Source organism: Hordeum vulgare, chromosome 3H (assembly GCF_904849725.1).
Source record: "Hordeum vulgare subsp. vulgare chromosome 3H, MorexV3_pseudomolecules_assembly, whole genome shotgun sequence".
NCBI classification, from domain to species: domain Eukaryota; kingdom Viridiplantae; phylum Streptophyta; class Magnoliopsida; order Poales; family Poaceae; genus Hordeum; species Hordeum vulgare.
The window spans coordinates 618,714,210-618,786,298 of NC_058520.1; the positions used below are offsets into that span (position 1 = coordinate 618,714,210).

The 72,089-nt window shown below is 42.1% G+C and overlaps 3 long non-coding RNA genes across 3 annotated transcripts; 1 reads left to right on the forward strand and 2 right to left on the reverse strand.

Moving 5' to 3' along the window:
• Positions 1–42,792: 42,792 nt before the first annotated feature.
• Positions 42,793–43,438, forward strand: LOC123441211. The gene is made up of 2 exons (XR_006630433.1): positions 42,793–43,001; positions 43,147–43,438. It is a non-coding gene; the product is annotated as an uncharacterized LOC123441211 (long non-coding RNA).
• A 5,562-nt stretch (positions 43,439–49,000) lies between these two features.
• LOC123441213 lies at positions 49,001–49,624 on the reverse strand. Its single transcript, XR_006630434.1, has 2 exons — positions 49,403–49,624; positions 49,001–49,255 (listed from the first exon to the last, which is right to left on the reverse strand). It is a non-coding gene; the product is annotated as an uncharacterized LOC123441213 (long non-coding RNA).
• A 1,837-nt stretch (positions 49,625–51,461) lies between these two features.
• LOC123441214 lies at positions 51,462–52,104 on the reverse strand. The gene is made up of 2 exons (XR_006630435.1): positions 51,879–52,104; positions 51,462–51,733 (listed from the first exon to the last, which is right to left on the reverse strand). It is a non-coding gene; the product is annotated as an uncharacterized LOC123441214 (long non-coding RNA).
• Between the last annotated feature and the right edge of the window lie 19,985 nt (positions 52,105–72,089).

The window sequence follows — 72,089 nt, forward strand, 5'->3', positions numbered from 1 at the left end:
TACTTTGTTAGAGATGGTGCGATCTATGATGTCTCTTACTGATTTGCCATTATCTTTTTGGGGTTATGCATTAGAAACAGCTGCATTCACTTTAAATAGGGCACCATCAAAATCCGTTGAGACGACACCATACGAACTGTGGTATGGCAAAAGACCAAAGTTGTCGTTTCTTAAAGTTTGGGGATGTGATGCTTACGTCAAAAAGCTTCAGCCTGAAAAACTGGAACCCAAAGCGGAAAAATGCGTCTTCATAGGTTACCCAAAAGAGACAGTTGGGTACACCTTCTATCTCAAATCCGAGGGCAAAGTGTTTGTTGCTAAGAACGGAACTTTTCTCGAGAAGGAGTTTCTCTCGAGAGAATTGAGTGGGAGGAAGATAGAACTTGACGAGGTTGTCGAACCTCTCATCCCTCTGGATGGTGGCGCAGGGCAAGGGGAAACCTCTGTCATTGCGACGCCAGTTGAGGAGGAAGTTAATGATGATGATCATGAAACTCCAGCTCAAGTTTCTGTTGAACCACGTAGGTCGACGAGATCACGCGCTGCTCCAGAGTGGTACGGTAATCCCGTCTTATCAATCATGTTGTTAGACAACAATGAACCTGCAAATTATGAAGAAGCAATGGTGGGGCCAGATTCCAACAAATGGCTAGAAGCCATGAAATCTGAGATAGGATCCATGTATGAGAACAAAGTGTGGACTTTGGAGATACTACCTGAGGGCCGCAAGGCTATTCGGAACAAATGGATCTTTAAGAAGAAGACGGACGCTGACGGTAATGTGACCGTTTATAAAGCTTGACTTGTGGCAAAGGGTTTTTCACAAGTTCCAGGAATTGACTACGATGAGACTTTCTCTCCCGTGGTGATGCTTAAGTCCGTCAGAATCATGTTAGCAATAGCTGCATTTTTTGATTATGAAATTTGGCAGATGGATGTCAAAACGGCGTTCCTTAACGGTTTCCTTAAGGAAGAGTTGTATATGATGCAACCCGAAGGTTTTGTCGATCCTAAAAATGCTGACAAGGTGTGCAAGCTCCAGCGATCCATTTATGGACTGGTGCAAGCATCCCGAAGTTGGAACAAACGCTTTGATGAGGTGATCAAAGCATTTGGGTTTATACAAGTGGTTGGAGAATCTTGTATTTACAAGAAAGTGAGTGGGAGCTCTGTGGCGTTTCTAATATTGTATGTGGATGACATATTACTGATTGGAAACAACGTAGAGTTTTCGGAGAGCATAAAAGGTTACTTGAATAAAAGTTTCTCTATGAAGGACCTAGGAGAAGCTGCTTACATTCTGGGCATTAAGATCTATAGGGATAGATCAAAACGCCTGATAGGACTTTCACAAAGCACATACCTTGATAAAGTTTTGAAGAGGTTCAAAATGGAACAGTCCAAGAAAGGGTTCTTGCCAGTGTTACAAGGTACGAGATTGAGTAAGACTCAGTGCCCAGCAACTGATGAAGATAGAGAGCATATGCGCTCCGTCCCCTATGCTTCAGCCATAGGCTCTATCATGTATGCAATGTTGTGCACTAGACCGGATGTTAGCCTGGCCATAAGTATGGCAGGTAGGTTCCAGAGTAATCCAGGAGTGGATCACTGGACGGCGGTCAAGAATATCCTGAAGTACCTGAAAAGGACTAAGGAGATGTTTCTCGTGTATGGAGGTGACGAAGAGCTCGCCGTAAAAGGTTACGTCGATGCAAGCTTTGACACAGATCCGGACGACTCTAAGTCACAAACCGGATACGTATTTATTCTTAATGGGGTTGCAGTAAGCTGGTGCAGTTCCAAGCAAAGCGTCGTAGCAGATTCTACATGTGAAGCGGAGTACATGGCTGCCTCGGAGGTGGCTAAGGAGGGTGTCTGGATGAAGCAGTTCATGACGGATCTTGGAGTGGTGCCAAGTGCACTGGATCCAATAACCTTGTTCTGTGACAACACTGGTGCCATTGCCCTGGCAAAGGAACCAAGGTTTCACAAGAAGACCAGACACATCAAACGACGCTTCAACCTCATCCGCGACTACGTCGAGGAGGAGGACGTAAATATATGCAAAGTGCACACGGATCTGAATGTAGCAGACCTGCTGACTAAACCTCTTCCACGGCAAAAACATGATCGACACCAGAACTGTATGGGTGTTAGATTTATTACAATGTAATTCACATGGTGATGTGAGGGCTAGATTATTGACTCTAGTGCAAGTGGGAGACTGTTGGAATTATGCCCTAGAGGCAATAATAAATGTATAGTTATTATTATAATTCTTGTATCAAGATAATAGTTTATTATCCATGCTATAATTGTATTGAATGAAGACTCATTTACATGTGTGGATACATAGACAAAACACCGTCCCTAGCATGCCTCTAGTTGGCTAGCCAGTTGATCAATGATAGTCAGTGTCTTCTGATTATGAACAAGGTATTGTTGCTTGATAACTGGATCACGTCATTGGGAGAATCACGTGATGGACTAGACCCAAACTAATAGACGTAGCATGTTGATCGTGTCATTTTGTTGCTACTGTTTTCTGCGTGTCAAGTATTTATTCCTATGACCATGAGATCATATAACTCACTGACACCGGAGGAATGCTTTGTGTGTATCAAACGTCGCAACGTAACTGGGTGACTATAAAGATGCTCTACAGGTATCTCCGAAGGTGGTAGTTGAGTTAGTATGGATCAAGACTGGGATTTGTCACTCCGTGTGACGGAGAGGTATCTCAGGGCCCACTCGGTAATGCAACATCACACACAAGCCTTGCAAGCAATGTAACTTAGTATAAGTTGCGGGATCTTGTATTACGGAACGAGTAAAGAGACTTGCCGGTAAACGAGATTGAAATAGGTATGCGGATACTGACGATCGAATCTCGGGCAAGTAACATACCGAAGGACAAAGGGAATGACATACGGGATTATACGAATCCTTGGCACTGAGGTTCAAACGATAAGATCTTCGTAGAATATGTAGGATCCAATATGGGCATCCAGGTCCCGCTATTGGATATTGACCGGGGAGTCTCTCGGGTCATGTCTACATAGTTCTCGAACCCGCAGGGTCTGCACACTTAAGGTTCGACGTTGTTTTATGCGTATTTGAGTTATATGGTTGGTTACCGAATGTTGTTCGGAGTCCCGGATGAGATCACGGACGTCACGAGGGTTTCCGGAATGGTTCGGAAACGAAGATTGATATATAGGATGACCTCATTTGATTACCGGAAGGTTTTCGGAGTTACCGGGAATGTACCGGGAATGACGAATGGGTTCCGGGGGTTCACCGGAGGGGGGCAACCCACTCCGGGGAAGCCCATAGGTATTTGGGGGGGTCACACCAGCCCTTAGTGGGCTGGTGGGACAGCCCACCAAATCCTATGCGCCAAGGAAGAAAAATCAAAGAAAGAAAAAAAAAGGAAGGGGAAGTGGGAAGGGGGAAGGACTCCCTCCCACCAAACCAAGTAGGACTCGGTTTGGGGGGGGAGAGTCCTCCCCCCTGGCTCGGCCGACCCCTTGGGGTTCCCTTGGACCCCAAGGCAAGGTCCCCCTCCCTCCTCCTATATATATGAGGCTTTTAGGGCAGATTTGAGACGACTTTCTCACGGCTGCCCGACCACATACCTCCATAGTTTTTCCTCTAGATCGTGTTTCTGTGGAGCTCGGGCGGAGCCCTGCTGAGACAAGATCATCACCAACCTCCGGAGCGCCGTCACGCTGCCGGAGAACTCTTCTACCTCTCCGTCTCTCTTGCTGGATCAAGAAGGCCGAGATCATCATCGAGCTGTACGTGTGCTGAACGCGGAGGTGCCGTCCGTTCGGTACTAGATCGTGGGACTGATCGCGGGATTGTTCGCGGGGCGGATCGAGGGACGTGAGGACGTTCCACTACATCAACCGCGATCTCTAATCGCTTCTGCTGTACGATCGACAAGGGTACGTAGATCACTCATCCCCTCTCGTAGATGGACATCACCATGATAGGTCTTCGTGCGCGTAGGAAAATATTTATTTCCCATGCGACGTTCCCCAACAATATACACTATACACTTACGCATATACACTATACAATATACATTTTTTCTTCTTTTCTTCTCCTCCTCTTCTTATTTTCATTTTTCCTATTCTTATTTTCTTATTTTTGTTCATATTTCTTCTTCTTGTAACCCTAACCTAATTCTAAATATTACTAATCCTAATAATCTAGCACAAACCTAATAACAATAGGAATTAAATGACAAAAAAATCTTTTTCTTTTTCTTTTTCTTCTTTTCTTCTCCTTTTTCTTCTTTTCTTCTCCTTTTTCTTCCTTTCTTCTATATATACTGGCCGGAGTGTTGGGGAGGAGGGGGCGGGGGGCTTACCGGCCGGAGGTGTCGACGGCGCGCGGCGAGGAGGACGGCGCGGCGGCGAGGAGGACGGCGAGGAGGACGGCGCGGCGGCAAGGAGGACGGCCGACAGCGAGGAGGACGGCAGGCGGCGGCGAGCAGGACGGCGGGCAGCCTGACGGCGTCGGTTAGTTCGTCGTTGTGCCGCGCCGGGCAGGAGAACGAGAGGAAGAAGAAGAGAAATGGACGAATTGGGTTGGAAATTTTCGAAGTCCCGCTTATATAGGTGGATCTATAGTCCCGGGGCGTGGCTCGGGCCGGGACTAAAGACCCCCTTTAGTCCCGGGTGGAGCCACGACCCAGGACGAAAGGCCTCTTTTCGGGCAGACCAGGAGGCGGGAAGCAGGGTGTCTTTAGTCCCGTGGCGTGGCTCCAACCTCGACTAAATGGGGTCTTTAGTCCTGGGTCGTGGCTCCACCCGGGACTAAAGCCCCTCCTCGGCTACACGATAAGTTTAGTCCCACCTCGCCCAGCGAGGGGGACTAACACTTGTTTATAAGCCCCGTCGCAGCTTGTCCATCGAGCTCCTCTCTAAAGCAGGCTTACGGGCCTAAACTTACTGAAAATTGAAACTATATTCGAAATTGTGGATAAAATTCAATCTGAATTCAAAGTGAATTCAGGTCGAATTTTTCCATGATTTCTCATATAGTTTCAATTTTTTTCTATTTTCAAAATTAATTATTTTGACTATCCAAACTATTAACTTATTTTGTTATTTTCAATTAAAAACTATGTTTATTAAAAATTCTTTTTGCATATTTGAGAATTTGACAAAACTATGATAATGAAAAGTGTTTCAAATTGAATAAATAATTCAAAACTATTTTATATTTTCATAATTAATAATTTTGACTATCCAAACTATTTTCTATTTTGTTATTTTCAATCAAAAACTATGTTTATTAAAAATTCTTTTTGCATATTTGAGAATTTGACAAAACTATGATAATGAAAAGTGTTTCAAATTGAATAAATAATGCAAAAATATTTTCTATTTTTATAATTAATAATTTTGACTATCCAAACTATTATCTATTTTGTTATTTTCAATTAAAAACTATGTTTATTAAAAATTCTTTTTGCATATTTGAGAATTTGACAAAACTATGATAATGAAAAGTGTTTCAAATTGAATAAATAATGTACAACTATTTTCTATTTTCATAATTAATAATTTTGACTATCCAAACTATTATCTATTTTGTAATTTTCAATTAAAAACTATGTTTATTAAAAATTATTTGTGCATATTTGAGAATTTGACAAAACTATGATAATGAAAAGTGTTTCAAATTGAATATATAATGCATAACTGTTTTTTATTTTCATAATTAATAATTTTGACTATCCAAACTATTATCTATTTTTTTATTTTCAATTAAAAACTATGTTTATTAAAAATTATTTTTGCATATTTGAGAATTTGACAAAACTATGATAATGAAAAGTGTTTCAAATTGAATAAATAATGCAAAAGTATTTTTTATTTTCATAATTAATAATTTTGACTATCCAAACTATTATCTATTTTGTTATTTTGACTTCATTTGGTATATTTCGTGCATTTACTTATTTGTTTTTGAGCTAGTTGACCCTGAAATTGAAAAGCACTACAAATGAACTCTGAAAATGTTGAAAGTTGGCATGCTATCATCATTTCACCCACATAGCATGTGTTAAAAAGTTGAGAGGGCTACGACAAAAACTGGATGCAGTTTGTGTACAAAACTGACAATCTCTCTCGAAGTAGCAGGGTTTCGAACGAGAACTCATCTCTTACAAAGGGATTTCATTTTTTTAAACTTATTTGAACTCCATACTTTTTGTGTGTGAAAAATGCACCATTCAAAGGAACATCACAAAATTTCAACAATTTCTGACTTCATTTGGTATATTTCGTGCATTTACTTATTTTTTTGAGCTAGTTGACCCTGAAATTGAAAAGCACTACAAATGAACTCTGAAAATGTTGAAAGTTGGCATGCTATCATCATTTCACCCACATAGCATGTGTTAAAAAGTTGAGAGCGCTACGACAAAAACTGGATGCAGTTCGTGTACAAAACTGACAATCTCTCTCGAAGTAGCAGGGTTTCGAACGAGAACTCATCTCTTACAAAGGGATTTCATTTTTTAAACATATTTGAAGTCCATACTTTTTGTGTGTTCAAAATGCATCATTGAAAGGCACATCACAAAATTTCAACAACTTCTGACTTCATTTGGTATATTTCGTGCATTTACTTATTTTTTTGAGCTAGTTGACCCTGAAATTGAAAAGGACTACAATTGAACTCTGAAAATGTTGAAAGTTGGCATGCTATCCTCATTTCACCCACATAGCATGTGTTGTTAAAAAGTTGAGAGGGCTATGACAAAAACTGGATGCAGTTCGTGTACAAAACTGACAATCTCTCTCGAAGTAGCAGGGTTTCGAACGAGAACTCATCTCTTACAAAGGGATTTCATTTTTTAAAACTTATTTGAACTCCATACTTTTTGTGTGTTCAAAATGCACCATTCGTAGGCACATCACAAAATTTCAACAATTTCTGACTTCATTTGGTATATTTCGTGATTTTACTTATTTTTTTTGAGCTAGTTGACCCTGAAATTGAAAAGCACTACAAATGAACCCTGAAAATGTTCAAAGTTGGTATGCTATCATCATTTCACGCACATAGCATGTGTTAAAAAGTTGAGAGGGCTACGACAAAAACTGGATGCAGTTCGTGTACAAAACTGACAATCTCTCTCGAAGTAGCAGGGTTTCGAACGAGAACTCATCTCTTACAAAGGGATTTCATTTTTTTAAACTTATTTGAACTCCATACTTTTTGTGTGTTCAAAATGCACCATTCGTAGGCACATCACAAAATTTCAACAATTTCTGACTTCATTTGGTATATTTCGTGCATTTACTTATTTTTTTTGAGCTAGTTGACCCTGAAATTGAAAAGCACTACAAATGAACTCTAAAAATGTTCAAAGTTGGCATGCTATCATAATTTCACCCACATAGCATGTGTTAAAAAGTTGAGAGGGCTACGACAAAAACTGGATGCAGTTCGTGTACAAAACTGACAATCTCTCTCGAAGTAGCAAGGTTTCGAACGAGAACTCATCTCTTACAAAGGGATTTCATTTTTTAAAAGTTATTTGAACTCGATACTTTTTGTGTGTTCAAATGGCACCATTCATAGGCACATCACAAAATTTCAACAATTTCTGACTTCATTTGGTATATTTCGTGCATTTACTTTTTTTTGAGCTAGTTGATCCTGAAATTGAAAAGCACTACAAATGAACTCTGAAAATATTCAAAGTTGGCGTGCTATCATCATTTCACCCACATAGCATGTGTTCAAAAGTTGAGAGGGCTACGACAAAAACTGGATGCAGTTTGTGTACAAAACTGACAATCTCTCTCAAAGTAGCAGGGTTTCGAACGAGAACTCATCTCTTACAAAGGGATTTCATTTTTTAAAACTTATTTGAACTCCATACTTTTTGTGTGTTCAAAATGCACCATTCGTAGGCACATCACAAAATTTCAACAATTTCTGACTTCATTTGGTATATTTCGTGCATTTACTTATTTTTTTTGAGCTAGTTGACCCTGAAATTGAAAAGCACTACAAATGAACTCTAAAAATGTTCAAAGTTGGCATGCTATCATAATTTCACCCACATAGCATGTGTTAAAAAGTTGAGAGGGCTACGACAAAAACTGGATGCAGTTCGTGTACAAAACTGACAATCTCTCTCGAAGTAGCAAGGTTTCGAACGAGAACTCATCTCTTACAAAGGGATTTCATTTTTTTAAAGTTATTTGAACTCGATACTTTTTGTGTGTTCAAATGGCACCATTCATAGGCACATCACAAAATTTCAACAATTTCTGACTTCATTTGGTATATTTCGTGCATTTACTTTTTGTTTGAGCTAGTTGATCCTGAAATTGAAAAGCACTACAAATGAACTCTGAAAATGTTCAAAGTTGGCATGCTATCATCATTTCACCCACATAGCATGTGTTCAAAAGTTGAGAGGGCTACGACAAAAACTGGATGCAGTTTGTGTACAAAACTGACAATCTCTCTCAAAGTAGCAGGGTTTCGAACGAGAACTCATCTCTTACAAAGGGATTTCATTTTTTTAAACTTATTTGAACTCCATACTTTTTGTGTGTTCAAAATGCACCATTCATAGGCACATCACAAAATTTCAACAATTTCTGACTTCATTTGGTATATTTCGTGCATTTACTTATTTTTTTGAGCTAGTTCACCCTGAAATTGAAAAGCACTACAAATGAACTCTGAAAATGTTCAAAGTTGGCATGCTATCATCATTTCAGCCACATAGCATGTGTTAAAAAGTTGAGAGGGCTACGACAAAAACTGGATGCAGTTCGGGTACAAAACTGACAATCTCTCTCGAAGTAGCAGGGTTTCGAACGAGAACTCATCTCTTACAAAGGGATTTCATTTTTTTAAACTTATTTGAACTCCATACTTTTTGTGTGTTTAAAATGCACCATTCGTAGGCACATCACAAAATTTCAACAATTTCTGACTTCATTTGGTATATTTCGTGCATTTACTTATTTTTTTTGAGCTAGTTGACCCTGAAATTGATAAGCACTACAAATGAACTCTAAAAATGTTCAAAGTTGGCATACTATCATCATTTCACCCACATAGCATGTGTTAAAAAGTTGAGAGGGCTACGACAAAAACTGGATGCAGTTCGTGTACAAAATTGACAATCTCTCTCGAAGTAGCAGGGTTTCGAATGAGGACTCATCTCTTACAAAGGGATTTCATTTTTTTAAAGTTATTTGAACTCCATACTTTTTGTGTGTTCAAAATGCACCATTCATAGGCACATCACAAAATTTCAACAATTTCTGACTTCATTTGGTATATTTCGTGTATTTACTTTTTTTTTGAGCTAGTTGATCCTGAAATTGAAAAGCATTACAAATGAACTCTGAAAATGTTCAAAGTTGGCATGCTATCATCATTTCACCCACATAGCATGTGTTAAAAAGTTGAGAGGGCTACGACAAAAACTGGATGCAGTTCGTGTACAAAACTGACAATCTCTCTCGAAGTAGCAGGGTTTCGAACGAGAACTCATCTCTTACAAAGGGATTTCATTTTTTGAAACTTATTTGAACTCCATACTTTTTGTGTGTTCAAAATGCACCATTCATAGGCACATCACAAAATTTCAACAATTTCTGACTTCATTTGGTATATTTCGTGCATTTACTTTTTTTTTGAGCTAGTTGACCCTGAAATTGAAAAGCACTACAAATGAACTCTGAAAATGTTCAAAGTTGGCATGCTATCATCATTTCACCCACATAGCATGTGTTAAAAATTTGAGAGGGCTACGACAAAAACTGGATGCAGTTCGTGTACAAAACTGACAGTCTCTCTCGAAGTAGCAGGGTTTCGAACGAGAACTCATCTCTTACAAAGGGATTTCATTTTTTTTAAAGTTATTTGAACTCCATACTTTTTGTGTGTTCAAAATGCACCATTCATAGGCACATCACAAAATTTCAACAATTTCTGACTTCATTTGGTATATTTCGTGCATTTACTTATTTTTTTGAGCTAGTTGATCCTGAAATTGAAAAGCATTACAAATGAACTCTGAAAATGTTCAAAGTTGGCATGCTATCATCATTTCACCCACATAGCATGTGTTAAAAAGTTGAGTGGGCTACGACAAAAACTGGATGCAGTTCGTGTACAAAACTGACAATCTCTCTCGAAGTAGCAGGGTTTCGAACGAGAACTCATCTCTTACAAAGGGATTTCATTTTTTTAAACTTATTTGAACTCCATACTTTTTGTGTGTTCAAAATGCACCATTCATAGGCACATCACAAAATTTCAACAATTTCTAACTTCATTTGGTATATTTCGTGCATTTACTTATTTTTTTTGAGCTAGTAGACCCTGAAATTGAAAAGCACTACAAATGAACTCTGAAAATGTTCAAAGTTGGCATGCTATCATCATTTCACCCACATAGCATGTGTTAAAAAGTTGAGAGGGCTACGACAAAAACTGGATGCAGTTCGTGTACAAAACTGACAATCTCTCTCGAAGTAGCAGGGTTTCGAACGAGAACTCATCTCTTACAAAGGGATTTCATTTTTTAAAACTTATTTGAACTCCATACTTTTTTTGTGTTCAAAATGCACCATTCAAAGGCACATCACAAAATTTCAACAATTTCTGACTTCATTTGGTATATTTCGTGCATTTACTTATTTTTTTTGAGCTAGTTGACCCTGAAATTGAAAAGCACTACAAATGAACTCTGAAAATGTGGAAAGTTGGCACCCTATCATCATTTCACCCACGTAGCATGTGTTAAAAAGTTGAGAGGGCTACGACAAAAACTGGATGCAGTTCGTGTACAAAACTTACAATCTCTCTCGAAGTAGGAGGGTTTCGAACAAGAACTCATCTCTTACAAAGGGATTTCATTTTTTTTTTGAACTTATTTGAACTCCATACTTTTTGTGTGTTCAAAATGCACCATTCAAAGGCACATCACAAAGTTTCAACAACTTCTGACTTCATTTGGTATATTTCGTGCATTTACTTATTTTTTTTGAGCTAGTTGACCCTGAAATTGAAAAGCACTACAGATGAACTCTGAAAATGCTGAAAGTTGGCATGCTATCATCATTTCACCCACATAGAATGTGTTAAAAAGTTGAGAGGGCTACGACAAAAACTGGATGCAGTTCGTGTCAAAACTGACAATCTCTCTCGAAGTAGGATGGTTTTGAACAAGAACTCATCTCTTACAAAGGGATTTCATTTTTTTTGAATTATTTGAACTCCATACTTTTTGTGTGTTCAAAATGCACCATTCAAAGGCACATCACAAAGTTTCAACAACTTCTGACTTCATTTGGTATATTTCGTGCATTTACTTATTTTTTTGAGCTAGTTGACCCTGAAATTGAAAAGCACTACAAATGAACTCTGAAAATGTTGAAAGTTGGCATGATATCATCATTTCATCCACATAGCATGTGTTAAAAAGTTGAGAGGGCTACGACAAAAACTGGATGCAGTTCGTATACAAAACTGACAATCTCTCTCGAAGTAGCAGGGTTTCGAACGAGAACTCATCTCTTACAAAGAGATTTCATTTTTTTAAACTTATCTGAACTCCATACTTTTTGTGTGTTCAAAATTCACCATTCAAAGGCACATCAAAAAATTTCACAATTTCTGACTTCATTTGGTATATTTCGTGCATTTACTTTTTTTTTTGAGCTAGTTGACCCTGAAATTGAAAAGCACTACAAATGAACTCTGAAAATGTTGAAAGTTGGCATGCTATCATCATTTCACCCACATAGCATGTGTTAAAAAGTTGAGAGGGCTACGACAAAAACTGGATGCAGTTCGTGTACAAAACTGACACTCTCTCGAAGTAGCAGGGTTTCGAACGAGAACTCATCTCTTACAAAGGGATTTCATTTTTTTGAACTTATTTGAACTCCATACTTTTTGTGTGTTCAAAATGCACCATTCAAAGGCACATCACAAAGGGATTTCTTCTTCTCTCGAAGTAGCTCACCTGATTTTTCAACCGTCAATGATGGTCGCTACTCCTACTTCCCCTAGTGCATAACCAATATCTAGCACAAGGAGAAGAAGGAGAAGTGACCCCCACAACAAAAGTGGTTCCGCGGCACGCCACGTGGTTCCGCTGCACGCCACGTGGGACTAATGGTCTTTCAATTTTAAATGATTGTTTTAATCAAAAACAGATCTATTACAAAAGGGATTTCATTTTTTGAACTTATTTGAACTGAAGACTTTTTGTATATATATGTGGTCGAAATGCATGATACCATGAAGTTAGAAAGGGCTAAACCATTCAAAAGTAGCAAATGAAGTTAGAAAGGGCTAAACCATTCTAATTTGGAAACTATAATGGCACAAACAGAAACTAGACATATATAAATTGGTCCAAGAAGTACATGATACTAGCCCAAACAGTACATAATAATAGCTACCATAGATATATATACAAGTGTTCGACGTTCAGAACACTACTCGTCTGAATCATCTAAATCAGAATGTCCACGTTCCTCGAGGTGACGCTGGCCATAGTTGACGACTCGAATCTTGCGGTACAACTCGTATGAAACGTATGCATCTTTTGCTGCATACTCAATGTTGATATCATCAAGTGGGCCCTTCTCCAAAAGTTTGTGCTGATACTTTGGGAAACTGGTCTTCATATCACCATATGACTCGTCGATCAAGGCAACTGCCATATGAGCCATCGAAGTCCTGTCATGTCGAAGCCTGAATATCGTTTGGAGATCAACGAGGCAACCAGCTGGTATCTCAATACCGAAGCTGTGCCTCATCTTCAGCCTGTCATTCCTTATGTCAACGGAAGTAAAAGTGACGCCGCTGTGAAGGAACTCCATGAGTCCTGGACAATGCTTGTCACTCCTGCAACAGAAACAAATTAAAATGGAACAAATGTTACATACTGCTGCAATAAGGAAACATGTATCACTACAACTAAAGAGAAACTTATCTTTAGGATTCAAATAGAACATATGCAATGGAACCTAGAGAGATCACTACAACTATTTGAAGCGAACCAACTATGATTCCAATGGAACATATTAAACACTAGTTCATTCTAATACAATTTTTCAGATTATGGAACACTATTCCAATCAGATTTTGTTCCCCTTCAACTAATCAAAATTGTTTCAATACAACTATTTGAAGGGAACCAACTATGAATCCAATGGAACATATTAAACACTAGTTGATTCTAATACGATTTTTCAGATTATGGAAAACTATTCCAATCAGATTGTGCTCCCCTTCAAGTAATCAAAATTGTTTCACTACAACTATTTGAAGGGAACCAACTATGATTCCAATCGAACATATTAAACACTAGTTGATTCTAATACGATTTTTCAGATTATGGAAAACTATTCCAATTAGATTGTGCTCCCCTTCAACTAATCAAAATTGTTTCACTACAACTATTTGAAGGGAACCAACTATGATTCCAATGGAACATATAAAACACTAGTTGATTCTAATACGATTTTTCAGATTATGGAACACTATTCCAATTAGATTGTGCTCCCCTTCAACTAATCAAAATTGTTTCACTACAACTATTTGAAGGGAACCAACTATGATTGAAACAAATAAACTTATACAATGTCATTATCTTGGATCAAAGAAAGCCTCAAAACTTACCTCGCCCATTGGAAGATCAAGACATGGCTTGCGAAGCATATTTGGATGACGGCAACACCGCGTTGATCGGCTGTGTACTCCAGATCAAGCCCGAAGAACTTCTCATGATCCGCTGCGTGGTCAAACCATCGTTCCTTCAACTGTTGAAGGAAAAACGGCACCTCCCTGCTCAGGTTCGTGTACACGACACGGAGCTTCGTCGTGCCATGCGCGACCACCTCATGAAAGCTAGTTGGCATGGTGGAAGAAGAGAAGGGAAGAAGAGAGGAGAAGAACAGAGAGGGCGACGCGAGAGAGAAGAAGAACAGAGAAATGGCGACTGTACGCTTCGGTTCGTGCTTTTCGTCGCCCGAAACGACGCGGGATGCAAACCGTTTGGGCCTTTAATCCCGGGTTGAGCCACCAACCGGGACTAAAGAGGTATACCAAACGGTTGCCACCACTACGGCAGGCCACGTGTTAGGCTTTTAGTCCCGGGTTGAACCACCAACCGGGACTAAAGAGGTATACCAACCGTCGCCACAACCACGGCAGGCCACGTGTTAGTCCTTTAGTCCCGGGTTGAGCCACCAACCGGGACCAAAGGGGGATACGAACGGTTGCCGCCACCACTGCCCGGCGCGTAGCCCTTCAGTCCCGGTTTGGGACACGAACCGGGACTAAAGGCTCCTTACGGGCCGGGACTAAAGCCTCGAGGGAGGCATTGAGAATTGGGGCGACGTGGCCGGGCCTTTAGTCCCGGCCCAGAGGCAGGCCGGGACTAAATGGTCCAGGCCAAAGGCCCGTTTTCTACTAGTTTCTTTGGGCAGTGTCTAGAGTTTTACTAGCGTAGTGAATAACATTAAACTTCTTGTGAACTCTTTGTCCTAGAATAGCACCAATAGCATAATCACTAGCGTCGCACATGATTTCAAAGGGAAAGTTCCAATCAGGTGGTTGAACAATAGGTGCGGTTATCAAGGCCCTCTTAAGTATTTCGAAAGCTTCCTCAGAATCCTCATCAAAAACAAACGGACCATCCTTCTGCAAGAGGTTGGTAAGAGGCCTAGAAATCTTAGAGAAGTCTTTAATGAACCTTCTATAGAAACCAGCATGACCTAGAAAACTTCGTATACCTCTGATATCTGTGGGGCAAGGCATTTTCTCAATTGCATCAACCTTAGCCTTATAAACTTCAATGCCTTTCTCCCAGATTTTGTGTCCTAAGACGATGCCTTCATTAACCATGAAGTGGCACTTCTCCCAGTTCAAGACGAGGTTGCTATCCTTGCATCTCTGTAACACTCGATCAAGGTTGCTGAGGCAATCGTCAAAGAAAGAACCGTAAACGGAGAAATCATCCATGAAAACCTCAACAATCTTTTCACAAAAGTCAGAGAATATTGCCATCATACATCTTTGAAAGGTGGCAGGTGCATTGCATAAGCCAAAAGGCATACGTCTATAAGAAAAAGTACCGAAGGGGCACGTGAAAGTGGTTTTCTCCTGATCAGATTGTGCAACAGGTATTTGCGAGAAACCTGAATAACCGTCTAGAAAGCAGAAGTGTGTGTGTTTAGATAGCCTTTCTAGCATTTGGTCGATAAACGACAAAGGATAATGGTCTTTCCTGGTTGCCTTGTTCAGTTTCCGGAAGTCTATCACCATCCTATAGCCAGTAATAATCCTCTGTGGGATTAGTTCATTCTTATCATTAGGAACAACGATGATACCTCCCTTCTTAGGTACGCAATGTATTGGACTTACCCAATCACTATGAGCAACAGGATAAATGATTCCTGCTTCCAGAAGCTTTAATATTTCTTTTCTCACCACCTCTTTCATCCTCGGATATAACCTCCATTGATGATCAGCAACTGGCTTAGAATCAGGATCGGTTTTAATCTTGTGCTGACATAGAGTGGGACTAATACCCTTAAGATCATCAAGAGTATATCCAATGGCAGCACGGTGCTTCCTCAAAGTTTTTAATAACTTCTTCTCTTCGTGATTCGAGAGGTGAGCACTAATTATAACAGGATATATCTCCTTCTCATCAAGATAGGCATAATTAAGTGTATCTAGTAACTGTTTTAGCTCGAACACAGGATCACCCTTTGGTGGGGGAGGATCCCCAAGCAGTTCAACAGGCAGATTATTCTTAAGAATAGGATATTGTTCTAAAACAATTTTATCTATCTCATCTCTTTCATCCATATGCATATCATTTTCATGCTCAAGAAGATATTGCTCTATAGGATCCATAGGAGGCACGGCAATAGAGGCAAGAGCAATGATTTCATCCCTACCAGACGACTCTCAACCTTGGAGAAGTTAAATTCATGAGACATACCCTCGAAACTAACAATGACAGTCTGATTAATGCAATCAATATGAGCACTGACAGTGTTGAGAAAGGGTCTACCAAATATGATAGGACAAAAGCTATCTTGTGCAGTAGCAAGGACGAGGAAATCAGTAGGATACTTCATCTTACCACACAGGACTTCTACGTCTCTCACAATTCCCACAGGGCAGATAGTGTCTCTATTAGCTAGCGTAATAGTGACATCAATGGGTTCTAACTCAGCAGGTGCAATCTCATCTTTGATTTCATCATATAGGGACCGGGTATTGCACTAACACTAGCACTCATATCACATAAACCATGATAACAGTGATCTCCTATCTTGAAAGAAACAACGGGCAGGCCAACTACAGGTCCGTATTTGTTTTTCGCGTGAGGTTTAATAATTCTAGCGGAGTCCTCACAGAATTTGATAACATGCACGTCTATGTCTTCAGCTAAGAGATCTTTGATAATAGCAACACTAGGTTCAACTCTAATTTCCTCACGGGGTTCAAGTGGTCTAATGTAACCCCTACGTATCATAGTTGGAGCTTTAGAATAATCTTTTTTCCTAGCAGGGTAAGGTGGTTTCTCAGTGCAGGCACAAGGAACAATAGGATCATTATAGGCAATGACTTTCTCTTCAACTAGATTGGGTTTAACTATGTTGACTTCTAGAGGAGGATGATACCTAAACCACTTCTCTTTGGGAAGATCAATATGAGCAGCAAATGATTCACATAGAGAAGCTACTATCTCAGAGTCAAGTCTATACTTAGCGCTAAAATCTCTAGAAGTGTTTGTTTCAACAAAACATTTAACGCAATCAAACTCGAAATTCATACCTGACTCCTTACCTTCTTCAAGCTCCCAATCTTCAGAGCTACGTTTGATTATTTCCAATAAATTCCACTTGTGGTCAATATCCTTCTTCATAAAAGAACCGGTACAAGAAGTGTCAAGCATGGTACGATCTTCATGAGAAAGCCGAGCATAAAAGTTTTGAGTGATAATTTCTCTCAAGAGCTCATGATTGGGGCATGAATATAGCATTGATTTAAGCCTCCCCAAGCTTGAGCTATGCTTTCCCTGTCACGAGGCTAAAAGTTATAAATATAATTCCGATCACGATGTACTAAATGCATAGGATAAAACTTTTGATGAAATTCCAATTTCAACTGATTGTAGTCCCATTATCCAGTATCATCACATAGCCTATACCATGTAAACGCCTTATCCTTCAAAGATAAAGGAAAGACTTTCTTCTTTACCTCATCCTCGGGCAAACCTGCAAGCTTAAATAAACCACAAACTTCATCTACATAGATTAGATGCAAGTCTGGATGTGTTGATCCATCTCCTGTAAAAGGATTAGCCAACAGTTTCTCAAGCATACCCGAAGGAATTTCATAAAAGATATTTTCAGTAGGTACCTTGGGTTGAGGAACAACTCCTCGTGCTTCTGTTCGTGGTGAAGATACCCCGAACAAATTCCTCAAAGGAACAGTTTCCATAGTGACAAGTGACAATAAATTTCAACACAGTATATAAATGTTTCCTTACAAAATTCCACTTACCAAAGGCGCTTCACTCCCCGACAACGGCGCCAGAAAAGAGACTTGATGACCCACAAGTATAGGGGATCAATTGTAGTCCTTTCGATAAGTAAGAGTGTCGAACCCAACGAGGAGCAGAAGGCTCTGATAAACGGTTTTCAGCAAGGTAATAACTGCAAGCACTGAAAGTAGCGATAACAAGTGATGGTGTAGTGAGGTGAAACGTAGAAAGTGAAAAGTAACAAGTAACAAGTCGTAGCAACGGTGCAACAAAGTGGCCCAATCCCTTTTGTAGCAAGGGACAAGCCTGAACAAAGTCTTATAGGAGGAAAAACGCTTCCGAGGACACACGGGAATTTCTGTCATGCTAGTTTTATCATGTTCATATGATTCGCGTTCGTTACTTTGATAGTTCGATATATGGGTGGACTGGCGCTTGGGTACTGCCCTTACTTGTACAAGCATCCCACTTATGATCAACCCCTCTCGCAAGCATCCACAACTATGAAAGAAGAATTAAGACAACGTCTAAATATAGCATTAAACTAGTGGATCCAAATCAGCCCCTTACGAAGCAACGCATAGACTGGGGCTTAAGCTTCTGTCACTCTAGCAACCCATCATCTACTTACTACTCCCCAATGCCTTCCTCTAGGGCGAAATAATGGTAAAGTGTTATGTAGTCGACATTCACATAACACCACTAGAGGAAAAACAACATACAACATATCAAAATACCAAACGAATACCATATTCACATGACTATTATTAGCATGACTTATCCCATGTCCTCAAGAACAAAAGTAACTACTCACAAAGCATAATCATAATCATGATCAGAGGTGTAATGAGTAGCATCAAGGATCTGAACATAAACTCTTCCACCAAGTAATCCAAATAGCATCAACTACAAAGAGTAATCAACACTACTAGCAACCTTACAAGTACCAATCGGAGTCGCGAGACGGAGATTGGTTACAAGTGATGAAATAGGGTTTGGAGATGAGATGGTGCTGATGAAGATGTTGATGGAGACGAGTCCCCTCCGATGAGAGGAGTGTTCGTGATGACAATGGAAACGATTACCCCCTCCGGGAGGGAAGTTTCCCCGACAGGATCGTCCTGCCGGAGCTCTAGACTGGTTCTGCTCAAGTTCCGCCTCGTGGCGGCGGCGCCTCCTCGAAAAAGCTCCGCCCTGATTTTTTTCCGGACGAAACCCTTCATATAGAAGAAGAGGGGGGCAGTGGGCCACCAGGGTGCCCACAAGCCCCTCTGGCACTTCTTTCGCCCAGTATTTTTTATATATTTCCAAAAAATTCCACGTTGATTTTCGGGGCATTTGGAGTTGTGCAGAATAGGGGACTCAGACTTGCTCCTTTTCCAGTCCAGAATTCCAGCTGCCTGTATGCTCCCTCTTCAAATAAACCTTGCAAAATAAGAGAGAAAAGGCATAAGTATGGTACCAAAAAGTATAATAACATTCCATAAAGCGATAAATATCAACATGAAAGCATGATGCAAAATGGACGCATCATTGGTCACTTAGAGATTGTCTTTCGTGTGATAGCATAGCTGACCATGATGGTGTGTTGTGTGTTCCTTTGTACATGCATGATCTTGATATTCATATATATGATAGGTTTGCTCGATATTTACTATGTGATGAAGCATTTACTGATGAAAAATACTAATTTTCTGTGTGCATTCTTCTTTCTTTGTAGCACCATGGCTGAAGGTACTCGAGCACTACCAACGAGAAATTATGCCACCTGGGATGATGACATGGACGCTGCTTTGCTTGAGGTGCTGGTTCGTCATCACAACATGGGTGACCATTCACAAAATGGATGGAAAGCACATGTGTACACTGCAGCTATAAAAATGTGAAGGAGAACTGTAGTAAGGATATCACAAAGGAAAAAGCTTGGGAAGGCTTAGGACTTTCGACAAGCAATTTGAAGTCATACGCAATATACTTTCTCAAAGTGGTTTTGGGTGCGATTGGGTCAACCATAAGATATCCTTTGATAGTGATGATGTCTGGACTAAATATGTTGAGGTAACTTACATATATTTGCATTGTTTTATTTATTTTCCTTGTATAAGAATATGGGGCAGCAACTATACTCTTCATATGTGTGTTCATGGCGCAGGCAAATAAAGCAAAAGAGAAAGGGATAGGTTCTTACAGGACCAATGTAGTGAGGCACCGGGATTCCATATCTACGATATATTCAAAAGATCATGCCAATGATGACGGTGCCATGACGGGTGCTGAGAATGCTACAAAGCCAGAAGAAACAATTGAAGTCTATCCAGAAATGGCACCAAAGATAGCACACTCAGGTGAGCCCATTATGTGCATGATTGGACAAATGAGGACTATTTTTAAAGATACTTTGAAGACAACCGATCCACTTCCATTGCCAAAGGCTACTACTCCTTCTGAAATACTTGTTGCACTTGAGTGGATACAAGATTTGGCAGAAGCAGACATGTTACGCTCTTATGGGAAGTTGATTCTTAATGAGCATTTGTTTGAAGCTCTAATGGAGCTGCCCATGCACATGATGAAGACTTGGCTGCTATTGTTGTCTTCAAGTTATGCAAGTTATGCTTTCCTGTTTGTCTTGTTGAAATTGGAACTATCTAGACTATTGTTTTTCTACGTCTGGGACCATGCCATTTTGAACTTGAAGTTATCTAAAAACTATTGTGTTGTTAAATTGAGAACTTTGTCCTGTTGTTGTGAATTTGGAATACCTATTGCGTTGTACTTTGTTGCTGCAAGAAATTTGTTGTTGTTGCCTCAGTATTACATAATATATAATGTTCTTGTCAATTTCTGTAATATTTGATAGTATTTTTTATCTATTCTAGAATATTTGATAGTGTATTTTGCTATATATCCATCCAGTTGTATTCACACATTGTACAATTTTTGGTTGTTCGCACATACTTATGCTGCTATGCAATTCCATCGTTTGACATCCAAACAAGATTCTGTATTGAAACCTTAGGAAGATTCCACGAGCCAATTCAACAAACACACAAACAATCGAATTCGTATTCATGTCCAATACAATTTCCTGGCTGAACTTTTCAGATCTTAAGGATAGAACCAATATAGACATCCAAACAAAGCGTAAATGAATAAAATCCGAAAGATAGAACCATATTTTAATAAATGAACAACAATGATGAGGTTAGATCTTTTTTATCACAATATCATAAAATGGATAGCATCGTCATAGATGTAATAACATTAAATAGGTACCATAGTCGTAGATATCAATAGATATAATAAACTTAAATGGATACCATATGAAATTAAGGAAAATGATATGGTCTGATTTTTTTTATTTCAGTGATCTGGGATTAAATGTTCTCCAGCTACAAATCTATAAGATACCATCATGTAAGCATCTCGACACGGAAACAGAAACGAGAATCAGAAGTTTGAGCCTGACATTATGGAGGGGAAACCTATTCTTCTTTGCCTTGTGGTGCTTGTCCTGCTAGGAGATTCAACTCATGCTCGTAAGAAATGAATACCCATGTCCATATATATGTGTCTCTTATCCCTCCATGCGGAGTACAACTGCACAAGTTTCTAATTTGGATTTCTCTTACTGATGTATGTTCTTGTCCACAGGGTGCCATGAGGAGCGTGCTTACTGGATACCTTTGTATTGTCTAGATGAAAATTTTTGTCAGAACAAATGCGTGAAGAAGTGGGGAAAGCTCGTGAAAGAATCTTATTGTAAAATGACCGGGTTTTTCATAGTCTCTTGTTTATGTTTTGTGTGTGATCCGTGACTATATCGAGTTGGACTTTGCTATCATGTCAAACAATGAAAAGTGATGTCCAGTAATAAAACATTATTGTGAAATGCATGTGATATTTTATTGGATTCTATTTTGCATCGCATGGAGTGTCATAATAACCATATGCAATACGGACAAACCAAGTGTATTGCACGGGTAGTCATTGTTGTGGAGCGGGTGGTGCGGAGGTAAGGGCGCATCTTGGCGACTGACCACGTCCCGTCGTTGTGCTGTTGTCGTTGTGCAGTCGTCGTGTTGTGTTGCTCGTCAACCTACTCGCTGCCATCGGCATGATGCAACATTCCGTCAATTTTGCGTTGTCTTGCCACTCGTCCCCATTGCCTAGGCCGCCACCTTCCTTCAGGTCGTTGCCAGGGCCATCCCTGTGAAGTTGGAACCTTTCTTTTTCTGCGCGCTAGTGAACCATAATTACATCCAGGTGCAAGGGATAATTTTAGCACCTTATACTCCCTCCTTTCCTGTTTATAGGGCTCATGTAAAAAAAAAATCATTATATCAGGCTCATTTTGACTCTAATTGAGTTAAAGTGCTTTGAGTCTCATGTTATATTTAATTCATAGATATTAGAGAAATAAAATTAGTGACTATGCATGCGTCTTTTTCTACCTCCACCAATCAAGTCAAATGAGAAGAAGGATGATACATTTATTGTCTCGGAAATTTAATATGTGAGAAATGTTTCATTGCCTAGTTAAAACTAGTGCCATCCATTCACAATTCACCATGATTAATGAGATTTTATATTTAAGCCGTATAAATCGAAAAGTAAGGAGTAGTTGGAAGTAGAAGTATTGAGCGCGAACCCATATGAGCAAATATACAGGCATCCTATTACCTCATGGTAAGTATGCCACTTACAGAACCTTCTATTCACTTGTACTATAACCCACTAAATGTAAGCAGTGAGGGCAGGAATAACATCCAATAACTTTGGGAGTGCAATATGTAATTACTGGTTCAAATTCATCCCATACATTACACTAAATTTGCAAGTATTGTCATCAAAAGAAGAAGCCCGTAGCGTTGAAAATAACACCACCCCTAAATCCGCAACCAACACAATCCGAGATTTCACACATGGGTCGTAATCATTTTTTTATCATATAAGTTGTATCCTCCTCGTACGGTATCAAGATGAATCAACTCATTAAGACATAAGAGAAGAGATGACCCCCCCCCCCCCCCACCCCCGCCCACGGGCACCACCCAAAAATATGGCATTATAAGTTAGTTTTTTGGGAAAAGGGGGAACGCAGCCCCCGGCCTCTACATCAATTGATGCATGCAACCGTTTTATTAAATAAGTTCAAAAAATAAAGTCTTAGATCCACAAAAAGCTTACGAACTGAGCATAGAAACAAGTGCGAAAATAAATAAGAACTGCCACATCCGGCGAAACCAAAAATAGACTACGATGCCTATACACCTAGCCTATTAGTAGCTCGCCATCCAAATCGGCTGAAGATAGCTCGTGCAAGCGTCTCTCACCGGCTGCACTCAATATATATAAGCTCCCTGGAATCCTCATGGGCGTGTAACGTGCACGTACGGATCCAAACCATGGCTCTGTAGATAACCTGCAAAAAATTATTGAAGTTCTTGCCATTAAAATCAAATCGTTTCTAGTGTTCCATACCACCCAAAATAATGCACTTATCCTAATCCGGATATGATTCGCTATAGTTCCGTCTACTCCATTGAGCCACACCCCAAATAGCGCATTAATGCTTATCGGTGGATTAATGTTGAGGGCTATATGAATAATGTGCCATAGAAGTTTTGCTATTGGACAATCAATAAAGACGTGTCTTATTGTTTCATTTTATCACAATAGCAACATGTAGGACTGCCTACCCATCTTTGTTTTATCAAATTATCTTTGGTTAATACAACACACTTCACCAATTAATGCATGCATGTGATGATCTGCAAGTTGTAGGAGAAATTGTATATATCAAATTGTGTGTATATATATGTGTGTGTGTATGCATATATATGCATGGTATGAGAAATTCTATGATATATATGATCCATCATATGAGAAATCCTATGATATATGATTGATCCTACGAGAAATCCTATCATATATGCATAACGTGTACGGTTTGTACTAGCGTAAGATATGTTCTAAATGAAGAAGAATTAAATGGAAAACAGAAAATGAAAAGAAAAAATAAATAATAAACCATAAAATCCCAAAACCCCAAATCCTCAAATCCTTTAGTCCCGGTTGGTGTTATCAAATGGGACTAAAGGTCCTCACCCCCCGGAGCGCGCTGTTAGCCATGTGGAAGGGAATTAGTCCTGGTCGTGGCAAACCAGGACTAAAGGGGGGTCTTTAGTTCCAAATTATTACTCTCAGTTGGTGAACCGGGACTATAGGCCCTTACCAACCGGGACTATAGCCCTGTTTTCTACTAGTGGCCGCTGCTGCAAATCCTCAACACACCAGACACACAGCAAAATACACTTGTGTCACTATTTTTCAATGCAACCAATACTCGTGTCTGCCATTACATGTCTCCAACCGTAGGCACCATGACTTTCCTCACCACTGTCAATGTCATAGAAATCTATACTTGGACATGTCCCATGACATTGGCAAGATAGGAAAGCTTCGTGTCATGCCCTCATGAAGCCTCTCTGCCCGAAAATGAGGATGCGCCCGACCAGATCAATTCTGATATAGATATCCAGTGGCGCCTTGCGCCAAAAGATCAGATCTCTAGAAGGAAGACCGGAACCCGTCGGTGTCCAGATCGAGGAGCCCGACATGCAATAGATCGAAGTTATGGAGCACGAAGAACAGCAGGGCCAACCACCGTGCAACCCCTGTGGATCCTGACGGGCCAGATATGGGAAGTGCTCTTGCCGGCCAAGCTTGAAGCATGACACATCACCCCGTCGGTTCCAGACCTCCGTAGCCACACCCTCACTCCGGCGGCTAGCGGTCGCTACAACAGAAGTAACTCAAAGGGCCCAGCAGGCTCGCAACAACCGTCTGGCCATCACCTCGGTGCCTTTAACACGGCCCCCGGCAAGCACATCCAAGCATCATCGGACGCCCATCCACCACCTGCACGCACCCAGGACTCCTTGCAGATCCACACCCCGTGTAGCCGTCAGGTGGACCAAAGCTGCAAATCCCACGAACCATACATAAGAGCCACGCCGCCACCATCCCCGGATTCGGTGCAGCTTCGTCGGCCAATATCCCTGGAGCTGGTGCGCCTTTTCCGGCCACTCCTCCGGTGACGGCGAGGTGAGGGGGAGGAAGGAGGGATTAAAAGAATACCAGCATCCCAGATATAGATAGATATAATAGCATTAACACCCTGTTTGGATATCAATATCGGGACCGTATAGTCGAATTGGTATTGCCAAACTTGCAATGCAAATGTTTGGGTCGTATATGGAAACTATCGTCCGAAATCACGCGAATACAGGACCGATATCTGGCCTACGCGCCGAGCCCTTCCACAATTCAGACCGCTCCCGCTTAGAAACGCCTGGAAACCGCGAGTTCCCGCAAAATTTACCTGTTCGGCCTTCTCTTTCCTCACTCGAACAGGGAAACCCTTTCCCCCACCCCGCGACAGGAGCTTGGAGAGGCGGCGCTCGAGAACCCTTGACGGCAGCGCGTAGGTATGCTCGTCTCGCCATCGCTTCTCCTCCTGCCCCTCTGGCAACAGCTTCCCCGCGGCCACAGCTCCATCTCGGAAGCCTACACACCCCCAAGGATTTGGCCGCCGGCAGAGCTCCATCTCGGATGCCGATCCTTCCTCTTCTACATCCTTGCCGCCTGTAGAGCTCCATCTCGGCCACTAGTAGAGCTCCATGTTGTTCTACCTCTCCAGTCCTCAATCCGACCTTGTTAGCCATTTGACCTCCTCCTCCTCTGTCCCTTTCTTCTTCTACTCTGCCATCCCACCTCCTCATTTGTCCCTTCTCTTCTCCTCCTCTGTCCCCTCCTATGGTCCATTATTTTTGCAAAGTTTTCTAACCTATGTTTTATGTTCATATGCAGATTGATTTGGTCACCCCGAGGCAGGTTTAAGTTGAAAAAATCATGCTTTTATATGTCCTTTGAGATGTTGATTATGGGATGTTCTGTCCTACTGATGTGGCGATTGAATATTTCTTGTTTTTTTCTATATCAGTTGATTTGGTGAATGTGTGATGTTGTGCATGTGTGAATGATTCTCTTTCAATTAAATTTATCAAGTGCATAATTTTGTGTCTTCCTGTGTGTGCATTCTAGCTCCATCATGTCTCCACTGGACTTAATTGCCTTAGTTACAGAAGAGAACAAAATAAGAAAGAGAAAAAGAATTGTATTTACAACATTGTATCTTGAGTCATTTGTCTTGCACTTGGTTATCTTAGTATACGGAGGGCACCAAAGAGTTTGGACTGCTTTAGTGATGACGAACATCGATATGGTCTTAGAAAGTAGTTTCTCAAAGAATGTACAATGGTTCAAAAAGTAACTTGCTATGATGAGTTAAGATTAACTGAAAGAAACTTCCATGATATATGCACCATGTTGGGTGAGAAGTGGGGGTTGGTTTACAACATATACGTGACTCTAGAAAAAAAAGGGTGCAATGTTTTTATTGGTGGTTGTACATGGTGTTAAGATGAGGTTGCTTCGCGGAACTTTCAGGCGTTCTATAGAGACTATTAGTAGGCACTTATCGAGTGTGTTAACAACCATCCTTTCCCTGAGTGGGCCATTTATAAACCTTCACAATCCTTCATTTGAACCTCCAGATGATTACAAATGGAAGTGGTTTGGCAATGCATTGGGAGCACTAGATGGGTGACATGTTGATGTCTCTGTTTTTATGGCTGACCAAGGAAGGTATAGGAACAGAAAGCAAGATATCACAACGAACATGCTAGCTGTTGTTGGCTGGATCATGAAATTTCTTACCTGGCTGGGAGGGATCTACTTATAACTGCATAGTATTGTGTGATGCAATGAGAAACGGTCATCAAGATGCATTTGTTATACCTCAAGGTATGACTAGTTTTTCTTGGCATTTCATTTTTTCTTTCTATATCAAGGTTGTTAGAATCGCGATTCTGAACCGGATCGGAGCTCCGTTGGTAGGATCGTGAATCGTAGAATCATAACTACTAGGATCGTAGAAACTTAGATTCTATGAGCAAAATCATAGAATCGGAGGGGCTAGTTTGGATCATAAAGTCGTAAGATTCTAAGACTTGAGTCACGATTCTCACAACTTTGTTCTATATGTTATTGTTAACTAACTTTAGTTGGTATACCATAGGTCAATATTACCTAGTGGATGTTGGATACACCAATGGACCTGGCTTTCTGGATCCATTTAGATCTACTGGGTACCACTTGAAAGAGTGGGTTTCAAGTCAACAGCAGCCCCAAACTCCGAAAGAATTGTATAACTTACGTCATTATCTTGCTAGAAATGTGGTGGAGAGAACTTTTGGACTGTGGAAGAAAAAAGGGCCATCCTAAGAATTCAATTTGTCTTTGACATAAAGGACCAGGTAACAAATGTCCATATGGTGTTAAATAATATATATAGCTAGCAATGCATGCTAACTATATGAATGAAATTATGTGCAGATTCGAATTATTAATGCTTGTTGTGTGTTACACCATTTTGCAAGAGATGGGCAACATATGATGGATGATTTATTGCTCCAAGCTGTTGACAATGATCTAATAGATTTGGAAGATGCTCCCATGGATGAAGCTAACTTAATAACGTCAATTCAAGTCACTAATGAATGCACCAACTTTAGGAAACAATTATCAGAAGACATGTATGTTGAATACCTTCTTAGGCATGTTGAACTAGAGATGGAGTAACTAGGTGGTGGTGGTGGTCTCATTTTGTCTCGTACCTAGGTGATGGTGGTGGTACCTAGGTGATGTTGGTCTCTATTTGTATAGTACCTAGGCAATGTTGGTCACCTACTCATTGTCTTTCATGTGATAGCATAGCTGACCATGATGGTGTGGTTTGTGTTCCTTTGTACATGTGTCATCTTGATATTCATATATATGATAGGTTTGCTCGATATTTACTATGTGATGAAGCAATGAAACATAATATTTTTTGTGTGCATTCTTCTTTCTTTGTAGCACCATGGCTGAAGGTACTCCAACACTACCAAAGAGAAATTATGTCACTTGGGATGATGACATGGACGCTGCTTTGTTTGAGGTGCTGGTCCATCATCACAACATGGGTGACCATTCATAAAATGGATGGAAAGCACATGTGTACACTGCAGCTATAAGGAATGTGAAGGAGAAGTGTAGTAAGGATATCACAAAAGAAAAAATCTTGGGAAGGCTTAGGACGACTTTCAATGAGCAATTTGAAGTCATAAGCAATATACATTCTGAAAGTGGTTTTGGGTGGGATTGGGTCAACCATAATCTATCCATTGATAGTGATGATGTCTGGACTAAATGTGTGGAGGTAACTTCTATATATTTGGATTGTTTTATTTATTTTCCATATATAAGAATATGTGGAAGCAACTATCCACTTCTTATGTGTGTTCATGGTGCACGCGAATAAATCAAAAGAGAAAGGGAAAGGTTCTTATAGGACCAAAGTAGTGAGGCACTGGGATTTCATATCTACGATATATTCAAAAGATCATGACAATGGTGAAGGTGCCATGACGGGTGTTGAGAATGCTACAGAGCCAGAAGAAACAATTGAAGTCTCTCCACAAATGGAACCAAAGAGAGCATGCACATGTGAACCCATTATGTGCATGATTGGAGAAATGAGGACTAGTTTCTAAAGAAACTTTGAAGACAACCTATCCACTTCCATTGACAAAGGCTACTACTCCTTCTGAAATACTTGTTGCACTTCAGTTGATACCAGATTTGGGAGAAGAAGACATGTTACGCTCTTATGAGAAGTTAGATTCTTATTGAGCGTTTGTTTGAATCTCTAATGGAGTTGCCCGCACATGAGGAAGACTTGGCTGCTATTGTTGGCTTGAAGTTGTGCAAATTATGCTTTCATGTATGTCTTGTTGAAATTGGAACTATCTAGACTATTCTTTTCAGAGTTCATTTCAAATGCTATTCAATTTCATGGTCTTATAGCTCAAAATAATCAGTAAATGCATGACAAATAACAAATGAAGTTAGAAAGGGTTGTAAATTGATGATGTGGCTTTGAATGGTGCATTTTGAACACAAAAAACTATGGAGTTCAAATAAGTTTTAAAAAATGAAATCCCTTTGTAACAGACGAGTTTCCGTGTGAAACCATGATACTTCGAAAGAGAATGTCCGTTTTGTACACGAAGTGCATCCAGTTTTTGCCGTAACCCTCTAACTTTCTCGCACAAGCTATGTGGGTGAAATAATGATACCATGCCAACTTGGAACCTTTTCAGAGTTCATTTTAAATTCTTTTCAATTTCATGGTCTTTTAGCTCATAATAATCAGTAAATGCATGAAAAATAACAAATGAAGTCAGAAAGGGTTGTAAATTGATGATGTGGCTTTGAATGGTGCATTTTGAACACAGAAAAACTATGGAGTTCAAATAAGTTCAAACAAATGAAATCCCTTTGTAACGGACGAGTTTCCGTATGAAACCCTGATACTTCGAAAGAGATTGTCCGTTTTGTACATGAAGTGCATCCAGTCTTTGCCGTAACCATCTCAACTTTATCGCACATGCTAAGTGGGTGAAATGATGATACCATGCCAACTTGGAACCTTTTCAGAGTTCATTTCAAATGCTTTTCAATTTCATGGTCTTATAGCTCAAAATAATAAGTAAATGTATGAAAAATAACAACTGAAGTCAGAAAGGGTTGTAAATTGATGCTGTGGCTTTGAATGGTGCATTTTGAACACAGAAAAACTATGGAGTTAAAATAAGTTCAAAAAACGAAATCCCTTTGTAACAGACGAGTTTCCGTATGAAACCCTGATACTTCGAAAGAGATTGTCCGTTTTGTACACGAAGTGCATCCAGAATTTGACGTAACCCTCTCAACTTTCTAGCACATGCTATGTGGGTGAAATGATCATACCATGCCAACTTGGAACCTTTTCAGAGTTCATTTCAAATGCTTTTCAATTTCATGCTCTTATAGCTCAAAATAATTAGTAAATGCATGAAAAATAACAAATGAAGTTAGAAATGGTTGTAAATTGATGATGTGGCTTTGAATGGTGCATTTTGAACACAAAAAAACTATGGAGTTCAAATAATTTCAAAAAAATGAAATCCCTTTGTAACAGACGAGTTTCCGTATGAAACCCTAATACTTCGAAAGAGATTGTCCGTTTTGTACATGAAGTGCATCCAGTTTTTGCCGTTACCCTCTCAACTTTCTCGCACATGCTATGTGGGTGAAATGATGATACCATGCAAACTTGGGACCTTTTCAGAGTTCATTTCAAATACTTTTTAATTTCATGGTCTTATAGCTCAAAATAATCAGTAAATGCATGAAAAATAACAAATGAAGTCAGAAAGGGTTGTAAATTGATGATGTGGCTTTGAATGGTGCATTTTAAACACAGAAAAACTATGGAGTTCAAATAAGTTCAAAAAATGAAATCCCTTTGTAAAAGACGAGTTTCCGTATGAAACCGTGATACTTCGAAAGAGATTGTCCGTTTTGTACACGAAGTGCATCCAGTTTTTGCCGTAACCCTCTCAACTTTCTCGCACATGCTATGTGGGTGAAATGATGATACCATGCCAACTTGGAACCTTTTCAGAGTTCATTTCAAATGCTTTTCAATTTCATGGTCTTATAGCTCAAAATAATCATTAAATGCATAAAAAATAACAAATGAAGTCAGAAAGGGTTGTAGATTGATGATGTGGCTTTGAATGGTGCATTTTAAACACATAAAAACTATGGAGTTCAAATAAGTTCAAAAAATGAAATCCCTTTGTAACAGACGAGTTTCCGTATGAAACCCTGATTCTTCGAAAGAGATAGTCCGTTTTGTACACGAAGTGCATCCATTTTTTGTCGTAACCCTCTCAACTTTCTCGCATATGCTATGTCGGTGAAATGATGATACCATGCCAACTTGAAACCTTTTCAGAGTTCATTTCAAATGCTTTTCAATTTCATGGTCTTACAGCTCAAAATAATCAGTAAATGCATGAAAAATAACAAATGAAGTTAGAAAGGGTTGTAAATTGATGATGTGGCTTTGAATGGTGCATTTTGAACACTAAAAAACTATGGAGTTCAAATAAGTTCAAAAAAATGAAATCCCTTTGTAACAAACGAGTTTCCGTATGAAACCGTGATACTTCGAAAGAGATTGTCCGTTTTGTACACGAAGTGCATCCAGTTTTTTCCGTAACCCTCTCAACTTTCTCGCACATGCTATGTGGGTGAAATGATGATACCATGCCAACTTGGAACCTTTTCAGAGTTCATTTCAAATGCTTTTCAATTTCATGGTCTTATAGCTCAAAATAATCATTAAATGCTTGAAAAATAAGAAATAAAGTCAGAAAGGGTTGATAATTGATGATGTGTCTTTGAATTGTGCATTTTGAACACAGGAAAACTATGGAGTTCAAATAAGTTCAAACAAATGAAATCCCTTTGTAACACACGAGTTTCTGTATGAAACCCTGATACTTCGAAAGAGATTGTCCGTTTTGTACATGAAGTGCATCCAGTCTTTGCCGTAACCATCTCAACTTTATCGCACATGCTAAGTGGGTGAAATGATGATACCATGCCAACTTGGAACCTTTTCAGAGTTCATTTCAAATGCTTTTCAATTTCATGGTCTTATAGCTCAAAATAATAAGTAAATGTATGAAAAATAACAACTGAAGTCAGAAAGGGTTGTAAATTGATGTTGTGGCTTTGAATGGTGCATTTTGAACACAGAAAAACTATGGAGTTCAAATAAGTTCAAAAAATGAAATCCCTTTGTAACAGACGAGTTTCCGTATGAAACCCTGATACTTCGAAAGAGATTATCCGTTTTGTACACGAAGTGCATCCAGATTTTGACGTAACCCTCTCAACTTTCTAGCACATGCTATGTGGGTGAAATGATCATACCATGCCAACTTGGAACCTTTTCAGAGTTCATTTCAAATGCTTTTCAATTTCATGCTCTTATAGCTCAAAATAATCAGTAAATGCATGAAAAATAACAAATGAAGTTAGAAATGGTTGTAAATTGATGATGTGGCTTTGAATGGTGCATTTTGAACACAAAAAAACTATGGAGTTCAAATAATTTCAAAAAAATGAAATCCCTTTGTAACAGACGAGTTTCCGTATGAAACCCTAATACTTCGAAAGAGATTGTCCGTTTTGTACATGAAGTGCATCCAGTTTTTGCCGTAACCCTCTCAACTTTCTCGCACATGCTATGTGGGTGAAATGATGATACCATGCCAACTTGGGACCTTTTCAGAGTTCATTTCAAATACTTTTTAATTTCATGGTCTTATAGCTCAAAATAATCAGTAAATGCATGAAAAATAACAAATGAAGTCAGAAAGGGTTGTAAATTGATGATGTGGCTTTGAATGGTGCATTTTGAACACAGAAAAACTATGGAGTTCAAATAAGTTCAAAAAATGAAATCCCTTTGTAAAAGACGAGTTTCCGTATGAAACCGTGATACTTCGAAAGAGATTGTCCGTTTTGTACACGAAATGCATCCAGTTTTTGCCGTAACCCTCTCAACTTTCTCGCACATGCTATGTGGGTGAAATGATGATACCATGCCAACTTGGTACCTTTTCAGAGTTCATTTCAAATGCTTTTCAATTTCATGGTCTTATAGCTCAAAATAATCATTAAATGCATAAAAAATAACAAATGAAGTCAGAAAGGGTTGTAGATTGATGATGTGGCTTTGAATGGTGCATTTTAAACACATAAAAACTATGGAGTTCAAATAAGTTCAAAAAAATGAAATCCCTTTGTAACAGACGAGTTTCCGTATGAAACCCTGATTCTTCGAAAGAGATTGTCCGTTTTGTACACGAAGTGCATCCATTTTTTGTCGTAACCCTCTCAACTTTCTCGCACATGCTATGTCGGTGAAATGATGATACCATGCCAACTTGAAACCTTTTCAGAGTTCATTTCAAATGCTTTTCAATTTCATGGTCTTATAGCTCAAAATAATCAGTAAATGCAAGAAAAATAACAAATGAAGTTAGAAAGGGTTGTAAATTGATGATGTGGCTTTGAATGGTGCATTTTGAACACTAAAAAACTATGGAGTTCAAATAAGTTCAAAAAAATAAAATCCCTTTGTAACAAACGAGTTTCCGTATGAAACCGTGATACTTCGAAAGAGATTGTCCGTTTTGTACACGAAGTGCATCCAGTTTTTTCCGTAACCCTCTAAACTTTCTCGCACATACTATGTGGGTGAAATGATGATACCATGCCAACTTGGAACCTTTTCAGAGTTCATTTCAAATGCTTTTCAATTTCATGGTCTTATAGCTCAAAATAATCATTAAATGCTTGAAAAATAAGAAATAAAGTCAGAAAGGGTTGTAAATTGATGATGTGTCTTTGAATTGTGCATTTTGAACACAGGAAAACTATGGAGTTCAAATAAGTTCAAACAAATGAAATCCCTTTGTAACACACGAGTTTCCATATGAAACCCTGATACTTCGAAAGAGATTGTCCGTTTTGTACATGAAGTGCATCCAGTCTTTGTCGTAACCATCTCAACTTTATCGCACATGCTGAGTGGGTGAAATGATGATACCATGCCAACTTGGAACCTTTTCAGCGTTCATTTCAAATGCTTTTCAATTTCATGGCCTTATAGCTCAAAATAATAAGTAAATGTATGAAAAATAACAACTGAATTCAGAAAGGGTTGTAAATTGATGTTGTGGCTTTGAATGGTGCATTTTGAACACAGAAAAACTATGGAGTTCAAATAAGTTCAAAAAATGAAATCCCTTTGTAACAGACGAGTTTCCGTATGAAACCCTGATACTTCGAAAGAGATTGTCCGTTTTGTACACGAAGTGCATCCAGCTTTTGACGTAACCCTCTCAACTTTCTAGCACATGCTATGTGGGTGAAATGATCATACCATGCCAACTTGGAACCTTTTCAGAGTTCATTTCAAATGCTTTTCAATTTCATGCTCTTATAGCTCAAAATAATCAGTAAATGCATGAAAAATAACAAATGAAGTTAGAAATGGTTGTAGATTGATGATGTGGCTTTGAATGGTGCATTTTGAACACAAAAAAACTATGGAGTTCAAATCATTTCAAAAAAATGAAATCCCTTTGTAAGAGACGAGTTTCCGTATGAAACCATAATACTTCGAAAGAGATTGTCCGTTTTGTACATGAAGTGCATCCAGTTTTTGCCGTAACCCTCTCAACTTTCTCGCACATGCTATGTGGGTGAAATGATGATACCATGCCAACTTGGGACCTTTTCAGAGTTCATTTCAAATACTTTTTAATTTCATGGTCTTATAGCTCAAAATAATCAGTAAATGCATGAAAAATAACAAATGAAGTCAGAAAGGGTTGTAAATTGATGATGTGGCTTTGAATGGTGCATTTTGAACACAGAAAAACTATGGAGTTCAAATAAGTTCAAAAAATGAAATCCCTTTGTAATAGACGAGTTTCCGTATGAAACCGTGATACTTCGAAAGAGATTGTCCGGTTTGTACACGAAGTGCATCCAGTTTTTGCCGTAACCCTCTCAACTTTCTCGCACATGCTATGTGGGTGAAATGATGATACCATGCCAACTTGGAACCTTTTCAGAGTTCATTTCAAATGCTTTTCAATTTCATGGTCTTATAGCTCAAAATAATCATTAAATGCATAAAGAATAACAAATGAAGTCAGAAAGGGTTGTAATTGATGATGTGTCTTTGAATGGTGCATTTTAAACACATAAAAACTATGGAGTTCAAATAAGTTCAAAGAAATGAAATCCCTTTGTAACAGACGAGTTTCCGTATGAAACCCTGATTCTTCGAAAGAGATTGTCCGTTTTGTACACGAAGTGCATCCATTTTTTGTCGTAACCCTCTCAACTTTCTCGCACATGCTATGTCGGTGAAATGATGATACCATGCCAACTTGAAACCTTTTCAGAGTTCATTTCAAATCCTTTTCAATTTCATGGTCTTATAGCTCAAAATAATCAGTAAATGCATGAAAAATAACAAATGAAGTTAGAAAGGGTTGTAAATTGATGATGTGGCTTTGAATGGTGCATTTTGAACACTAAAAAAGTATGGAGTTCAAATAAGTTCAAAAAAATGAAATCCCTTTGTAACAAACGAGTTTCCGTATGAAACCGTGATACTTCGAAAGAGATTGTCCGTTTTGTACACGAAGTGCATCCAGTTTTTTCCGTAACCCTCTCAACTTTCTCGCACATGCTATGTGGGTGAAATGATGATACCATGCCAACTTGGAACCTTTTCAGAGTTCATTTCAAATGTTTTTCAATTTCATGGTCTTATAGCTCAAAATAATCATTAAATGCTTGAAAAATAAGAAATAAAGTCAGAAAGGGTTGTAAATTGATGATGTGTCTTTGAATTGTGCATTTTGAACACAGGAAAACTATGGAGTTCAAATAAGTTCAAACAAATGAAATCCCTTTGTAACACACGAGTTTCCGGGACTAAAGATCCAGCGAAACCACGTGGCGTGACGCGCAAACACGTGGCGTGCCGCATATGTTATTAGCCCCGGTTCAGGACAAAAACCGGGACTAAAGATCCAGCGAAACCACATGGCGTGCCACGCAAACACGTGGCATGCCGCATATGTTATTAGTCCTGGTTTTAGATACGAACCGGGACTAAAGGATTGCCTATATAAACCCTCCCCCCTCCCACTCCTCTCCTGTGTTTTTGGGCGTTGAGGTGTGAGCATGCATGCCATGCTCTTGCCACTCTAGCTCATGCATATGAGAGAAGAAGAATGCCGGCTATTGTTATGGGGGTCGTTCTTCCTTCTTCTCCTTGTGCTAGATATTTGTTATGCATTAGGGGAAGAAGGAACAACGGCCATCATCGACGGTCGAAAAATCAGGTGAGGGAGTGTCCACCATATATGAGAGAAACTTTAATAGCAAAAATAATTATCATAAAATAAAATTAATAAGTAATTATAAATAAAATAACTAAGAATTTTGTTGTAAATAGAAACAAAACAAAATAAGCTAACTAGCACTTTGAATTTAAGTAGAAACAAAACATAATAAACAAAACAAAAAATAAAAGAAAAAATAATCAGTAAATGCAACTAAAATTATCAAAGTATTTTCTGTTAAAAATCATTAAAAGCAAAAAGAATTTTCATAAAGAACTTTTTTTGTTAGAAACTTTAATGGCAAATATAATTATAATAAAATAAAATAAATAAGTAATTAGAAACAAAAAGAATAAAAAAAGGTATTTTGTTGTAAGGAGAAACAAAACAAAATAAGCTAACTAAAACAATAAACAAAACAACAATAAAGCAAAAAACAAAACAAAAATAATGGTAAAAAATAAAAAAATAGATGTTCCTCTCCATGTTGCACCCGCGGCGGAGCTTATAAACAGGCTCGGAAGCCCTTCGCTTGGCGAGGTGGGACTAAACATTCAACCGCACCACGGCTGTGGCAGGCAACCGGTACCAATGCAAAAAACAAATAAAATAAATAAAGCAAAAAATAAAACAAAAAAAAAATGGGCCACCACGGCGTGAATACGACTAGAAAGCCATCCATGGGCCTGGATTCAGGCCCGCAGTAGGCCCAGAAAGCCCATCAGGCAAAGCATTAGCAAGTAGGCCCGTAAACCTGCAGTGGAGAGGAGCTCGAGAGGGGTGCGGCAGTGGGCTTATAAACCACTGCACGTCCCTCTCAACTAGCTAGGTGGGACTAAACTTTGGTCGCGACGCGGGCAGCACAGGGGCCTTTGATACCGGTTCGTGGCACCAACCGGTACCAATGCCCACCCTTTAGTCCCAGTTGGTGCCACCAATCGGGACCAAAGACCGCCGCTTCCCGCCCTTTGGGCTGCTGAAAAGTGACATTTGGTCCCGGTTGGTGGCACCAACCGGGACTAAAGGGGGCATTGGTACCGGTTGGTGCCACGAACCGGTACCAATAGCTTTGCTATATAAGCCAGCAGTTGTGAAAATTTCGTCAGTTTCTTCGATTCCTTCGACGACGCCGCCAGGCTACCCGAGCTCGCCGTCGTCGCCCCTGCCCGCGACCACGCCGCTGTTGCCCGGCCCGACCACACCGTCGTCGCCCCTACCCCCCCCCCCCCCCCGACCATGCCGCGCGCTCTCGCCGTGCCTCTACCGCGCCCCTACCCGCCCCGTCGACGCCGTCGCCGCCCTTTGCCCCGTCGATCGCTATCGCCCCTGCCCCGACCATGCCGCCGTCGCCCCTGCCCCGACCACGCCGCCGTCACCGCCCTCTACACCGACGCCGGCGCCGTGCCTCTCCTTGGTCAGGCCGGTGCCGCCCACCCTGTCCTCTCCTTTGTTCATATAAATGATTATTTGTTTTTTGCATTTTTATAAAAATGTATATATGTATGTATGTTCTCTGTGCATATAAAAGTTAGATTTTTAGTACATTTGGGTACATTTTAGGTTAGTTTTATCTATATATGTTCTCTGATTTAGTACATTTTAGGTTAGTTTCATTTTTAGAAAAGTTTTATATATTTAGGAAAAGAAGGAAGAGAAGGAAGAAGGAAGAAGAACAAAAAGTTTTATATATGCAAAAGTTACATTTTTAGAAAAGTATTATATATAGCTAGGAAGATAACGAAGAAGAAGAAAAAGAATGAGAGGAGTAAAAGGAAAATAAGAAGAGGAAGAAAGGAGAAGAAGAGGAGAGGAAGAAGAGGAGAAATAAATAAGAAGAGCAAAAAAGAAGAAAAAGAAGAGGAGAAGAAGAAAGGAATAGAGGAGAAATCAATTCCTTTCTTCTTCTCCTTTTTTTCTTCTTTTTTTTCTTCGATTGCTTCTCTTCTATTCCTTTCTTCTTCTCCTCTTCTTATTTCTTCTTTTGTCTTCTTATTTTTTATCGGGTATGTCGTTGTCAATATACCCCCTCCCGATCGAACTTCAACACAAGGGGGGGTACTGATATACCCCCTCCCCGATAACATTATTTTCCCATGTATATGTATGTCGCGTCGTTGTCGATATAACCCCCTCCTGGATAACTTCGACATGAGGGGCGGTCGATATATATACCCACTCTCGATCGTGATAACTTATACCATGGGAGCACCCCCGCCCCCTCGGCCCTCTCGCTCGACCAAAACTCTCGAGGACACCCAAACCCTAGAGAAAAAACGATGTTGGTCTCCTACCCCCTCCCGCCGCGCCCCTACCCGACAAACTCTCTCGAGTCCACCCAAATTTACCAAGTTAAAAGAGCGCTGTCATCGAGGCCACCCCAAACCCTTGAAGCGTTGTGTCGAGGCCACCCCAAACCCTTGAAGCGTTGTCTAGGCCACCCCAAACCCTAGAGAAGCAGCGTCGAGGCCACTAACATGATTCCTTATTGTGATTAGCCAGCTAGTTCTACGTTTGCCACTAATATATATATCCATCTGTACCATGTTTGAATAATAATTGACATGTTGTAAATATTTGCAGAAACTATGGATCACTCCCGAGACGAAGAGGAAGAAGCGATGTTGGGGGAGATAATCGCACAAGGAAGTGATGTCATTGCGTCGTTTCTCAGAGACACCGATGGTCTGGAAGGACCGGGTGAAGAAGAGGGCTATGTTCATGATGATCTGGAAGGACCGATTGAAGAAGAGGGCGTTCATGAGGATCTGGAAGGACCCGGTGAAGAAGAGGGCGTTCATGACGGCTCCGTTGACCGAACCGAGTCCGACCAGGTATATATATTAGTTAAGCCCGTGCTGACTAGTTAATTGATGCATTCATTGTTTTCATATGTACACATATAAATTAACTCTCGTCTTTCTTCTTTTTTCTCGAGCCCTCCGGATCGACCTCAACTTCGGTAAAGAAACGAGGCCCGAAGAAAAAGTTGCGCTCGGATGAAAGGTTTCAGATCACAGCAATCGCGCGCGGTGGCAAGCAGATTGAACCCACCCGGACAAGGGATGCATTTCGTGCTCAGTGCGGGGTTCTTGTTAGGGACAAGATCCCGATCAGTATCCAGCAATAGTTAAAGCCAAAGAAGGAAGACCCTGAGGTGCCGACGTCTTATGTCTCCGATAAACAGAAAGAAGATCTTTGGACAACGCTTAAGGAGGAGGATCCAGAGAAGCCAGTTAAAGAGGAATTGATCAAGTCTCATGCTCTTAAGAAGATGGCAGAACTATTCAGGAGGTGGAAGAATGAGCTGAAAACGTTTGTCGACAAAAAAGAGACACCAGAATTCACCGGCCGGTTTGAGAAGATCAGAGATCAATGGCCCGCATTTGTGGCCCACAAGACATTGGAAAAGAGTAAGAAGATATCAGCGACAAACAAGAAAAATGCTGCGAAGAAGAAGCATCACCATCGCACGAGGTCAGGTGGTTACCTCAAAGCCCGACCTTTGTGGGACAAGGCTGAGAATGACCTGATTGCTAAAGGGGTCGAACCAGAGACATTGAGATGGCCGGACCGTTGCCGGACTTGGTTCTTCGGGGTTCGTGGAACCTTGGACCCTGTATCAGGGCAGTGCGTTTGGACGGAAGAGCAACTGCGAATACCCGTCAGGAAGCTTCAGCACTATATCGCCGCAGCACAGGAAGGGGCGTTCATTCCAGACAGAGAGAATGACGAGCTCACAATGGCCCTCGGGAATCCTGAGCACCCTCGAGGGACACGAGGCACGCCAAGCTCCCTTCCGTGGAAGGCTGGGTTTCCGTACGCAGGGGGTTACAAAACCCAGGAGAGGAGGAAGAAAGCGGAGCATAGCCAACTGCAGGCGCTGCACGAAAGGGTACAAGGGCTAGAGGAACGAGAAGCAGATCGCAGCAAACGACCTGCCGAAGCTTCCCCTGAAGCTACCCCGCCATCTCAGCGGAGAAGCAGCGTGGCTTCAACCGAGGAGACTCAGCAGCTGGAGCCTGTCTTCACGTGCTACCCTGTGGATGCTATCACAGAGTCTCAACATTGCTACCTTATGACGCAATGGATGACATTCAAAGTCAAGGCGGCTGTTGGCTCTGTTATACCTAATGAACCTGGCTCAACCTACCACAGCCAGCCGATTCCAGAAGGATATGCTAGGGTGATGGTGGATCAAATAACGGAAGGATTTGAGGACCTTGAGCTTGACCACCCTACGGGTGAAGGGGAGATTCGGCTGGGTTCTTCTCTGAAGACTCCATGCCTATGGCGGAAGGAGCTCATCCACCTTCCGACCTGGACGCCTCCGCCTCCTCCTCCTCCTCCGGCGAGTCAGGGAACGCCTCCTCCTCCGCCTCCTCCGGTGAGTGATCAGGGCACTCAGCCTCCTTCTCCGGCGCGTGACGGCACTCCGTTTCCTTCTCCGCCTACGCCGGCGCGCCCGAACAGCCAGCTGCCTCCTCCTTCTCCGCCTCGTCAACAAGGGCTGAAGATACCTGCCGCCGCTCCGGCTCCTCCGGCGCGTAGGCCTTCTCCTCCGCCTGGTAAGAAAGGAAAGACAGTCGCAGTCGCTCCGTCTGCTCCGACGTGTAGCAGTACAGCCAGAGGCAGGCAATACAAATACGGTCCTTCTCTGAAGCCTCTGGAGAAGTTACCATACAAGAGGAGCCCGGAGGAAAACGAGAAGATCGTGGAAGCCGAAGTGAAGAACTTCTTTGAAGGGGTGAAAGCAAAAAACATTTACCTCCGGAGGAGAAGATAGATCCGGTAAAAGCAAAGCGTACTCTGGCTGCCCTGAAGAAACCACCAAAGTCTCCAACGAAAGGCAACTATGAGCGCATTATTACAAAATCATTTATCGAAGCGCAACGGTCGGGAAGTACTGTCAGTGATCAAAGGTTAGCAGAACGACGAGCTGGGAAAAAAGTTGCCCAGCTCGGCGAACAAGCGAACCAATCGTTCCCCCCACTCAAGGTGTCTAGCGATATCGTCGCTAATCATCGGGGGATCTTGTTGCCCGGTACCAATCCTGCAGATTACCTGTCCGATGATGCACATTTTGATTTATTGGAGGTGGACGAACACAAATACGTGTACGGGAAGCCTCTCGTCAAAGATGAAAGATCTCTAACAACGATGATGCGAAGATCCCATGATTGGTACATGAAAACTTGCAAAGAGTCTGGGGGAGTAATATTTTGATGCGGGGAGTTAGAAAGGAACATGACCTCGTTGGACTTGAACTGCTGATGGTTCCATTTGAGGAGTTCTTCCCGTTTTTCAATCTAAAGGCCCTCGATAAATTAATGATCACTTGCTACTGCCTTTAAGTAGTACTACTTCTGTCATTAAGTCTCTATATATATGTCAACTCTTTCATTGCATGTATTTTTAATTATCCTCACTATATTATATGCAGATTGAAGATTGTCGAATTGAAGAAAAGACAAATCGGTGATATTGGGTTCATTAACTCAAATCTCGTAGATGCATTTATGATGAAATCTTAGGCCAAAGATACCGAGGCCAACCTGCTACAATCGTTTGTATTGAATCAAAACAAAGCTATAATATTATTCCATTACGAATTCCAGTGAGTGTTACTGTCTTGTGCATATTCGGTTTCCCTTATTAGTCAAGGTTATAGTAATGTAATTAATGAGTTATGCATGCGTGTGCAGCTTCCACTATATTCTCCTAGAGATTGAGATTGAGCACGGACTAGTAACCGTCTTAGACTCGAGACGAAAAGATCCCAACGAGTATGCGGACATGACTGAAATTCTAGAGAAGTAAGTTAAATCGATCATTATCGCACCATATCGGCAACTTTGTTCATTTCCCGATATCAAGTAATTGTTTTCTTTGTCTGACAGGGTTTGGAAAAAATTCACCGCAAAAACTCCGGTACTGCCGAAGAAGCTGCAATTTAGACACCCGAAAGTAAGTACTATAGTAGCATGTTCCACGCATCTCCTAGTGATTCAAGCGCTTGTTTCATCAGTACCATTTAGCATGCTTGCTAACTATCAGTTTGATTGACCTTTATTTCTTTTAAAGTGGTTGTGGCAGGAACCAGGGAATGATTACTGTGGATACTACATTTGCGAGTCCATCCGCCACGTGACCTGTGAGCGGGGCTACTCTCACAAACAATATGACGTGCGTAAATAATAATATTTACAATTTTATTTTATTACCATCATTTGTGTTCAGTTTCATTTATTCATATATATGTATTGACCCCCTTCTTCAAATTAGATATATCGGATGCGGAATGACCTCCTACCAGCAGATCGTATGCGAGGAATTCAAGAGGAATTGGCGGCATTCTTTCTTGACCACGTGATCGCTAAAGACGGAGAATACCATTTGAACCCTAACGAGTTGAATTTTAATTAGGAGATTATATTGTAAGAGATAATTATATTGTATATATGTAGCCAGTAGCGTCGGATAGATATACGAGAACTTGTTGTTCGACCAATCTCTCAGAGAAGGAGAGGTGGTCGATATCACTTCTCTTTGTATGCATATGTTCATGATGATCTTTTGTTTCCTTCATTTGCTTACTAGCTAGCGTGTCTAGTCCTCTCTATACGTATAGTATGCAGCGTCGACCAAGCACGGAGATAAGAGAGGACACTTCTCTCTATTCATTAGCTAGCTAACACAATATATGAAACACCTAAATTAACCCCCAAAACCCCCTAACCCCCCCCCCTTCAAAAAAAACCCATCACCTGAAATGCTGACGCGTGGATGCCTTTTGGACCCGGTTGGTGTCACCAACCGGGACTAAACGCCCCCCTGCCCGGGCTCGCCGCACCGGCCACGTGAAGGTCCATCTGTCTCGGTTTGTGTAAGAACCGGGACTAAAGGCCAAGGGCATTAGTAACGACCTTTTAGTCCCGGTTCCGAAACCGGGACAGAAGGCCCTTGCGAACCGGGACAAAAGGCCCTTTTTCTACTAGTGAAAAGGAGGAGTTTTGGAGCAACAACAGAATTTTTCTTGTCAGATGATGGCCAACTGTACTCTATACCATGTCCAATATGCGAGTACTCGAATGATAAGGTATTTAATAATACAAGTTTTATGACTTTGTATTTAATGACACACACTTAACAATATCTTCAAATTTATATTGGCGGTATATGGACAGATGTACTCCATTAAATGGATGTCATCCTATAGATAGACCATATTTTACAATTAAGGATAGCACGACGGCCAAATCTTTTTTGATCTCATTTGAGTGAGATGGGAGTCAATATTCTCTAGCTATTAGTCTCTCTTTCTCTATATAAATATATATATATACAATCGTGTTTGCTTCTGGACGCCCAAACCGAGTCAAGAGTAATTAAGAACTTTGTGTCTTCTCTTATGGAGGGGAAAGCTATTCTTCTTTGCCTTATGGTGCTTGTGCAGCTAGGAAATTCCTTTCATGATGGTAAGAAATTGATCTCTCTATCCCTATATATGTTTCCTTTCTTCTGTCAACCATTGTAGGATAATACTTTCACTTAAACATCATGAATATCTTGATAATTATCCCAATTTGGACTTCTTGTAAAGGTCTGTGATTTTTTCTACAGAGGAATGTAAGGAGATGGTTGCTGCTTACGGACGTGAGTGCGATGTGTCAACTTGCCAGGTGGCCTGCAAGGATTTGTTTGGACCTGAACTTAGAAAGTTTTGGTGTGCCAATGTTGTCCCATACTATTGGCATTGTTATTGCCTCGTCTGTTGGTAGCGTCGCAATAAACCATCATGTCAAACAATGGACAAGTGATGTGATCTAGTAATAAAATCTTATTGTGATCTGAGAATATATAATGATCGCCAAATTTATGTGTTCTATTCGATTTTGTCATGTGTGATATTTTATTTGGTGATTTTGTGATTGCATGGCCTCGTGATTTATAAGTTCTTAAACAACCATACATGACATGAATGAATCAACCTAACTATATCGGCACTCCGGTTTCTGATGGGCCCAAGACACAAGGAAGTAGTATATATATCTCTAGGTGGCGAATGTGAGATTAAACAACTTTAGCAATTTCTTCAGAAAAGATAGAATACCAAAGGAATAGTATGAAAACTAAAACTGAGATTACCGAATCAAGGAATAACTCAACAAGAAAATGTAGAACTTTGTAGCATGCGAGGCAAACTAGTAAGATACTGTTTTTTCAATAAAGGGTGTTTTTTTATTGACTCATAGTGTAGCATCGACGGATACAAACACAATGAGTACATACACGGCATCTGCATAACAAGGATGCACACAGCCAACACAACACACACAGATATACAAAAGGTCACGCCGACAAAAAGAAAACTCATCCTTGTTACAAAGCTATGTTTAGGTGGATGGAAAAGGAAAACCAAAAAACGAAGAAATGAGAACGGCAATTGACTATGTACAACAGACATCTCATACACTAATGTATGTACTACGTCTATGTATGTCTTCTTTTTCTTCGCCGGTGCAGGTTGCTAATACATATTATCCGTGTATATACTAGGTGTATGTATGTCCTCTTTCTCGCCTTGTAAGTAAGTCAAGATATAGCTAATAAAATATATTTTAAGACACATAAATTTCTAAAGTAACAAAACAATCTGGATGCCTTGCACCACAAAGATCTCATATAAACCAAGGATTATGTATGTGATATACATATGTGTATTAGTGAAAAAAAGTAATATAAACATACAAGCACATTAATAATAAAAGAATTTCTTTAAGATCATTTTTGTTACGAACAAGAACATAAAATATAAATAATTCAAAATAACTTATTTGCATTACTGATCAACATTTCTAGGACAACAGGCAGCAAGCGCAACGGTACCGGGAAGGCTTCCGACAGCATGGTGGAGGACGCAGGTGCAATCTAGAGGATTGGGGACGATGCCATTGGGTCATCTCCGTATGTACTGTGATCGATGCCACACGCATGTGCAACAAGCTTTGGGGCCAAATTGGCGTCGATCATGGGTAATTAATGGTGTGCTGCGGAAGAGTTAGGCACGGCCTCCTCACAGGGGCGGACCTACATTGAGGTGAGTGGGGGCCTAGGCCCCCGCTCAAAATTTGAAACTCTAGTAATATTTGCTTGTGCTTTTTGAAAAATACGCTAAAATTCTTTGAATTTTGAACAAATATCCCCCCACTCGAATACTTTGCCCCCGGTTAAAATACTTTCTAGGTCCGCCAGTCCTCAGCCGGATCGCAGCCTACGCTCCCCGTGGAACAGGTGGTGGGTGTTGGAGTAGGAAGGACAACCTCAGGAATGATACGGAGATCGTTGCTTGTAGCCCAATCTACATACGGTGTGTCCAGTAAGAACTTTACCGGTGCCAACTCGTCATGGTCAACAATAAGGAAGCAACCCTTGTCGTGGATGGCTTTGGCATCCAGAGCAACACGGGTTCAACCGCATTCCACCGAGACCCGAATTGGACGAAGGCACTCTAATGCGCACAACATGTCGCCATCATTGGACCGACGGAATAGGTAACTAAGCACACCAGTTGTAAGTTCCTGGTGGACGTTGTTGATATGTATGTGAAGAACTCCCTCTAGACACACGAGTTTGTAGCTTGGGATATTGTCAAACAGGTTGCAGGTAGTGGTGGAGAGAGATTTTGGGCTAGAATTTATGGCTCTGAATACCAAATGTTAAGTACCCAATACTAGATTCACTCTGTTAACAAGGAATTCAGAGATTACAACTCAATTAAAAGGGGCGCTCAACGGAAGGTGGAGAAGAAGGAGCAAGAGAAGAGACGGGAAAGAGGAGACAATCACACAACAACCAAGCCAAGGCTGAAGCCTTTTCGGTCCAAGCCAAGCCTTGCTGATTTATAGTGACTGATTCTTCTACATTCTGAAATGGGCCGAGCCGGATAAAGACGACCCATAGTAAGGTCATTCACATCTCATTTCATGGCTGAATAAACCTGACCCAGTACATCCTTTCTTTTCTTTTCCTTTTCTCTAGTATCCAACGGAGCCAAGACTATCTTCCATGCGAGACGTCCTCGGCTTCACGCTCCAAGATGCTCAAGGGCCTTTACGTGGAATTTGCGCGGGCCGGGAACCGTTAGCATTTTGCTTCTTCTATCGCCCTTTCGGTCATCTCTATTATCAGTCATTCGATAGTTTTCTCATTAGACCATTGACCAGTGACCTCACCGTTAACCAAGCCCATTGCCCGTTGACTTTTCATGTATTTTGAAAAAAAAATGACAAATTCCAAATAAAATTAGTTAGTTTGAAAACATTCATAAATTTGGAAAAAAAAAGTCCATGGTTTTCAAAACAATCGTAAACTAATTAATATTCAAGAATTTGTGGAAAAACCCATGAATTTCGAAAAATAAAGAAGTTCATCAATTTTAGAAAAAGTTCTTGAATTTGCAAAGATGTCCACCAATTTTTTTATAAAGCTTATGAATTTGGGAAAGACTTTATTATTTTTGTAAAGAAGTCACGAAATTTAAAAGTTCCTAATTTGGAAAAAGTTTGTGCAAATGAAACAAAGTTCATGAATTTAAAATACAATAAAATTTTAGAAGAAGTTCGTAAAAATTGGAATATTATCACTTTGCAAAGAATTTTTTATAAATTTGAGAAAACTCACCAACTTAAAAGCATATGAAAAATGAAGGAGAAACAAAAATAGAAAAAGGTAAAAAGAGAGAGAAAATACTATTAAACCCAAGAATAACTGGCCAACACGAAACAGATAATCCCCCAAAACCCGTTAAATTGCGTTATATTGATCAGCCCATTAGTTCTTAGGGATGTGCGCCCATTGCCAAATGGCCTTTATATGGCCCCTAGGCGCCATTTTTGGTTCGGCCTTCCATGCAACCTTTATTTCACTCCATCGCACCACCTAGCCCTGCCACATTCTTTCATCTGGACAACTCCAATAAGGTATTGGTCAACTCAATGCTCTCAAAAAATACTTGACGAGCTCAGCGGATAGTTATCCTTTTGAGCTAGAGTTCAACGTAGGCCCTGTTCGGATCCATGGGTTAGAGTTAATTAGTTTAAGCTAGTTTGGATTCAACTAGCCCTAAAGTATCTAAACATAAGGGTTAGATTGGAGCTAGTTGCATCTAGCCCATTCAAAAAAACTATCCCACCCAAGAGGTGCTAATTGGAGCTAGTTCTCATGGGGTTCATTAAAAAATATTTTTCTCTCTCTCTCACCAGCCAAGAGATGCTAATTGGAGCTAGTTCTCATGGGGCCCATTAAAAAAATCACTTTTCTCTTTCCATAAAGTGCATCTATTGTCAATCTAACCCTTCCATCCAAACACCTATTTGGCTAGAGTTAGTTTAGGGTCAATCATGAGCTAGAAACTAACTCTAACCACTAGCTAAGCTAGAGTATCCAAACAGGGCCGTAGTTCTTAGTGAGCACGTGGCTACAGACATCGGCATGCATGTTGAAAGGAGAGCTTCGCTTAAGGAAAAAAGTCTATTTTAAACCCTGTATTCATAGAGGTTCGACGAATCAAACCCTCAAGTCCAAATCCCAACCGTTTGTACCCTGAACTATACAATCCCGATCTAAATTAAACCCTGAGACAGGGATTTGGCTGACCGATGGGCCAGGGAGGAAACGCGTTGGGTCGGCCCATTTGTTTTTTTGTCTGTTGGTCTGCTTAAAAATGCATGCAAGATGATTCAATTCGGTGGAATTTTCATTTGAAAATTCGTGAACTCCACAGCCTCGAGCTCCTGAACTCCATAGCCAACAGCCAACAACTAGCTTCTCCTAGAAAAAACCGTAGTCAACCGATTGTTCGAGAAATTTTTCTTCCAGGCTGAAAGCCGATTTAGCTGTATTTGGCCCACTACACTATAGTGGTTGTGAGGATCAAACAATTGACTTCCTTTGCCCCAAGCATGACATCAGATCTCTTCTTCCATCACCCCAAGCATCCACAAGCACCAATGACAAGAGCGACACTAGCTTGCCCCACTTCACTCACAATGAGACGCACCATGCTGAAACCATCACATGCAGCTGTTAGTTTGGGGTGTCGTCTCGATGTGACCGAGCTTGAAGTCGGGGTCCTTGTTTGCCGGGATGTGGCCCAGCTTCGAGAGCAGCGTGCTGCCTCTCTCATCGCCACTTCTCCTTCTTCCTCACAATCTCTATCATCTCTCTCAAGCTAGGAAGGCTCTTCTTCTAAGTGAGGAACGACCGTCGAGTGGGAGCACCGGGCACTGTCATTCCTTGGGACATCGTGCGGAGGCAATGACTCCAAGAAGAAGCATGTGTGTTTTTCAGATGTGTCCATCCAATCTTTTGGGTCATTTCAACTCCTCCCTTCACCCTCCATCCCTTTTGTAGCACTAATCTTGACATGTGTATCAGCATGTTTGTTTTTTGTTATGCATGTAGATTAGGTGTCCATGTAGCCAATTGTACTCCTTCAAGGAGTACAAAGCCGGCGAGTTTCTAAGGAGGCGCGCGAGGAGAGATGTGATGCGGCGAGAATGGCGAGATGTTGATCGTGCTACACGATATAGTACCTTCGTGAGAAGGACAAGACGCGAGGAAGACTGAAGCATGACAGACTGCAAAACGAGTCAGGTGAACTGGCTAGTCGTTCGGTTTGTTAGTTGTGCATGCATGAGTTTGTTATGTCCTAGCCGAGAGAATTGTGGGGTAAGTAGTTCGTGTATGCATGTATAGTTGGATTGGTCACCGGTCGTAGCCAAGCCATATGCATAATGGAGATACTCTCGGACATGGTTAGTGGGTTAGTGGCTGAGAATTAATGTCGGCTAGTTAGGGTGTGCGTGATGCTTACCTTCTGTGTACATATATGTTACTTTGAGTCAATGAGAAAAACAAGGCCGTGCGGGCTGACCGAAACTATGTAGCTAATATGTTCTATAAGGAGAAGAGCCTTCAAGCAAAGCTCTATGCTCCTTCTTGCTATACGTGTGTGTCTGTGTGCGTGTGCGTGTGCGTGTGTGCGTGTGCGTGCGTGCGTGCGTGTGTGTTTTCTTATCTTCGAGAGAAAAGAGTGAAGCTTGCGAGAGATGATAGAGATTGTGAGGAAGAAGAAGAAGCAACACTGAGAGACGCATCGCCAACAATTAACATCAAAGCCTTCTCGATCTGAGGCGGTGGCGGCACCGTAGTGGAGTCCACATAACGTGGAGGACAACAACGTGAGGTGGTGGCATCGGCGGTGTGATGTTGTCGGTGGCCGTTCGTAGTGCGATGCCAAGAGATGGCAGATGTGAGTGGCACGACAGCATTGTGACCGGCACGGCGGTGGCGTCATCCAAAACGATATGGTGCACGGTGGTAATCGGTGTTGTGATGGTGTTCTCCAAGGCACGTGTGTGCGCGTGATCCGCATCAGAGATTGCGATATATCAAGATCAGAACACCTAAATAATTCCAATGTTGGATATTACATGGATATCATAAGAAGGTTTCATTACTAGACCTACAGTATCCATTGTTGTTGTACATGACGTCATAGTGCAACTCTAGGTGACACAGACTATGCAGTAACAATGCATATAGTATGGGATATCGACCCTACAGAAAGAATTCAAGATATCTTTTCCCCATTTTTGCTGGCAGGACAACCGACATTGTGACTCCGTGCATACATGAGCTCCAAATGCAACTCCACTAAAACATTGCTCTGTGTAGAGAAGAACACACATAATTAAAATAAGTCCATATGGAAAAACTTCCAGAGATATTTGTGTAGTTCATCTGAAAATATTATTCTAGTCTGGTTGATACCTGAAAGGAAATATATATAGGGAAAGGGAGAGCAATTTCTTACCAACATGAATAGAATTTCCGAGCTGCACAATCACCAGGAGGCAAAGAAGAATAGTTCTCCCTTCCATTACACTAGACAGAATGATCTTCTCCTCTCAGTTTTGGTGTACAAAAGCGTACCCAATTATATCTTTATATATAGACTTGTAGCTCGAGACCATTTACTCCATATCTCACTCAATATTTTCTCCCTCCATAAGATATATACACAAAGTTGTTCTTATCGTTTCTTTCTTGTGCATCCAGAAGAATACTTGATTTTATGTCTATATATTGACTTGTGTGTAGACAACATTTACTCCCGGGTCACCGAAATGAGGTCAAAAAGATCTGACCATATCCCTGCATTTACACCCGATTCACTCAAATAAGATCGAGAAGATTTGAACTTATCACCGCCCTTATTTTTTACATACGAATTGGTTCTATATTTAAGATGGTATCCGTTTAATGTTATGTACTTAATATGTTTATATATATACTGATCTAAATTTGGGAAATACACTAGACTGTGCACGGTTGGATCTGATCCGATCACATTGAAACCAAGTTAATAGCTTAAAACTATAACTTTTCGGGCAAAAGTTCCATAGAACTACAACAAAGTAGTTTTTTCATTTCAAATGCGGGTAGTGGGTGGGTGGAGTGGATCTCGGGTTGTGCTGCGTTTGTTCGTTGCAAGCAGCTGAAGCAGTTTTTTTTAGAATGGAAGGATAGACCCCCGGTCTCTGCATCTAGACGATGCATATAACCATTTTATTAATTATTCACGGAGATCATACAAAGTAGTACATCAGTCGGCCTGAAGCTATACACTATACACATATTCACAGAGACCATTTTGGACTTGTAAGGTTTATGAAATTTAGTCATCTCTTTGAACCCAGGCTGTCATCAATAATGATACACATATACACATATATTTCTTTCATTTATGCCAATGCGTCGACGACTACTGCTACCCCAACTACGTGGAGGCTGATGAGTAGTTAGTAGGCTCCCAGGCAGGAGGCCGTGCCTTTTAGATCCATGTTGTTTTGTGCTAGCCTTCTTAATGCAAACTTGTTTGCCTATGTCTGTACTCAGATATTGTTGGTTCCGCTGACTCGTTTATAGTCGAGCTTATATATTCGAGCCTCCGAGGCCCCTGGATCGTAATATAAAGCTTCTAATATTTTATTTGTATCTAGAGTTGTGTTATGATGTCTTCCTGTGAATCCCTGATCATGATCGTACGCATTTGCGTGTATAATTAGGATACAATGTGGGGGCGTCACAGTGAACTGCGAGTTGTTCGGTTTGTTAGGTGTGCATGCGTGAGTTTGTTATGTCCTAGCCGAGAGAATAGTTGAGTAAGTAGTTCGTGCATGCATGTATAATGGAGATACTTTCGGACGTGGTTACTCCATGAAGTGCGTTAGGGCATGGGTTAGTGGGTTAGTGGCTGAGAATGTCGGCTAGCTAGGGTGTGCGTCAGGCTCGCCTCCTGTGTACATATATGTTACTTTGAGTCAATCAGAAAAACAAGGCCGTGCGGGCTGATCGAAACTATGTATCCAGTATGTTCACAAAGGAGAAGAGCCTTCAACCAAAGCTCTGTGCTCCTTGGTATATTGTGTGTGTATGTGTGTTCTTATCTTCGAGAGAAAAGAGTGAACCTTGCGAGAGATGCTAGAGATTATGAGGAAGAAGAAGAAGCAACACTGAGAAAGGCATCGCCAATAATTAGCATCAGAGCCTTCTCGATCCCAGGCGGTGGCGGCACTGCAGTGGAGTCCATGTGACGTAGCGGACGACAACGTGAGCTGGTGGCCATCGGTGGCGTGATTTCGTCAATGGCCGTTCGTAGCGTGATACCATTAGATGGAGACGGTGTGCTTTTTGGCCTCACGGAGACGTCGTTCACGTCAAGGGATGGACACTGTGTGTGGCACGACAGCATTGTGACCGGCGCGGTGGTGGCGTCATCCAGAACGATATAGTGCACGGTGGTAATCGGTGTTATGATGGTGTTGTCCACGGCAAGTGTTTGCGGGTGATCCTCATCAGAGATTGTGATATATCAAGAACACCTAAATAATTCCATTGTTGGATATTACATGCATACCATAAGAAGGTTTCATTACTTGACCTACATTATCCATTGTTGGACATGACTTCATAGTGCAACTCTAGGTGATACAGACTATGCAGTAACAATGGAGATAGTTTGGGATATCGACCCTACAGAAAGAATTCAGGATATCTTTTCCCCATTTTTGCTCGCAGGACAACCGACATTGTGATTCCCTACATACATGAGCTCCAAATGCAACTCCACTAAAACATTGCTCTGTAGAGAAGAACACACATAATTAAAATAAGTCCATATTGAAAAAATTCCAAAGATATTTGTGTAGTTCATCTGACAATATTATTCTACTCTGGTTGATGCCTGAAAGGAAATATATATAGGGAAAGGGAGAGCAATTTCTTACCAACATGAATGGAATTTCCGAGCTGCACAATCACCATGAGGCAAAGAAGAATAGCTTTGCCTTCCATTAGACTAGACACTATGATCTTCTTCTCCTCTCAGTTTTGGTGTACAAAAGCGTACCCAATTATATCTTTATATATAGACTTGTAGCTCGAGACCATTTACTCCATATCTCACTCAATATTTTCTCCCTCCATAAGATATATACACAAAGTTGTTCTTATCGTTTTTTTTCTTGTGCATCCAGAAGAATACTTGATTTTATGTCTATATATTAACTTCTGGGTAGACAAGATTTACTCCTGGCTCACCGAAAGGAGATAAAAAAGATCTGACCATATCCCTACATTTACTCCCGGTTCACACAAATAAGATCGATAAGATTTAACCTTATCACGGCCCTTAATTTGTAGTACATACGAATTGGTTCTATATTTAAGATAGTATCCATTTAATGTTATGTACTAAATATGTTTATATATGTACTGATATAAATTTTGGAGATACACTAGACTGTACACGATTGAATGTGATCCCATCACACTGAAATCGAGTTAATAGCTTAAAACTATAACTTTTCGGGTAAAAGTTCCATAGAACTACCTTTTTCACATAAAACTACAGCAAAGTTGATTTTCCATTTGAAAGGCGGGTAGGTGGGCAGTAATACCGCCAAGCCCATGAAGTGGTAGTACTCCCCCAAATCTCCGGTGCCCGTCGACACGTCCGTTGATCCTGAGCACTGGCCCCCTTCCCCGGAACGACGATATGCTGTGATTTCGGCCCAGTGACACTACTGCAGGAGTGCTTAGCAGTGGCAAGCATAAAAAGAACAGCAATGGGGGATCAGGCGCAACTAGTTGTGCCTGTCATTGACCTTCCACCACTGCTATAACTGCATCAATGGAGGGTGCCCGCCCGCCACTGGTAAAAACTTTGAAGTCGAGGGCTGTGCGGGATTGCCCGCCACTCTCTTGTGCAATCTGAAGTGAAGGGTGGTTGGTACAGCCTGCCATTTCTCCATTCACTAGGGTTAAAAGAATATTCAGAAGTAGTCATTATTAACACGCATTAACATAAATGAATGAAAAACACACATGTGTGTGTGTATATATATATACACATGACATCATGAGTTTAAACAGATGACTAAATTTCATAAACCTTACATGTCCAAAACGAGCTGCTTGATCGAGAGCAATAGTCATAAAACTAAAGATTAAACTAGAGGAGTTTAATCTTACAACAATACTATTAATGAGTAGAATCTGATGGTGGGGGCGGCATTCTCGGCGGAAGTATTCCGACAACACATCCCCATCGGGCTCTCTAAGTCTGGCAAGAAGATGTCACTTGTTGCAGCGCCCATTCAAGTACCAAGTTGGGACTACTCTGAGGCGGCATCCGAGTGCTCTTTGCAGGATTGTCCTCCGAGAAGATGATGCGCGCACCAACTTTTAATTGTGTTTGGGCATAACTCTTGCACATATGACCTCGTGCTCCTATAGACTATTCTCCCGTGTTATAATCTCCGCTTCTTCCAGTTCCTCTCTCTTCATGCAACACTACACTGTCAATCTTTTTTTCCGCACCAACAACTTCCTCCGCCACTGCAACTCCTGTTCACGAGAACGTCTTGATGAGGACATGGCTACCTTGAATATGACCGAAAATATTTTATATTTAGATATTTGTGTGGTGATTTCTTATAATAATTATGTAATAATTTATTTATATTATCCGGAATAAAAATACTACACCTATTTTTATTCCATGCCTAAATGCAGAATTATCAAACTATTGCACCAACCACGTGTGAAGATAAAGGAAGAGGAAATGATTAGGTGTTGTTCAAGAAGTCCTCTCACATCTAAGGAAATCATTGTGTGCTGTTCAAGAAGTTCTCTCACGTCACTTTTAGCCCGAGAGAAAATAAAGTCCAAGTTTCTCACGTTATGGACTCAGATTCGGACTACACAGACATAACTGTCTCAAAACGTCAACAACGTTTTCATACGGACTCCGAATTGGGTGATTTTTTTTGTTGGAAAGTAGATTTTATGTACGTTCCAGCCCAATTGGAATCACCTTAAAATTGGTTCCAAGCATGGATATATTGACGAAATAATCTAATGTTTCACCCGAATCCGAGTGAAACTACAAGTCCAAAGGTGTTGCATCACCTCCCCTTGGACCCATAGGCCTTGTACGACCTAGGGTTAGTTGTAGGCTGCATTGGGATGTCCTCCCACCTCCTTGGCCGCCATCCCTTGCTTTTATATAAGTAGATCAACCTAGTAGCTTTTTGCTTGGGTTTTGTTTAGATTACAAGTTCGCCATAGCTGCAACTTCGCGTTCTTTGCTTGTGTTCTGTGACCAGATCAAGATGTCACAGAATCCCACTTTCATCAATAAATATATCCTCTTATATAGGCAATATCCAGATTGCAATTTCAGTTTCTTGCTTGTTTTTTGTTTGCATGCAAGAAACAGACCCTCGTGGTCAGGTTGATCGTGCTCTGGCATGGTCAATAATATGTCGGAGTTAGTTTAGCGATTGCTAAGGCTCGACGTCTTTGCATGTTTGTAGTCGGATCGTCAAAGCCAACTTCACCAAAAACGTTAGCCACCATCTCTTCGAAAGACAGGGACAACTTTGCCTCTATCAAGTGGTATCTGTTTTCAGGTTGCTCGATAAGAATTTCCAGTTATCCGTATATTAGATTTATTTTTCTTACCTATTACCCAAGAAAAAGCCCCAAAAAATAATTACATCTATTCATCCTTTGTCCAAGCCGGTCTGAGCCTTTGCACTTTTTTTAGTGCTTGCATAGTTGAATTATCGGTTGCATCGTCGTGTCAAGTTGCTGGTCTTAGAGTCTAGTTCCTTTAGAGTTTCGAGTTCTATTCACATAAGTCACACCACCGCTGCATCATCATCCCTTCCATTGTCGCCCACCTCAATCCATCAATATTTATCATGTGCTTCAATTGTTCATTATCATTATCATACTTGAGGTCGTTCCCATATATGCTTGATCTGATCTGCATATTATTTTGTTGTTGGAGAGAAAAGAAGAAAAGAAAGATAAAAGAAAGAGAATAAAAATAAATAAAAAAGTGAGAGAGAAAAAAGAGAGAAAAGAACAAAAGAAATTTCAGATCTATCTAGTCTCAATCCCGTATCTGAATTCGGATTGCAAACTCTTTTGTGTAGTGTTCAGTAAAACAGGTGTATCTTCCTCATACGAAGTCCGTTTTGGCTCCATGAGTACTCAAATTCGATCTATCGATGAGCTGCGTCTGAATAGTTCATCAAGCTTGTTCACTATTGTCACCTCCAAATCGATTCTAAATAGGACCTTTTGCCCTTCGAAGGTCACGAACACAATTTGCCAATATTTTTCAGGTTTGTTCCCAAATTTTTTTGACTCCTTATAAGATATGGGAATTGAGTGATTCTTTTTGCATTGACAAGCTTGGGTCGGTGGCAATCTTGAGAAAAAATATCAGAAATTTGACATAATATTTTCTGAAGGAAAGTTGCAGAGAGAGTTTTGGCATATCATGTTTAGCGGTCATTTATCATCATTATCCTTACTGTCATTGTGATCTTCACTTATATCTTGCTATTTAAAGCTACTTGATATCATCCATTTCTGATACTTGTGGTATGCCGTGACTCCTTTAGTGTTCTAGACTCGCGTCTCTAGTACGGTCTAGCCTAGGACCAGCACAGCGTTTATTCAACATTGCGTCTCCGAATAGATTATTGCTAATCTTTGCTATCATATATTAAGCCTTCCAGGCTCCACATATTTCTACACCGTCTATACATACGTTTACCTGATAATCGCTTCACTCAATCTTCGGAGATATTGACACTGTCGGTTGCCGGTCACGACCTACTGCGTGATGAAAATTTGTAAGACATTGATATTTGCTTTACTCCTTTTTCTTTGCTGTAACTACCAAATTATCTAGTAGTGTACTTACAAAGAGCAGTTTGGTAGTTCATTTTTGAGACTACACTTGTCATAAAATGGCCATACTAGATATAAAACATGTCACTTAGATGGCATTTAAAAAAGAAAAAGAGTAGGGGTGCTACAATTTTAGAGGAGCAGAAACTAAACATTTTAAGCAATCAGTCAAACAGGTCAGACCACTTGATAATTTCATAGGAATAAAAATACCAAATGAAATCTAGCAAGTAATACTCCCTCCGTTTCTGAATATAAGTCTTTTTAGACATTTCAATAGGGAACTACATATAGAGCAAAATGAGTGAATCCACACCTAAAATATGTTTATATACATCTGTACGTAGTTCAATAGTGGAATCTCTAAAAAAGACTTATCCTCTATTACTAAATAGTTATAACCCACTACATAATTTTCCTAACCATGCAACCATGACACATAAGCAAATATGCATGCAAGACATAAATAACATCTTTTGTATTACTCTATACATGCAATCCTCTATTACTAAATAGTTATAACCCACTACATAATTTTCCTAGCCATGCAACCATGACACATAAGCAAATATGCATGCAAGACATAAATAACATCTTTTGTATTACTCTACACATGCAATGGTGCCACATAATCAATTCACCCATTACATAATTTTCCTAGCCATGCAACCATGACACATAAGCAAGTATGCATGCAAGACATAGATAACATTTTTTGTATTACTCTACACATGCAATGGTGTCACATAATCAATTCATGCATATTAGTCATGAGTAGTTTTTTACATTAGAGTTCATCCTTCATATTGTGTTAGAAATTACATTTTAACTATAATTTTCACTCTATTTTTATGTGCTTTGTATCTTATTGTTTCTAAGCTTACATTGGCTTTTCATTACTTTTAGAATTTTTATAACAACTATTTATTCATGTTTTAGCAATGTTCCCGCAGCAACGTGCGGGGCATCATCTAGTATTTAGGAAAGGAGGGAGTATATGTTAAAGTATCTAAAGAGCAAGCTCTACATCTTTCATGATGTAATTTTATTTAGCCTGACTACAAGCAAACAATCAGGTTCTTGACAACAATGATGAGGTTGTTGCTGCTCTGTGTTGGCACCGCCTCTCGCAGCGCCGCACTTCTTCTACCTCTTGCTGCTTCTCGCAGCACAACCCTCTCTCTTTGTCTCACAAACACACATATGCGCACACACATATGGTGAGAAACTAAACACACGCATATTCCAAGGAAGAGCACAAAGGGCTTTGCAACTAAGCACTCTCCTTGGCATCATAATCACTACATCTTTTCTACAGCCCTCGCGGCCTTTTCATTACTCAATGTGAGGTATAATACACAGCTAACACAGCCAGAGCCAATGGCCTGATCCACTTAATTCATGCGTACCCGCACCCAGAAGGCCAGAACGTGTACAACTAACTTCGCTCATGCAGCTGCATGGACTAACCCACTACTCCCTTCCCTTCGTTTTTAAATATAAGTCTTTTAAGATATTTTACTAGGGGTCTACGTACAAAGCAAAATGAATGAATATACATTCTAAAATATGTCCATATACATCCGTATATAGTTCACTAGTGAAATTTCTAAAAAAGACTTATATTTAGAAACGGATGGAGTAGTTGCAAGCACGCCCACGTTCAGACTAAGGGATGTGTTGCCTTCGTCAACCAGTACTTGCGTGCAACACTGAGCTTCACGTGACAGTATTTCATTGCTGCTCAATATCTCGAAATAGCGTTCATTAATTCAATTAACATGGAATTTTCATTATTCCGTAATATAAAACACGCGGCATGTCCATTACAATCGACATGCAGACAATCAGGTTGGTATATCAATCAAATGTTCAACAGGACATTTCACGTAACGCTATCTGTAACAAGTTGCCCCCTTCCCATGCACAATATATATCACTCCTGAGATGCCACCAACGATTTCAACTGTTAGTACATACTGTACTATAAGCATGTGCGATTTTCCATGTGCTATCCTGCAGCATCAAGCCGTACGTGTGTCACTTACAGAACCTTCTATGCACTTGTACTATAACCCACTAAATGTAAGCGGTGAGAGCAGGAATATCGTCCACTAAGTTTGGACGATGACTGCCCTCCGCTCTTGCTCTTCACCTCCGATTCGTCGTCAGACATGGCCGTGGCGGATCAAACACCGTCGCCGTTCTAGGGATCGGACACCCCTAGCTCTGATGCCAATTGTTACTGTCGAACCGAGCGAGGGAGAGAGAGAGAGAGGGAGATGAACTCTAGCGAGAGAGAGAGATGATTTTTGCGCGGCCTTACTTCGCAGCTCTTTCGGTCTGTCTTTCATTCTTTGTTATTCAGTTACAACCGAAACACCCCAGCTAGCTACCTCCCGGCAGGATCACTGTGATCCGCGATAGTTGCGCCATCCCACGACCACATCACACCGCGACTGATTCCCACGGGAGAGAAACTAGGGAAGAAAAGAAAAACAGGAAAAGGACGTGCGTGCAAGCACTCCCCCCACTACTACGTGCATGCGCAGGTCACATCCACCATGCACACGTGTTATTTGGATCAGAGAAAGAAACAACCTGAACCTAAACAGCCAAGTGTCCAACTAGCTTAGTCTAACATTCATTACAATCGACATGCAGACAATCAGGTTGGTATATCATCAAATGTTCAACAGGACATTTCACATAACGCTATCTGTAACAAGTTGCCCCCTTCCCATGCACAATATATATCACTCCTGAGATGCCACCAACGATTTCAACTGTTAGTACATACTGTACTACAAGCATGTGCGATTTTCCATGTGCTATCCTACAGCATCAAGCCGTGTGTCACTTACAGAACCTTCTATGCACTTGTACTATAACCCACTAAATGTAAGCGGTGAGAGCAAGAATATCATCCCCTAAGTTCGGGAGTGCAAAATGTAATTACTGGTTCAAATTCATCTCACATATCACACTAAGTTTGCGAGTGTTGTCATCAAAACAAGAAGCCCCTAGCGGTGTAAATAACGCCGTACGTAAAGCTGCAAACAACACCATTCAAGATCTGACACGTGGGCCGTAATTATCTTTTATCATTTATAAGTCGTATCCATGGTTCACAGCTCGCTGCAGACACGGGCATGTTCCTGATCCATGACGTTGTGAACCCTCCCAGATCTTTGGAACCTTCTCAATTTGTACTTCTAACAACGTGCTTTCTTGTCTACAGAGTGTGAAGAGCATATTGCTTTTACGGGCCCTTCATGCATCGCATTAACTTGCCAGTATGCATGCCAAAGTTCCTGGGGAGATCACGCCAAGAAAGCATCTTGTGTGTCTGTTAATGTTGCCACTTGGAACTGTAGTTGCATCGTATGTTAGTGGAGTTGAAACTGTAGTTCCTGGGTAGATCACGCATCGCATGTTAAACAATGGGCAATGATTTGCCCCAGTAATAAAATATTGTTTTCACATTCATGAGAGAACGTAAATTGAGCACCAATTTTGGGTGTACCTGTGAATTGACATGATTTTCTAATGTGTAATCTCAGGTTCGGTGATTCATTGTTTGCATGGCTCGCTTTCGTAAGTCCAGAAATAACCATAGGTAACATGAATGAACCAAGTGTTAGAACTAATGGGCTTGGACCATGTGCATTTTCTGAAATTCCTGAAGTATATATGAAAGTCCCTTGTATAAATGACAAGTGGAGCTGCAATCTTTAGACGGCCACGGATGTGGAAGAGGTGAGAGATGAACTTAAGTAGTGAAGTCTCCCTTTTTTCGACAAGGGGAATATATTAGTATCATGTAGATATCAATTACATCCAGAGTGTGCAACAGCGCAATACCGTAAAGACAATACGGATGCACACAGCCAAAAACCGAAAAGAATAAGAAGAAAAAAGAAAGACCCTGCTATATTATTTGTAGCCGCAGCACGAACCACCACCTAGACAACACCGAAGTTCAAACTCTCCAAAAGCGACGCCTGCAAAAGGGAAATAGTGCACAGACACCATCATCGCCCGAAGAAGATGGGCACTCTTAAAGCAATGCCTTCAAAAAGTCACTGCCAGGCACAACCAATTAACACTAGTGGAAAAATATTTAGCCACAACTTTTGTTTGTGGCGAGCCATTTCTCACCAACGCCACCACTAATATTTTTTAAATAGTGCCAACGTTGGCCAAATTAGCACGCCATAGCTATTTTCTTAGTGCTGGCAATGCCAAATTAGGCCCGGCGTGGCAAGTTAGGTCCATTAGGCCCACGTCAGCACTAGGCTCCCGACCGGCGCTGGAAAAAAATTCTCGTCCTTTCCTACTTCTCTCGATCCCAACTCCACCCCGTCCTCCTTTCGATCCCCGCCGACGCGCCTCCCGACATCACTGCCGCCCCTCCAGACGGCGCCGCCGCCTCAGCCCGATGCCCCCGAGCACCTCCGCGGTAAGTCTGGCACCCCCTCCCTCTCTCATTTTTCTTAGGGTTAGGGTTAGTTTCCCGATGGTAGTAGGTACATTTCATAGGGAAAAACATGGCAATGGATTCGTGTGAAATTCCTCTAAACCAATGGAGGCCTCAATGGAAAAATTCCTATCCTATGCATCAAATGACATGACTTTCTCTACATGAACTTAGTTCTTTTTTGTATAAACTTAGGCCCCGTTTGGTAGCAAAGTATTGAAGCACCCAAAGTGTTTGAAAACTATAGTATTTTAACCTATAGGCACAAAATATCACTGTTTTGACATACATAAGTTTTCTACAGTATTGAGAATACTGCAAACATGATTTGGCTATGCTTATGTAAAACATGAATAGTCTAGTTTTCTTATTGTGCCAGTTTTCTCACCATATTCGTTTTAAAAAAAGAGGACTGGGGTTCTTTTTATTACGCAGAGAAAATACTGTGGTTTGGCAAATACTCTAGTATCAAAACCACATTTTTTAGGGGCAACCAAACAACCCGTTGTAAATAAATTATAATAATCTGAAAAACTGTAATATTCTTAGAATACCTTTAAAATACTTTGCTATCAAACGGGGCCTTAGTTCTTTTTTGTTGTACGAACATGGTTCTTTTTTGTTGTACGAACATAGTTCTTTTTTGTTGTACAAAATTAGTTCTTTTTTGTTGTATAAACATAGTTCTTTTTTGTAGAAATTTAGTTCTCTTTTGTACAAACTTAGTTCTTTTTGTTGTATAAAATTAGTTCTTTATTGTAGAAACTTAGTTCTTTTTTGCAAACTTAATTCTTTTTTGCACAAACTTAGTTCTTTTTGGTTGTATAAATTCTACGGTGCTTAACTACGTTCTATTTTTTTGTAGCTTCCGTTACAAGTTTAGTTCGAAACAACACACATATGGACAATTCACCAAGCAAAGAATCGGTGGGCGACGTGGAGAAGTGGAATCAGTACAGATTAGAGGGGTTAGAGTGGTTTATCAACAAACTCGAAGAAGACAATGCCGCGGTGAAGAATGAAAAGGATAGTCTGCTCACACATGGTGCTAATAACCTCACTAAGTCAAAGAAACTAAGGAAGCTGAGGGATTAGTTGACAAATGAGAAGGACATCGTCAAGCTGCAGAAAAAAGAGCTCGGGATAAAGAACACTAACCTAAGGGCACACGTTGCTTAGTCCAAAAAAGAAGGAGAAAACAATCAGGAGAAGCTTCGCCAGTTGAGCATAATCCTTGATGAAGAGTAGTTTAATTACTTCAGTACCTTTTCTGAAGTTTTAAACTCTGAAGTTTAATTATGAGTATGTTTAGGTCATCAGTACTAAGTTTTAAACTCTGAAGTTTATAAGTATGTTTAGTTGATCAGTAACTTTTGTGAAGTTTAAGCTCTTAGTTCGAAAGTACTATTTTTTTATCATCAATAAAACAAATTGCTGGCATTTGACAAAGGTGGATGCTAGCAACATGTCATATACTGCTGGCGTAGGATCCAACGCTACCACTATTTGACAACTCTGGCGCCATCGTCGGGGCTCCACGCTAGTAAGGTCATTTTTGCCACACCATAGCTAGGATTTTTTGCAATAGCGTAAAGTCAGGCCTTGGGTTTTCGCCGTGAAAGTTAAGACTATTTACTCCGCCTGTGTTGCCGCCCCCACTTTACGATGCCGCTGCTACGAGCCATGAAACACCAACCAAAGTCCTCATGGACACAAAGACTCGATCTGCCATTACAAGGCCTCGGACCTTAGTCGCCTTGACGTTCTCCATCATTGTCTTCACTATGGGTATCAATATACCGACATGTCCCATTTTTTTTAGAAAAGGAGGTTAAACCCCCAGCTTCTGCATCAATCGATGCATGCAGTCATCTTATTAATTATTCCACAAAGGTCTAACAAGAGTATACATCAAACCACCCAAAGCCACCACTCACATCTACAAACTCGATAATGTGAAGTGCTCTCACTCCACATATCTAAGACCGGTGTTGTTTCCAATCCATCCACATAACGTATCGGGAACAACAGACGGTGCAGCACACCTAAAACGCACACCTCACGCATGCGTTTTACCAGCCGCCATCATCCTCGAACCACTGACCCATCTTCAGGAAAGAGATCCGCATCATCCTTGCCAGTCCAATCATCCGCCGACGCCACCACGACGTCCAACGGCGCCACCGCCCTGCGCTCATCCGTCCAGATGCGAAGACTCCGGGAGATCTGTCGTGCGTAGCACCTGCCAACCAGGCATGACTCTGCGTAGCACCTGTCGGTCAGGCATGACTTGATAGCTCCACCGAAACTCCGTGCAAGACGAAGCCGCTCCACCTCCTGCCTCAGTCTGCCAGCGCTGCTCCACAAAGGATGCTCCCAAGAGAAAAACGGCACCGCAGTACCGGCATCGTCCGATCTGGAAGACCAGATCCTAGGGTTTCCCCCGAAGCAGTGCCCACCACCACCAGCCATTCAGGACCCACACAGTGCCCATCACTACTCAACCCTCAAGGCGACGCCTTCAGGAAGGTCACGACATCAAGGACGCTGCCTCCGCCCACCGGAGTTAGGGTTTTTACCCGAGAGCCAAGGAAGGGGAGCAGAGGAGCAGATGTATACCGACGTCTCCAAAAATAATAACGGCACCCTTGAGCGTCGTCGTCGGCATGGCCGGCCTGTGCCAACCAAGGGGTTTCCCCCAATCCGAATCTCCTCCACCGGCTTCACCCGCCGGTAGGGCCCCGGCAACCACGCCGGCACCGCTAAGAATCTACAGGAGAGAGGCCCACACATCAGGACCTGCGGGCGCAGGTGGCGGTGCGGGCAGCGGCCGACGAAGAGGAACAACACACCTCCACAACGACGCTTCCAAGAAAGATAGCGGCACCCGCGGGCGTCTCATCGTCGCGGCTCCGATGAAGACCGAGCAAGGATTTCTCCTGGAGCTGCGCTGGATATCCACCGCCACCGGCCGCTGAGCATGGCCGTCACGCACCAGCCAAGGCCACTACACCGCGCGCCCTAGACACTGCTCGTGCCCAGCCGACCAGCGCAGCCTCGCCCGGCTGCCGCTCCCTACCACCAGGGCCGAGAGCCTCGCCAGATCCGGCCATGGAGCCCCGGATCCGCCCTCCGATTGGCGAGATCACCGGATCCCGCAACCGCCGACGCGAGGCGCCGCCACCATAGCCCGAGGGCCGACGCGAGGGGCCCCTCCGCCGCCATCCCCGTGGCGCACGCGGCTTCGCCGGCGTCCCCTGCGGCAGCGGCGAAGCGGGATGGGGGCGGAGATGGGGTCCGGTGGTCCTGCTTGTTCGCCGTCGGGGCGGACTGCTGGCTGGAGGTCAGGGCTCGGCGCGAGGGGCTGGACGACGGCGGGAAGAGGAGATCGTGGCGGTGCACGTCGGCGCGAGGAGGTCGGGGCGGGCGGACGAGGAGGCCGGGCCAGCCGGGGCGGCGCGAGGAGAGGGGCGATGACGGGGCGGTTGCTAGGTTTCCCGATTCAGTCGTACGTCTCACCTAAGGTTTGCATCACACCTTCCTGAAGCCACTCGGGCTGAAATAGGGGGCGCACGAGCACGGCCCGTCCGATCCAGCAATCTACAAGCATCTAGCCCCAAATGAAGATATCCGGCGGAGCATTCCGGAACTCGTCAACGGCCAGATTCATGAGGGCCGGCAACCGGCAAAACATCATCTTAGAGAATAAAGAACCCAAGGACCACTAAGGATAGCAATGGATCGGGTTCGGCTCGGGTTGAACTATTTCAAATCCATATCCAAATCCACGAAGTCATTGTGTGCCCATCCACGAAAAAATCCATGGGCACAAAATTATGCCCATGTCCATATCCGATTAATATCCATTGGGCATGGATCGGGTTCTCTTAATACGTATACATAATACATAGACCAACATCCACTTAAGCTCCCAAATTCTCACAAAATAACTGCTGAAGAAAACAACTAGTCTAGACATGTCCTCATCGTGTGCTCATCATTTGGACCTCCTTTCGTAGGACAGTTCAGAGATTGGACCAAAGGGAGAGAAAACTGTACAGTTCTCCAAAAATCATGCTAAATGATTTCCTTCTCAAATAAAACTAAGCATTAACATATGGTAGCTACAGCATGCCAAGTTCCAAATCTGAATCGTGCTCATTTGGTAACCAACAAAAATGATCTAACTCTATAATTTCCTTCTGGTTACTACTATAAACTAGTATACTGCAGGCAATGTTTAATATGTAGACAAACATGAAAAGGAATCATGAAACAAAAAATATGACTACTCCTTCAATTACTATTTAAATAAACTCCAAGAAATATTTAATTTACAGAAAAATATGAGAGGGATTTGTGGGTTTTTTTACTACTGCTCGAATTAGTACTGTAAACTGAAGGATATACTTAATTTGCACAAATACTTCAGAGGGATTCGGGGAACAAAATAATTATTACTTAGAGCATCTCCAACAGCCGCGCTTCGCGCCGCGCGCAAAAAACCTGTTTACCGCGCGCGCTTCGGCTGGTTTAGCGCGGCCGCCAGCACTAGCTTCAACGGCCGCGCTATAATGCAGCGTGCGCCGCTCCCGCAGCGCTCAAAAATACAGCGCGTGCAGCACGCACAAACCACATATACATTTCAAAAAATAGGAGCAAAAATGATCAAACAAACAAAATAAATCAACAATAAATAGTCATTACAACTCAAACAAATAGTTTACTGCGGCGGCGCGGGGATAGGCTGGGGAAGCGCCTGAACGGTCGCCGGGGGGCACGGGCGGCGGCGGGGATAGGCCGGGGAAGCGCCTGAATGGTCGCCGGGGGGCGCGGGCGGCGGCGACGGCGCGGGGATAGGCCGGGGAAGCGCCTGAACGATCGCCGGGGGGCGCGGGCGGCGGCGGCGGCGCGGCCGGATGGTGGGTGGGAGTGGAAGAGCGAGCGCGCGAGACTCCAGCGCGCGGGAGCTGGCGCAGTAAATAAACGGCGTGCGATTGCGTTTCGGCCAGCTCGCCGTTTTTGAGCGCCCGCTAGAGCCACCCGCCGCGTTGCGCGCGTGCTAAAACGGCCTAATTTACGGCGCGGCACTAGTTTAGCACAGCTCTTGGAGATGCTCTTACAACTATAAACTGAAAGATATATATAATTTGCAGGCATACATGAGAGGGATTCAGGGAACAAGCTGTCAAGCACATGTTGCACACCCACGCACAAGAACATAACACATAGATAAGAGGGTTCAGGGAACAGAAAAACTTACACTGGACACCGGCTGTTTGGTGTGTTCATCACCTTCTTGGCATGGTCATGCATTATTGGAATTCACAAATTTGCCGTCTGCCTTTCCTTTGGCGTCTGCTCACACATGACAAAGAGCTTCTTTGCCATCAGCAGACGGCAAAGAGAACACCTAAGGCAAAAAAATCTTTGCCGTCGGCCAGCGGACGGTAAAGGAACCACACGCGGACGGCAAAGGGGTGGCAGACGGCAAAGGGGTGCCACCGTACACCCCCTCCCACCCCATAACGGGCGCTCCCTTTGTCGTCTGCCCTCCTTCTCTTTGCCGTCGGGGGGCGGACGGCAAAGCGAGCCCCCCCCCTAACGGCCGTCTCCCTCTCCCTCTCACTCTCATCCGCTCCGACAGTCTCCTCCGCAACGACAGTTACTCTCAGCCGCTCGTCTCCCGCCCGCCGGCCGCCTCCCCTCCCGCCGGCCGCCTCCTCCCCCGCCCCCTCCTCCCCTCCCGTGGCGCCCCTCCTCCCCGCCCGCCGGCCGCCCCCTCCTTCCCGCAACCTCCTCCCCGCGCCCTCCTCCCCGCGGCCTCCTCCCCGCACCCTCCTCCCCGCCAGCCACCTCCCCATCCGCCCGTCGGCCGCCTCTGCTCCCGCCTGCCGGCCGCCGCCCCCTTCTCCCCGCGCCCGCCAGCGGCACCCCTCCTCCCCGCCCGTCGGCCGCCTCTGCTCCCGCCTGCCGGCCGCCTCCCCTCCCCCCCCCCCGTCGGCCACCTCCCCTCCCGCCCGCCGCCCGCCTGCCGCATGCCCCCTGCCCCCCTGCCGTCGTGCACCGCCGCCGCCGCCGCCCCCTGCCATCGTCCACCGCGGTGAGTTGCAGTTCTTTTTCTTTTTCTTTTTAAAAAAGTTAATTACTTTAGTTCGTTTATTAGGTTAGTTTATTATTATATATAGGGTAATTTAGTTAATTTATTTGGTTAGATTATTAGGATAATTAGGTTAGTTAGTTAGGTTAGAAGAAAAAAAGAGGAAAAGCAGAAGGAAAAAATGAAAAAGAAAAAAGGAAAAGAAGAAAATAATTAGAAGAACAACGAAAAGAAGAAGGAGAAGAAGAAGAAGAAGAAGAGGAGGAGGAGGAGGAGGAGAAAGAAGAAGAAGAAGAAGAGGAGGAGGAGGAGGAGAAAGAAGAAGAAGAAGAAGAAGAAGAAGAAGAAGAGGAGGAGGAGGAGGAGGAGGAGGAGGAGGAAGAGGAAGAGGAGGAGAAAGAAGAAGAAGAAGAAGAAGAAGTTGAAGAAGAAGAAGAAGAAGAAGAAGAAGAAGAAGAAGAATAGGAGGAGAAAAAGAGGAGGGGGAGTAGGAGGAGAAAGAAGAAGAAAAGAAGAAGAAGAAGAACAAAATGAGGAGAGAGGAGAAGAAGAAAGAAGAGGAAAAGGGAACCCCGACACTCCGAAACCGACCCTCGACCCCTGACGCCCGACGCCACTGACCCCCGACCATCGACCCCAGACCCCCAACGCCACTGACCCCCGACGCCACTAACCCTCGACCCCCGCCGCCACTGACCCCCGACCCAGACCCTCGGCCCACGACTCCCGACCCCCGATGCTTGACGCCACCAACCGCCGACCCCCGACGCCACTGACACCCGACGTCACTGACCCTCGACCCCTGACACCACTGACCCCCCACAACCGACGCCACTAACCCCCCGACCCCCGATGCCACCGGCACTCGACACCACCGACCCTCGACGGCACTGACTCCCGACGCCACTAAGCCCCGACCCCCGACACCTCTTCTGCCTTCTTTTGAACGAGAAGGTGCTTTTCGGCCTTCCAGAGGCCCACGAGGTCATAGTTTTGTAAATTATGAGTTATGTCACATATTTTCCGATTATGTTAATTATAAAAACATCGTATTTGTGTTGATCGTGTGAATTTCAATGTGCAGTTGTTCGACGACCTCCACGTGCGTTGGACAAGCTCCGCCCTTGCGTTTGTTGGTGAGCACAAATGACTTCTCCTCCTACCCCCTTAATTTGCTCTGTCCCGGTCTTCATGCCGATGAAACTTGCTAGCTACAGGTTTCTTCAATCATGAGTATGCGTGACCAGTATGCGTCTCTCGTTCGAAAGGGCGACATCTATAAATATGCATTTCTTTGCCTATTTATAACCGCCATCCTTTTGAATTGTCCAACATTATCCATGGACAACCCGAGTATGTGTAGATTGGGTTTGTTTTCCCGTATGCTGTGCTCCGGATCCGATGCGGAATTTCGTCAGTGCCTCCCCTGTTGTTCTCCGGGTACACATCCTCTCTGCTTATTGCCGAGACGTGTATCAGGAGAACAGCGGGGAGGTGCTGCCGAAATTCTGCGTCGCATCTGGAGCAGAGCATGGGAAAACGAACCCAGTCTACACATACTCGGGTGGGATTAGGACCTATCTTTACCTATTAGCGTGTAGGTTGCATCGACGTAATAAAACTGACAAACTTGATTAGCGTATGAATATAGGTGATGAATTATATATTTATTTCTTGTGCCCCCATAGGTAGCTAGGCAACATGAGTGATCGTGCTTGGATGTACACTGGTCACCCTAGTCAGAAAGACATGACCCATGAATGGTTAACAAAAACCAGGGGGTTTGTGAGAGTCGCATTTGCAAATGGCCAGAAAAAAACTTGGTGCCCCTGTCCCAACTGCGACAACTGGAAAAAGCAGACAGAGTTTGAAATGGGTAAACACCTGCAGAAGTGGGGTTTTACGCCTAATTATACGGTGTGGACTTTTCATGGTGAGTCTGACCAACGTGCCAGAGCTGAGGTGATTCGTCGTCGCACCGACGAGCATGGTACCGGGATTGAATACATGGTGCAAGACTTTGATGATGCAGGGGATTCGGACGATGAGATGGAGGAATCTGCAAAGGCCTTCTATGAAATGTTGGAGTCTTCAAAACGTCCTCTCCACGAGCAGACTGAGCTTTGTCAGCTGGATGCCATCGCGCAAGTAATGGCTCTGAAGGCTCAATTCAACCTAGGCAGAGAATGCTACGACGTGATGATGACGATATTTGGATGCCTTCTACCCAAAGGCCATGTACTTCCTGCAAACCTGTACCAGTCAGAGAAAATCCTCCGTGTACTTAAGATGCCCTATGAGAAGATACATGCCTGTGAGAATGGATGTGCCTTATTTAGGCTTGAGTATGCGGCCTTGAACTATTCCCCATTTGCAATTCTTCCAGGTATATTGTGGTAGACAACGGCATGGGTGAGAAGAATCAGACCAAAATCCCCATTAGTGTTGTTTGGTATCTGCCAATCGTACCAAGACTTCAACGTCTTTTCATGGTCGAAGAGACGGCCAGGCAGATGACATGGCACAAATTGGGCAAAAGAACCGAACTAGATGCGGATGGGAACAAGATGCTGGTACACACTTCAGATGGTTTTGCATCGAGGCACTTCGATGCATTACATAAGGATAAATCGGAATATCCAAGGCAACCTAGAGTTGCCATCAGCACGGATGGGTTCAGTGTGTATGGTATGACGGCAACACAATACAGTTGTTGGCCTGTATTTGTCATTCCACTAAATTTGCCACCCGGAGAGATTATGAAAAGAAAGAACATTTTCCTGACGTTGATAATTCCAGGGCCAAACTATCCAGGCAAGAATATGAATGTGTACATGCAGCCGCTTAAGGATGAGTTGCAAGAAGCCTGGGATAATGGGATCAAGACCTACGACGCGGCTACCAAAACAAATTTCAAAATGCATGTGTGGTACATGTACTCGACGCATGATTATCCGGCGTTTGCGCTATTCGCTGGCTGGTGTGTGCATGGAAGGTTCCCGTGCACCACATGCAAGGCAGCTCTTCGGTTTCGTTGGCTGCAGGCTGGTCGCAAGTATTCTTGCTTCGACATGCATAGACAATTCCTGGATCCTGAACATAAGTTCAGAAAAGACAAGAAGAATTTCATCAAAGGTAGAGTTGTCAAAAACACTGCACCAGCTGCGTTACAGGCCAATGGACCCTTGATCAGTTAAATGCTCTCGAGCCTGATCCTTTGCGTCCATGATACTTCAAAGGGTATAATACGGAACACGCCTAGACTCACAAGTCATGCATATGGGATCTGCCTTACTTCAAAGACCTCCTTTGCCCACACAACATTGACGTGATGCACACTGAAAAGAATACTGCGGAGGCCATTATTGGTACATTGTTCGGCATAGAGAGGAAGTCAAAAGATAATCCTAAGGCTAGAATCGACCTGGAGGCTCTATGTGATAGACCGTTGCAAAACTTGGGACAACGGAAAGGAAAGCAAAGCATAGCGAAGCCAAAGGCATGGTTCAATCTTGAAAGACCAGCTATGAGGGAAATGCTATTGTGGGTGAAAATGCGGTTGATGTTCCCCGATGGGTATGCTGCGAATCTAAAGAGGGGAGCGAGTCTTGAGAAATTGAAAATATTTGAGCTCAAGAGTCATGATTAGCACATATGGATTGAGCGGGTAATGCCGGTGATGTTGCCTGGCTTTATACCTGAGGATGAATGGCTAGTACTGGCAGAGCTAAGCTATTTCTTCCGTTCTCTTTGTGCGAAAGAACTATCGCCTGGCGTGCTAGATGAAATGGAAGAGTTGGCGCCGGAGTTGATCTGCAAATTAGAAAAGATCTTTCCACCGGGCTTCTTTAATCCAATGCAACATTTGATTTTGCATCTCCCGACCGAGGCAAGAATGGGGGGCCCGTTCAAAATCGATGGTGCTACTCAAGTGAGAGGATGCAGAAGACGCTTCGAGCTAAGTGTAAAAATAAACGTAGAATTGAAGCATCGATGGCCGAGGCATTCAGTACTGAGGAGGCGGCAAACTTCGTGACAGCACACTACGAAGCCAAAAATCATCATTTGCATAATCCGAAGCCTCGGTACAATGATGGCGATCGAAAAAAAGTTTGATCCAACCTCAGCCTATTCAAAGGTAAGCTTGCACCATCCGGTGCTTCGAAAGGGAAATCGTTGGATGTCGAAGAATGGCGGACCATTTCATTGTATATCTTCACCAACCTAACAGAAGTGCGGCCGTACATCGAGTAAGTTCTCGGTAATTTATTGTTCCGCAACTTCTAATTGCCTTGAACTACTCTTATTCCCGGATATTTTATATAGTCGATACGTCGCCGAATTCTCAGATGGAGCGGTCATCGAAAAGGATGCCGTCGAAGAGTAGCCGTCGAAGAGTATGAGCTTCTTGCAAAGCATGGAGGCGACTATCCCGGTTTCATCTCTTGGTTCAAACAAAGGGTAATTAATTACCATTAAGGGCCCATTTTATTTCTTGGTCTAATTTGCGGCTAATGCATCCATTCTTTCGTATTACACTTGTAGGCTGATGCAAAGTCTATGGACGCCGAGTTGAGACAAGTTGCTAATGGTTTTGACTATAAGGTTCGTTCATTTGACAAATACAACATCAACGGGTATCACTTTCGTACCTTTGGCAAAGAGCTATCTATGCCCGACCTAAAGTCTACAAATTGTTCTGTCTCTTCTATCGGCGAAGGAGACACCGAGTATTATGGAAGAGTTGAAGCAATTTATGAACTTCTATTCTATGGTGAAAACCCACCGACCGTCGTAGTCTTCAAATGTTATTGGTTTGAGCGGAGGGAGACTAGAAGGACTCATGAACATATAGGACTGGTCGAAATCAACCAAAACACCCACTTAGATGTTCCCGATGTCTATATTATGGCTCAACAGGCGACACAAGTTTTCTATCTACTGTGGGCCTGCCAAACTGATCCAAATCTCAAAGGTTGGGATGTCGTTTATGAAGTGCCACCACATTTTAGACCACCTACCCTCAATGAAGAGGATTACAAACCTCACATTAACCTAGACACATATGAAGGAGAATTCTCCCAAGAAACGCGTATGTCCAAGAAACGTTTCAAGAACCGCTCTACTTCACCCCAGAACATTGAAGTAGACAGCGACAGTGAATCCGTCTTAACCCGTGAGCCTGAACAGGAAGAGCTGGAAGAAGAAGAGGTTACTGCTGCGGATGACCTGTCACTTCTTGACCGATTACATAATGGTGGCCTTCCACATGTTCTTCGTGATAGTGATGATGATGATGCATTTATTGATGATAGTGATGATCATGATGCATTTATTGACCCCGAAGCATATATAGACGAGCACGATTGTTATTAGTTCATGTCAGGTATTCAACTATTATACTATATATAAATTTTGAGTTCATGTTAGGTATTCAGCTTTTATTAGTCATGTTGGTATTTATGACGATGATACACCTAAATTATATACATTTTATTACTCCTGTTGGTATTTATGTTGTACTAATTTCATTTACTCTTTCTCATGTCAGGTGTTGAAAGATGGTGGGAAAGGGTCGAAAGCACTCCGCGGCTCCTTCTTCGTCGGCGGATGATGGGATGGGTACTTCCATTCCTGCCTCGCCTC